The sequence below is a fragment of the Vitis vinifera genome, chromosome 19 (assembly GCF_030704535.1).
Source record: "Vitis vinifera cultivar Pinot Noir 40024 chromosome 19, ASM3070453v1".
Lineage (NCBI taxonomy): Eukaryota > Viridiplantae > Streptophyta > Magnoliopsida > Vitales > Vitaceae > Vitis > Vitis vinifera.
The window spans coordinates 11,386,869-11,458,957 of NC_081823.1; the positions used below are offsets into that span (position 1 = coordinate 11,386,869).

The 72,089-nt window shown below is 33.3% G+C and overlaps 1 pseudogene; it reads right to left on the bottom strand.

The window, feature by feature from the left end:
• Nucleotides 1-25,107: 25,107 nt before the first annotated feature.
• On the bottom strand, nucleotides 25,108-50,871 carry LOC100260510 (cytochrome P450 CYP72A219-like; annotated as a pseudogene).
• Nucleotides 50,872-72,089: the final 21,218 nt, after the last annotated feature.

A 72,089-nucleotide genomic window follows, 5' to 3' on the forward strand; every position in this document is an offset into this window, starting at 1 on the left:
AATTTCAAGTTAAAGATTAAAATGCACCAAGTATGAGTCTCACACACAAAATGATCCCTAATGCTCATTAATCTTTTTTTTTTTTTAAAAAAAAAAAAGTCAAAAGGATGATGAAGATGATGACAAACCTGATTCGTCCCTAGCAGCGGCAGTGGCAATGGCACCATTTGATTCGGGGTTCGATCCCTGGCAACGGCGCCATTTGATTCGTGCCCAATTGGTGTCTCAGCTGATTCGTGTCCAGCTGGTGCTCCTTGATTGAGGGATTAATCAACAAAATTTATAACCTATTACACCATATACTAGGGTAGCAAAGACAAAGCTACTATAGCATAGTGGCTCTAGGATCGTTCACTGGGATGGGTTTTCACTTCACAGATGATGTTAATTCAAAGTTGAATTGGTGCCTTTTCATTTCAAGGTTAGCTTTAAAAGAAAACATAAAGATGTTTGAATGAAAAAGGATTGGTTTTAAGCTAACCAAAAATAGTAACTGATTTTACTTACAAAGAAAAATGTTTCTTGGAGTTCAGATCACTAGGCTCAGATTCCTCATACAAAAAGGGAGTTCCGGTCACTTGTTTCTTTTCCTCGCATTAGAGAATTAACATATAGTTAATTCTCTAACCGGTGTTGTACAAATGCTTCCCATTAATGGGTTCAAACACTAAATCCCTCTCACTGATGCATCTTGCAATGACTCATACCTCTCACCTAGCACTTGCCATTCAAGGTGATCTTTAACCTTGGACTTCCCTTCAAAAGCTCGCAAGAGATAACTAATGGATGTCTCCTTGGAGTCCAAAAGCTTACCAAGTGTTGGCTATTCTAGAAAATCCTACTTTCAAACCACCTCCCAAAGGCTCGCAAGGGGTAAACTAATGCATTTCCATGGTTGGAAATCACTTGCCTTACCAAGTGTTGGCCCAGGTGACTCTAAGGTGTTTTAAGTTAACTAAAAACATAGAAATCACTAACGGGTTACACTTTCTCTTCATTAAAAACTAAAACAACAAAACTTCCAAATTATGCATGTGGAAACTTACCCGGCTTTCCTCACTCCAAGAGACAAAAAGCTTAGCCTCTCATCCTCTGTGGAAAAATCCTCAGAGTTTGGTTGGCTAGAAAGAAAACTAACGAGAAAACAAGAATATATATGAAAAACAGAGCAAGTGCTCTGTTCGTTGATTCTATATATTAGATTACATGTTTTTTATTACAGTGGATGCAAGGGAATATATATAGAGACGTTTTTCCAACCTTCCTAACTAAGAAATCTTATGGTTGGTGGATTACAAGGAGAAGAATGGAAATTCATACAAAAATATCTGAAGAAAAATATCCCAAAGTGTCGGTTACAAATATCGGGAAGCACTAAGGACCATTTCGCAGGTGAAAAATGAGGTCTGCGAAATTTCGCAGGTGCACAAGGAGGTCTGTGAAATTTCTTTGCAGCAAAAGGCTGATTCCACACCTCTACGAAGTTGGCTTTCATATTGTGGTGTTTGGCTTCCATCGCAGCATGAAACTTCAGGGGAAATCCAAAGCACTGTGCAACAAGGCTGCGAAATCATTCCGCAACAAAAGGGTGATTTCGCAACACTTTGCTGAATCCTTCCTTCAGCTTGGAGCAGTCATCTTCCAAAGGCTGTAACTTCCTCATTTCAGCTCCAAATCGTACACGGTTTGAAGCGTTGGATTATTGACTTCCTGAGCTTTGAAATGGTATATAGCATGTAGAAAATGGACTTCGGGAAGTGCTCCAAAAGTGTGAAAGAAGACTGCAGCTGCTGTCCTCTGTTTTCTTCACTCTGTTTTTCCTCTCTCCTTGCTTCTCTCCTTGCATACTTTGAACGACTTTGGCAAAGGGCTATGGAGCTCCAAAGCTTGGTTCTTCATGAATTTGAGCTTCCAAAAGCTTTGCCATAACTTGTCCAAGTAGCTCCTCCATCATTTGGCATGCTTGAATTGATTCATAAGCTGATAAAAACATATAAACTTGCCACAAAATGGTTAAAACCAATTACTAAGGACCTTAATGAATTAATTGGGTTAAATGAATATGATTACTACTCAAAGGTGCTTAAAACCATTATAATTAGGTCTATAAAATAGCACTTTTTGGTAGTAATCAAAACCAATAGTCAAAGCAAACTTTTGATAATGAAGAAATATGTTATGTTCAACGTCAAAATAAAATTAATGCTAAATTTTATAATAAAAGAATTTTATAATAGGTTATGACTATAACCTAGATATCAATTTCATATTGACAAAAAAATAGTGCTTAAACCAATTTGAAAAACAAGCATAAAATAGGTGGTTTTGGAATTGATAATAGAGTCAATAAGCCATCTCAACTTGATACTCCTTGACAACATAGAACCATTGTTGATCCCAATACGATAACAAGATCTAGACACCATGAAAATTTGACAAAGCAAAATTTACCATAGACTTGGTATCAAATCAAAATCAACATGTATTTCAATAAATTATATATAAAAAAATCAATACAACACTAACAATGGTAATGTTATTCTTTAGAATAAATTAATATAAAAATAATAAAGGCTCAAAGGTATCAAAATGTCATTAATGAGTACAAAATCTAATTCAACCAATTTTAGGCATTCTCATATGAATTTACAAGTATAAAATGATGAAAACTAATGCATTTTCACAAGCTAAACCTCATAAAAGCATTGAAACCATTAGTTTCATTGTAATTTCAAACTAAAGATCAAAATGCACCAAATATGAGTCTCTCACACAAAATGATTCCTAACACTCATTAATATATATATTCATATAAGATGAAAACAAATATAATTCAACAATTTTTATAGGGCTAATTAAAAAAAAATGATATAGAATAATACAAAAAAAAAATAGAAAGGAGAGGATAATATACATTGAATGAAAGCTTGGGGTGCAGTTAGGGAGGCTTTAAGACTTGTTCATAGCTTTGATCTTCCTCTTTGATTTCCAAATTGACAAAGTTTCACCTCCTTTTATTTCCATAGAATCGTCTCATTCGAAAATGTAGTTTTCTCTTTGTATTTATTGCCAACAAGGATGATGATAAATCAATAATCAAAGTTAACTTTTAATAATGAAGAAATATACTAGGTTTAGTGTCAAAATCAAATCAACACCAAATTCTCTAATAACGGAATTTGATAATAAGTTGTGACTGCAAACTAGATATAAATTTCATTTTGATACAAAAACTGAGGCTAGACTAATTCGATAAACAAACATAAAATAGGTGGTTTAGGAATCGATTTGAAATTAATACTTGAGTAAATACAACTACCCAAATTGATACTCCTCTACAACATAAAACCAATGTTGATCCCAATATGATAACAAGATCTATGCACCATGAAAAATCAACAAAACAAAAATTACTGTAGACTTGCATTGAATCCAAATCAACATTAATTTCAATGAAGTATTAAAAAATCAATACAATACAAACAATGGCAACATCATTCTTTGGGATGCATGAATACAAAAACAATTAAGACTTTGTGATATTGAAATGTTATTAATGCTTCGATAAAAAATCTAATTCAACAAGTTTTATCAATTTCCATTTGAATTTACAAGTATAAAATGATGGAAACTAATGCATTTTCAATAGCTAAATCTCATAAAAGCATTATGTAAACCTTTCTTTTTGTCCACATAGCACATGTTTTTAATCATACTTAGCACCCCTCACTTTTTAGTAATTTAAATTGTCTTTTTGTTTTTGTTTTTGTTTTTTGTTATAGATTATACGAATGTTTTAACACTTAGAGAAATTGGAATGAAGCAAAATATGCAGAAAAAAAAGAAATAATTGTCTATAGTTATCTTTATTCTTTTTTATATGTTTCTATTGACATGAGATAAATCATCAATAATTGTTGTGATTAATAGCGCTGAAAAAAGTCAATGGCCATACTAATATTCTATTGCCATTTTTTTTTCTTTTTGTAAAATAATAGATCAAATCACATCTTCTTGTAAAACTATCATTAAGATTTACATGATTTCTTACAATGTAGCTTAAAACCAAATATTTCATCAAAGAAGTTATCAATAATCAACCCAACACAATGATATCTATTATAATACAAACTTCCTTCAATATGTGTGTTTGTGAGTGTAGAGAAAGTAACAGAGATAAGAAAGTAAGGTAATAGAAATTGAGAAAGTAAAGTGAGAGATATCTTTTTTTTTTTATTTTTTTTTCTCTCTATGTTTATTCTGCTATTTACGGAGTAATATATATAGTAAACCTAACTACCAAATTCCCTAACAATTCATCTAACAATAATAGAAGAAAACCAATGACCATATGACACGTGTCCATCTTGTAACCATATGAAACTATTTCTTAACATTGTCTTTAAACTTAAGGTAGAAAGATTTTCTACTTTGAGTTTGTTTCTTAGATTTACAAATTGAGTGCTTGAGACAACTTTCGTCAAGACATCCGCTACTTGATCAATGGAAGGCACTTGTTGGACTAAAACCTTTCTTTGCAGAACATTTTCCTTCAAAATATAAATCCAATTCAATGTGTTTTGTTCTAGCATGTAATATTGGATTAGCAACCAACATAATAGTGCTAAGATTATCACACCAAATAACTGGTGGTGTAGGCAAAGTGATTTTAATTTATGAGAGAAGAGATTGTAACCAAGTGATTTCTACAACCAAACTAGTTAGGCTTCTATACTAGATCTAAAAATAGTATGCTCTTTCTTTTACTGCTAAGTGACTAAATTTGAACCAAAATATACACAAAATCCCAAAGTTGATCTTCAGTTATCAAAATCAGAGGCCCAATTGGCATCACAAAATGTTACAAGATCAAGAGTAAGAGACTTTCTTAAATGTAATCCATGATGAAGAGTTTCTTTCAAGTATCTAAGAATTCTTTTGACTACTTTCTAATGAGATTCTAATGAAGCTTGCATATATTAACAAACTTTATTAACACTATAGGCAATTCCAGGCCTAGTAACTATTAGCTACTGCAAAGCTCCTACAATTGATCTGTACAACTTCACATCCTAAACTGATTCACTTTCATAGCCTAAAAGTTTATGTCAATTAGTCATAGGAGTAGAAATAGGATTGGCACCTTGCTTTTTGGATTTGCATAATAGATCAGTTATGTATTTTCCTTGAGAGAGGTGAATGCCTTCAACAATATGCTTCACTTCAATCCCTAAAAAATAGTTGATTTCTCTAAGATCTTTTAAGGTAAACTCTCTATTTAAATTGGTAATGAGATATATCACAACTTGTTCACTACTACTAGTGATAATAATGTCATCTACATACATAAGAATATAGGTAGAATGACTTTTTGTCACACAAATGAACAGAGATTGATCCGACTTTGCAAAGATAAATCCAAAGGAATATAGGGCTATACTTAACTTATCAAACCAGGCACTTGGTGCTTGTTTTAAGCCATATAAAGTTTTATGTAATTTGCAAACAAGATGAGATTGGTTGTGCTGAATAAATCCAGGAGGTTGTTCCATAAAAATTTCCTCATGCAACAATCCATTCAAAAAGGCATTATTAATGTCTAATTGATGAATTAACCAACCCCTAGACAAAGCTATAGTAAGCATAACCCGAATAGTTGTAGGTTTAACAATAGGATGGAAAGTTTCAGTGAAATCAAAACCAACAACTTGATGAAACTCTTTTGCCACTAACCTGGCTTTGTACTTCTGAATTAAGCCATTGATTTTTTTTTCTTTTTTTTTTCACTTTAAATACTCATTTGCAACCAATAGGTGTTCTTCCAGGTGGTAATGGGACTAAGGACCATGTATTATTATTCAAAAGAGCCATCAATTCATCAGTCATTGTTTGTTTCCAATGATGTATATGTAAAACTTCCTCAACACAAATAGGTTCACATGTGGTAGCAAAAACCTTTGGTTTAAAAAATTCCAGCTTTAGACCAAGTGAACATAGAATGAGTATTTTTGCAATGTTGCATTGGAACAAAAGCTAAATCTTCTTGTATTTGGTCATGTGAAAAAGCTCTATGGCTAGCAACACTGTCATAAGTATTAGTAGTAAGAGGAGAAACAGTAGGTGCTAAAACATTAGTAACTAATTGGACAATTTCTAGATGAGTAAAGCTACCAAATGAAGAAATCATTAAGAAAACAGCAAAAGGATATATATAAAAAAAAAGGGTGAAACAGAATTAGATAAGGATGACTAAATTTTATGAGCAAAATGAAATGAAGACTCACTGAAAATGACATCTCGAGAAAAAATAATTTTGCCATTAGAATTAAGACATTTGTAACCTTTATGATTGAGATTATAACCCAGAAAAGTACATTAAGTGAATTGGAATTGAAGCTTGTGTTTGTTATATGAAAGAATGTTAGAAAAATAGGAGCAACCAAATATTTTTAAGAAAAAGTGATTTGGTAGGGTTTTGAACAAAACTTATAAAGGAGTTTTATGATGAAGAACAGAAGTTAGTAATCTATTTTTGAGATAAATAGAAGCTCTAAAGGCTTCATCCCAATATTCCATTGGCATTGAAGCAGATACTAACAAGGTGAGACCATGTTTTATAATTGTTCTATGCCTCCTTTCAGCCAAACCATTTTGTTCATGAGTACAAAGACAAGAATATCTATGAAGAATGCCATTTGAAGTTAATATATTTGTGAAAGCTTTATATTTTCCACCCCAATCTATTTGTATGCCCTTCATTTTAAAACCTAGTAGTAATTCACCTTGAGTTTTGAAATTAAGAAAGGCTTGAAATGCATTTGATTTATGTCTAAGCAAGTAGATCCAAGCAAATCTAGAGTAAGCATGAACAAAGTGAATGTAGTAGTAATAACCACTAAAGGATTGAAGTGGAGAGGGACCCCATAAATCAGAGTGTATAAGTTGTAGGGGTTGAGTGTAAATAGTGTCTATTAAAGAAAAATGAAGTTTGTGAATCTTGCCATAACAACAAGCTTAGCAAAATAACAATAAAAAATAAAAATAAAAATAAATAAACAATAAAAAATAAAAAATAAAATTATTAAGAACAAAAATATTGCAGTTAGACAGAAGAAACTTTACAATTTTAAGGAATGAATGTCCACATTTGTGATGCCATGGATCTAATCAAAGAATCCTTAGGTGCAGTACAAGATTCAAGATTATATTGAAAGGGGCTAGAAACATGATTCTAAAATGAAGAGGTGGATGATTCACAAGAAGTTGTAGAATATGGAACTGATAGTGGCTTTGATGAAGACAGAAGTGTGAAATCATCAAATACATAAAGTCCATTCTTAACTCTTCTTGCCATGAGAATTTCCTTGGAATCTTGATCTTTGACATAACAGAAGTTAGGAAAGAACTCAAAATACATAGCATTATCTTTGGCAAATTTAGAGACACTGAGCAAATTTTTTGTAATAGAAGGAACATGAAGAAGATGATTTAAAGAGAGCAATTTTGAAGTAAATTGAGATTGAAAAGATGATTGTCCAATATGTTTAATGTAAAACCCTACTCCATTACCCATCACGATCTTATCTTACCAAACAAATTCAATTTTATTTATCAGATTATTAATGTCTGGTGTGATATGATTTGTAGTTCTAGAATTTGGGTACTAGCTAGAGTCATAGGCAAATTCAGGAGTAGTAGCAACCATGACAGTCATTCATGATGAATCTTGAGTAGAAGAAAATCCTTTCTAAATGAAGATGAGCCCTAAAAAGATGGATCAAATATGTAGTAACATTGTTGCACCAAATGACAATTGGCATTGAGGTTTATTGAAATTCCAATAATTCCTACCACCATTGAAAACTCCATGACTTGTGCTACTAGAACCTCTAAATTTATTGAATCCACGACTACCAAAACCTCATTTACTAGGAAAATTATTAAGACCACAAAAATTGGCTTAAACAAAAGTAGAAAAGTCATTTTCGGAAGAATTGTAAGACTTTTTCTTGTCTATGCTATTCTCACTATGAGTTGCTAAGTTAACATTCAAATTAGAATCTAGAGCTTTTGTAGCCTTCTCAATGCACCTTTCTTGAGCCAAAAGAACAAACTCTATTTCATCAACAGTATATGAATCCATGTGTGTCGTAACAATAGTAATCAAAGTGTCATACTTGAGGACAATCCTTAAAAAATTACATTAATATGATCTAAAGTAAAGATAGAATAGCTAACCGATAATAGACTATCAACAATGCTTTTGATTTGCAAGAAATAATCATTCATGGATGATGAACCTTTCTAAAAGTTTGATTTGCGTCTTGAACTAATCAATCTTGGCATGAGTTTGAGTAGCAAAGAAAACCTCCAATTTCTCCCAAATTTGAAAAGAAGTTACACTTCCAACCATTCTTGTTAAAAGCCTTTCGAACATTAATGAAATGAGCCAAGAGACTAGTAATTGGTCCTATTATTCCCAATAAGAGAAATCTCAATTGATTTTACCACTTGTTTCATCAGATGAAGAAAGAAATTTTGGAGGAGTAGTATTGATTCCATTGATGAACTTTGAGAGCTTGTAACCCTTGATTGCAACTTCAACTTGTTGATGCCAAATCACAAAATTATTCTAATCAAGTTTTATGGAAATTGAATGATTGAAGGAAATTGAAACAAATTGGGATGAGAACAAAGAAGTGGGGGTGAGGGAATTGGCCATGGATGAAAGCTCTAATACCATGTGAAGAAAGTAGCAGAGATAAGAAAGCAAGGTAACATAAATTGAGAAAGTAAAGTGAAAGAAATCTTTTCTCCTTTTCTGTTTTATTTTTCTCTCCCTATTTATTTTGCTATTTACAAAGTAATATATATAGTAAACCTATCTAACAAATTCTCTAACAATTCATCTAACAATAATAGAAGTAAATCAATGAGAATATGACACATGTACATCTTGTAACCATATGAAACTATCTCTTAACAATTCATCTAACAATAATAGAAGAAAATATATGAGCATATGACATGTGTACATCTTGTAACCATATGAAACTATCTCTTAACAATGAGTAAAAGACAAAGTTCTTGGTTTATATTCAACAGACATGTTATAAAGGTGTTGTTAATAGCAAGTGATAACAAGAATCTCAATACTAAAGTTTTTAGCATAGTAGTATTTATTTTTTCTATTATAACAACTATATTAGTATAGAATATTCTAGATATAGTTTGTTAGAATAAGTGTTGAGCTATACAACCTCGTTTAGCAATGTAAGATAGAGCATTTTGCTATATATTTGTTGTACTTTCAAACTATTAATTCAATTCAATGAAATGAGAATGTGTTTTCTCATTTCCGTTCTTTCCTTGTAATATGGTATCAAAGCATTTTCCTTTTATTGCACTTCCATCTTCTTGCTAAAATGGCCCATGGTGGTCAAAATAATAACACCAATTGATTTAAGCCACTCATACCTTATTCTTCTACTAGTACCGTGGCTTAACATGATTTTTCTTCTTCCATGAATAACACTAGTGGTCCTTTTTTCTTGCATAGTGATGACCATTTCAAATTGGTTCTTGTTTCTCATCTTCTTACTAGTCTTAACTAAAAGCCTTAGAGTCGAGCCATGGTCATGGCTCTCACCACCAAGCATAAACTCGTTTCTTTTAATGGATCATTCCACAACTGCCTTCAGAGAATCTTGTTGCTAGGGTTTGGTCAAGATGTAATAGTATGGTCACTTATTGGATTCTTAATGTCCTTTCTAAAGAGATTGTTGATAGTCTTCTCTACCTTGATAATGCTCAAGCTAGATCTACATTCATTTTTTAGATCAAGCAACAGCTACATGGTTTGTCTCAAGGTTCCCTCAATATTAATACTTATTATATCGGTTTAAAAATTCTTTGGGATGAACTCAAGAAGTTTGAACCCATTTTCCATTGGTCAATCTGGTAACATGAAAATATGGATGGATTATCAACAACATAAGTATGTGATGTAAGTTTTTATGGGCTTGAATGAATCCTATGTTGTGATGAGTGGGCAAATTTTGATGCTTGACCCATTACCCTTAGTTGCGAAGGTTTTCAATCTTGTCGTTTAAGAAGAATGACAACGCACCATCGGATCTAGTTCTCCTACTCTATTTGAATCCCTGGTATTTAGCGTCTCCTCGTCATCTCTCTTTGTCACAAATTTCTCTTCTCAGGATAACCCAATTATGATCATCCAATTTTTTCTCATTGTGAGCTCATAGGACATATAGTGGACCATTGCTACAAGTTACATGGATTCCCAAATGGGTACAAGCCCAAACCTAAGGCTTAATTGAGCTCTCTTCAGTCCACCAACAATCCATTATCTTTCCTTGAGCCATCAAAGGACACCCACTTCTCTCTTTTAGCTACAACTGTCATGCCATCCTCTCCACTTTCTAGTTCTCTCTCAACAGATCAAGTTCAATAGCTCATAAAGTAGACTTTGTTCACTTTGGAAGGATCCTTTGTCATGCTCAAATCTTATTATGCACATGCCTTGTTTGACTAAGATCATTATAATTGTTTCCCAAAGTGAGTCAATGCCAAATATTGAATAATTGGTTAAGCATAACTCTTACACACATTTCAAGATTTATGCCCTTAAATGTATGCAACTCACTTGCAACATTTGGAAATACCCCCAAAGTGGATATAAAGGCAACCATGAATGAAAAAAAAAAATCGATATTGATCATAGTGTACAATGGCTCTATTTTCAAAAGAAAAAAAAATCAATATTAATCATAATGTACAATGGCTCTACTTTCAAAAGAAAAAGAAAAGAGAAAGAAATATGATATCAAATTAAGGGAGAGTCAAGTTGTGTTGTATATAGATCAACAAGACCATGTTAAACAAAAATCCAACAATCTTAAATCAAATTAATTGGATGTGTACTTTAATTAGAATAAAGGCATGATTGGATCTCTTCTAAGTGATCAATTTTGAAATATAGAACTAGACAATAAGTCGTATTCCCTTGAACATCAATACTTAAGTTTCTATGTTGGCCCTTTTATCCACTAATGGTTATGCATTGGGTTTCAAAACTAAAATTACAATTAACTTTGACCTTTGGACTTGAAACCTCATTCTTGATGGATTGATGTATAATATCTAAAGTAACTCATTTGCTTTGTAATTGATTAAAGTAACTCTTACAGGCTATTTAAATCCATCTAGTACACCATTTCTTATTTCTCACTTTTCTGAGTTGTTTCAAGCACTCCAAGTTTCCAATTCTTTGTCATTTGAGGTCAATTCTCCTAGTTTTTCACATTTTTGTTCATATAGTATTGTTTTACACCTCATTTTCAGTATTCCTAGTTGTTTAGGAATTTTTTTTTTTGGATTTTTATAATTTTTTATTACTTTTAGTGTCCTTTTATATTTCGTCACCTTATTATGGCAAGTCATCATCATTCTCATGAGGTGACCCCTCCAAGGTCGCTTGATACTATTTAGAGCATCGCGCTCTAAGGCCTTTTTGACCTAAGAGCTCTTCCTGTTGAGTGTTTCCCTTGGCAGGAAGCATGAGACCGATACTACGCCTCTTTCCATAATTGGCAAGTTGAGGTTGAGCATTCGGTTGATCTCAAAGTCTTTTTCGAGACTTCTCTCCTTACTATTGTTAGAGAGTGAGGATAAAAGGCGTTACTCTCAATTTAGGGGACTTTCTACCCCCATCTTATTTGCATGTTCTATTTGTTGTAATTGGAGTTACCTTTCAGGTGATTTCGTATGATCAATCATTTCTTGTCTCTTCCTATTCCATCCCACGTGTCCTTGGCATGCCGTGACTTGAGTCTTGCTTTGTGCAGAAGCTATTCTCCAAGCTAGCATGGTTGCTAGCTACTTTCTTCACCTACTCCTTCTGCCATTCTACTCATCATACCCAGATCTGTTAATCTTCTTCTCGATTCATTCATCCATACTCTTTGGCTACCAATTATATCATTACTTCTTGCTCAGGAGACATCTTCTTCTACCAACCCGACTGTCCGAGAGACATTGGATTCCATGGCCTATTTCCATCAATGGATGGACTCCCAGGATCTTTAGCTTCGTGAGATCTAGGGATAACTCCACTATATCATTTTATAGATCCACTCTAAAGGTGCCTTGAACTCTGTTTCTCCACCTCATTCGGATGCTTATATATATATATTTTATTGTTGATCTGAATTTATGCCTTTTCTACATATCTTATGTATCCAAAATCATTTTTTTTTTTGCTACATATATATATATATATATTCTTATTTCTCTTTAACTCTTTTGTGCTTTCCAATGTTTATAATTCATATGCTTTGCCATTTTTATGACAAAAAAAAAAGAAAAGATATCATTGACCATATTTAATTCACTTAAATAGGGAGAGCATAGGCATTGATATAATAGGAAAAAAAAAGATAAAAGAACTCCTTGACAAATAGTAGTTAATAAGTTTTGAATTATTTATTTAATTCATTCTTTTACTCATTTAATTCTTAAGGGAAATTAATTGAAATATTGGAGAAAATTAAACCTAAGACATTGGAGAAAATTAGATCAACCGTTGAAAGCATAGCTTAGAAGTTTAAGAGAGTTACCTAATATAGATATTTCCTATAAGATATTTGTATTTGAATTGTCTTTCATTTTAGAACTACTATGAGTCACAAAAGTTTTTTCTCATGGCTTTCATAGTCTATTTTTTGGTTGGAGAGAGACCTCTAGGCATCATAGTTGATCTATTGTGTCTTATCAAGCTTCTATTATGTTCAGTTGATTTGTATAGATTTAGATTCCTCTCGAGCTTTACTTTGTACCTTGTTATCACTATAGGGATATGTTTCTCTTACATGCTTTCACAATGAATCGAGCAAAATCTCTAATTATCATGTTCTATTGCTTTGATCATATCTTATCTCACACATTTTTCTACATTTGTTGAAGTTTTTTTATGTGTTCAGGTTACAAGGTTGGAAAATAAGTACTACAAGATGATGCAAAGCATTCCCTTAGTTTATTTTTATTTAAGCATTAATGTGTGTTATGTAAACTCTGTTATAAGAGTTAGGGTGGGTTTATGTAATGATTTTTTGTCACAAGATTGCCAAAGAGGGAAATTGTTAGGACATTAAGCCTTGATTATATGTCGGCAATTTTGTTCCTTTTAATGTTTGACCATAAAAGTCTTTTTAGATAGTGACTTGCTCTCTATTGAAGATTAAGAACTGTTGTTTGTCTAACCGAGAATTCACATGTACATCTAAAAAAGTTTGGCTTGTAGTAAGTTAGGCTTCTTTGGGGTATAAAGATTATTGGTAATTGTTTTAAACTTAAAATTAATTTTTATAAAGTTTTTGAAAAAGAAGGGATGCTTAAGTGGGGAGCAGTGCTCAAGTGTTGACCGCTCAAGTGCCCCACATTGCTTGAGCACCCAAAGCGCTCAAGCCACCTTTGTAAGCTCAAGCAATCATGAATGTCTAGTCGAGATTTTTTCACGCAAAATTGATTTGGAAGTCTTCTAAAACCAAACCTTTTGGGGATTTATTCCTATAAATACCACTTTATAACCCCTTAAGGGTTATAAATAGTTTTAGAGATTGGTGAGAGATCTTACATTCTTTATAGAAAGTCTCTTAGAGAAAAAGCCTAACAAGCCACACCATTCTTGATCTCTCATTCAAGGATTTAATCTTTGAATCTTGGTTTGAAAAGCTACATCCCTTTAGTAAGGTTGAAATATATTCACTAGAGTGATAGGACATTGCTATGTTGCAGACATGGATCAAGTTTTAAGTATTGAAGAGTAAGTCTGTAGGGTAAAGTGACTAAGTAAATCTATGTAACTTGATTTCATATAATGGATTTAGATTAGCGATCATAAACTTCATGGTTTTTTATCTCCATAGTTAGTGTGGGGGTTTTCCATGTAAAAAATCTTTTGTACCTCATTGCTTATTACTTGATATCTTGTTTGAATTGCCTACAATAGAAATGATTGATATACCCCGATATCTTGTAGGATAAAAATTGGGTATAGCATATAAATCTTTATTTAAATTTTTTAATACATCCTTAGCCCCCCTCCCCTAGGTGTCACCCTACTAGACTTAGGGGCTTTTTCAAACCATAAGTTGGTTCACCCTGAGCTATTGGTTTATGTTGTTGACCATCGTTAGTTGATTCATTTTGTTCAATTACACTTGTTAGTCGATTAATATATATATATATATATTGTTTTCTCATATCCAACTTTGGTTTCTTGTGATTCCTCCACCTAAAACCCACCAATTATTTTACATCATAAACCAGAGCTTCACCACTTGTTTTGTATTCTAACCTTAACAATTCATCTTCTTTAAAAGTAACATTTCTACTGATTATTGCATTCCTCAAATTTAGATGCTACAACTTATACCCCTTCACGTTAGTAGGATATCCAAGAAATAAGCATTTCTTTCTTTGCTCTTGGTTGCAACTTTTTATCATTTACATGTGCATTGTTGTTGACCCAAACACTATAAGGTGTTGGTAACTTCCTTGTTTACCTGTCCATATTTCTTGAGGTGTTTTGAACTTTATGGAACTCGAAGGGCATTTTTTAATCAAGTCACATGTTGTATGGATAGCTTCCACCTATAACTTTGTAGGTTATCTTACATTTATCAACATGCATCTTACTATTTCAAGAATAGTACGATTCATCCTTTTAGCCAAGCCATTTTTCTGAGATGTACTCTTCACTGTTCTTGTTGGGATTAAACCCCTAAAGAAAGGAAATAATGTAACGAAGTTAGACTTGATTGTCCTCTTGCCATCCATTTAGTGTATTGACATTGATTTGAGCATTTAGCTCATATCTCTTACATTATTACATGACTTGGGTGCCTTAGGAGTTGCACACAAGATACAAGTCATGAGTTCCTTATAAGTACATAAGTTGTCCACAATTGGTTGATGGATTTGGTCTATCCCATAAAGATTGTGGTGCACCACCTCCTAATTGAAGAGATGACTTATCTTAGCCATTAGATGAGTTTTCCATGATGAGTGCACTAGTTTATGTGATGCACATTGGACTGGACCTATGGTGAATGATGATGTAAGGCTATTAAATGTCATGATTCACCAAGCTATTATGCTGCATGGACTCTTAACCTTGAAAGGATATTGAGACCAATAGAAGGCTTTAACCTATGGGAGAGACCCTAAAGTGGTCATATATCCTTATGGATTAGGTCACTGTTAATGGAGGCTAGTAACAATAGTTATTCTTAATAGAGGCACCTTGATATCTCATGGAATTGAGACAATGTATCCCCTTAGGTGATCCAAAGGACATGTGATCATGAAATTTGTGGTCACAATAATTCCTTTAGTGGAATTTGACTTATGCTCCTTGGAGTTAGAGCTAGAGTATGTCAGTTAATCATATAATAAGTGGGATCTATAACTCAAGGATTGGAGAGGTAATCTTGATCGGTGATAGCATTACATTGTTAGATTACGAACACCAATTCATAGGGAGTTTCATGCAGTGGATAGTAGAATGTCAGGGACCTGAACTTTGTCTCGTTGTTATGTACATATGGTATTGGAGTGTTGTTGAGTCTCTTTAGTGGAATATTGAATCAACTTCAAAATTGGATTTTGATGGAGCCAGTACTCCTATGGGTCCTAGTGGTCCTCGTTTTGAGTTTATTATCATGTGACACATTTTATGAGGGTTGGATTGACTCTAGGTTGATTCTTGTGTATAAGAGTATTTTGGTAATTATGCAAGGTTGCATAAGGGATACTAGACAAGGTCTTTGGTTAGGGATAATTGATAAATTAGATGACCCTATGTAGTTAATTAATCAATTAGGAGTCATTTTGGGCTAGATTAAGTGACCCAAGCCTTGATGAGCTTAAGTCACTTAAGCACAATCGGAAACCCTATAAATACCCATTTATGGGTTAGCGTTTCCTAATGACTTTTAATGAGAGTTGCTTTTGATTACTACTCAAAAAGTGCTATTTGATAGCTTGTAATTAACTCTTATAAACGATTTTGAGTATTAGTTATTGCCTTTTAACCCAATTAACATATTAAGGACCTTTGCAAGCACTTCTAATCAAATTGTGTTAAGTTTTGGTGTTTTTGATAGCTTTTAGCTACACCAAAGCAATCCAAGAATGAGGGAGAGCTGTATATAGTTTATGGCAAAGCTTTTGGAAGCTCAAATTCATGAAGAACCAAGCTTTGGAGCTCCATAGCCCTTTTCCAAATTCGTTCAAAGTATGCAAGGAAAGAACAATGGAGAGAGGAAAAACAGAGTGAAGAAAACAGAGGACAGCAGCTGCAGTCTTCTTTCGCACTTTTGGAGCACTTCCCGAAGTCCATTTTCTACATGCTATATACCATTTCAAATCTCAGGAAGTCAAGAATCCAATGCTTCAAACGATGCACAATTCAGAGTTGAAATGAAGGAGTTACAGCCATTGCAAGCCGATCACTCCAAGCTGAAGGAAGAATTTTGCACAGCGTTGCGAAATCACCCTTTTGTTGCGAAATGATTTCGCAGCCTTTTTGCACAGTGCTGTGGATTTCCTCCTGAAGTTTCTCGATAATTACGACATGTTGGAAGCCGAACACCACAAGCTGAAAGCCAACTTCGCAGCGCTGCGAAATCAGCCTTTTGCTGCGAAGTGATTTTGCAACCCTTTTTGTGCATCTGCGAAATCTCACAGACCTCGTTTTCACCTGCGAAATGGTCCTTAGTGCTTCCCGATATTTGTGACCGACACTTTTAGATCTTTTCTTCAGATATTTTTGTATAAATTTCCATTTTCTCCTTGTATTCAGCCACTCATGTAATTCCTTAGCTAGGAAGTATCCAAGGAAGGGTAAATTACCTTCCTATATAAACTCTCTTGTAAACACTAAAAAGAGGACTCTCAGGGAGTTTTAATCATGTAATCCAATATAGATATATAGATATATAAATATATAGAATATACAGAGCCTTGCTCTATTTTTTCCTTCTCTTTCATTTTCATTTTCTTGCTAACCAAACTCTGAGGATTTTTCCTCAGAGGATGAGAGGCTAGACTTTTTGTCTCTTGGAGTGAGGAAATCCGGGTAAGTTTCCACATGCATAATTTGGAAGTTTTGTTGTTTTAGTTTTTAATGAAGAGAAAATGTGACCCATTAATGGTTTTTATCTTTTTAGTTAACTTAAAATGCCTTTAAATCACCTGGGCCAACACTTGGTAAGGCAAGTGATTTCCGTCCATGAAGATTCACTAGTTTATCTCTTGCGAGCCTTTGGGAGGTGGTTTGAAGGTAGGATTTTCTAGAATAGCCAACACTTGGTAAGCTTTTGGACTCCACGAAGACATCCATTAGTTATCTCTTGCGAGCTTTTGACGGGTAATCCAAGGTTAAAGATCACCTTGAATGGCAAGTGCTAGGTGAGAGGTATGAGCCATTGCAAGGTGCATTAGTGAGAGGGATTTAGTGTTTGAACCCATTAATGGGAAGCATCTGTACAACACTGGTTAGAGAATTAACTATATGTTAATTCTCTAATGCGAGGAAAAGAAACAAGTGATCGGAGCTCCCTTTTTGTATGAGGAACCTGAGCCTAGTGATCTGAAACTCCAAGAAACATTTTTCTTTGTAAGTAAAATCAGTTACTATTTTTGGTTAGTTTAAAACCAAACCTTTTTCATTCAAACATCTTTATGTTTTCTTTTAAAGCTAACCTTGAAATGAAAAGGCACCAATTCAACTTTGAATTAATATCATTTGTGAAGTGAAAACCCATCCCAGTGAACGATCCTAGAGCCACTATACTATAGTAGCTTTGTCTTTGCTACCCTAGTATATGGTGTAATAGGTTATAAATTTTGTTGATTACTCCCTCAATCAAGGAGCACCAGCTGGACACAAATTAGCTGAGACACCAAGTGGGCACGAATCAAATGGCGCCGCTGCCGGGGATGGTGCCACTTTACAATGATATCACCTTTTCAGAGTACTTGTGATCTTCATCACAAGTTTGGTGACTTTTCTTTTCCTTTTACTAACTCTTTTTATTTCTTTATTGTTCATATTTTAGTATACCTTTTATTTAGTTTTTAGTTTACCTATATTTTTTTTCTTTGAATTGTTTTTTCTTTTATTTTCTCTGTTTTTAATTCACAAATTGCTAGTTGTGCATGCCATATTCAATACGAGATAGCAGAGGAAGCCATGAACTTCATGAGTTATGTGGTTGAAGTTTCAAGAGGATGGGATGAACCAAATGCTAGAGATATGGGGAGAATGAAGTCTCAACCTAATGCTAAGGGTGAGATGTATATTTTGAATGACGACATAGACATGAAGGCAAAGATTGTAGCTATGGCAAGGAGATTGGAAGAGTTAGAAATGAAGAATATGCAAGAAGTGCAAGCCATCTCTCAAACACCATTGCTACCTATGCCTTGTTCCATTTGTCGATCATATGAGCACTTGGTGGATGAGTGTCCTACCATTCCAGCCGAGAGGGAAATGTTTGGTAATTGCAACACCTACAATTCCAATTGGAGGGACCATCCAAATTTCTCTTGGAAACCACAGCCACCTCAGGATCAGCAACCTGCTCAAGCACCACAGCAAGCCTCAAACCTTGAACAAGCTATGTGATTACTACTCAAAAAGGGCTATTTGATAGCTTGTAATTAACTCTTTTAAACACTTTTGAGTAGTAGTTGTTACCTTTTAACCCAATTAACATATTAAGGACCTTTGCAATCACTTCTAATCACTTTGTGTAAGTTTTGGTGTTTTTGTTAGTAATTTGATCACCAAAGCAATCCAAGTTTGAGGAGAGTTATTTGGAATCCATGGCAAAGCAATGGAAAGCTCAGAAACATAAAGAGCCAAAGATTTGAAGCTTTAAAGTCCTTTGCCATAAGCAATCTGGAATGCAAGGAGGGGAAGTAAAGAGAATATCTGCCATGAAGCATTCTTGATGACAGTCATTTCAGCCACTTTTGGAGCACTTCCTGAAGTCCAATTTATACATGCTATATGTTGTTTCGAAGATCAAGAAGTCAACAATCCAATGCTTCAAACAGTTCATGAATCGAAGTTGAAATGAAAAAGTTAGAGTCATTGGAAGCAGATCACTCCAAGTTGAAGGCCAATTTCGCAGGGCTGCGAAATCAGCCTTTGGCTGTGAAATGATTTCGCAGCCATCTTTTTCATCTGTGAAATTTCGCAGCCATTTTTGTGCGCCTGCGAAATTCTCCTGAGTGCTTCTAGATATTTGCGACCGACATATTTTGATATTTTGCTTCAGATATTTTATGTTTAAATCCCAATTCTCTCCTTGTAATCCACCAATTATGGGATTCCTTAGTTGTTAAGCAAGAACACAAGGGTAAACAACCTCTTATATATTGTTCTGTAATTTTCATTTTTTAACACACTCGAGAGCTTGTTCTTAAAGAATCAACTTTTTGTATATTTTGAAAGGAAGTAAAATACAAAGCTTTGCTCTACCTTACCTTCTCACTTTGATTGTATGTTTCATTCACTAGCCAAACAAGCTCTGAAGATGTTTCTTCAGAGGATGGGTGGCTAGTCTTTTTGTTCCTTGGAGCTAAGGTAGCCGGGGAAAGGGCCGAATGCAAGAATTGGTAGTTTTGTTGTTTCAGCTGTTAATGAAGAGAAAGTGTAACCCGTTTATGATTTCTATGTTTTTAGTTAACTTAAAACGCCTTCAATTCACCTGAGCCAACACTTGATAAGGCAAGTGATCTCCGTCCATGGAGATGCACTAGTTTACCTCTTGTGAGCTTTTGGAAGGTGACCTGAAGGTAGGATTTTCTAGAATTGCCAACACTTGGTAAGCTTTTGGACTCCAAGGAGACATCTATTAGTTATCTCTTGCGAGCTTGAGAAGGGAAGTCCAAGGTTAATGATCACCTTGAATGGAAAATGCTAGGTGAGAGGCACGAGCCATTGCAAGTTGCATCAGTGAGAGGGAATTAAAGCTGAAATCCATTTAAGGGATGCATTTGTACAGCACCGATTAGAGAATTGACTATATGTTAATTCTCTAATGCGAGGAAATGAATCAAGTGACCGAAGCTCTGTTTTTGCATGAGGAACCTCCCCTGTGAACCTGAACCTCCAAGGAATGTTTTTCTTTATAAAGTAATTCCCATTACCTTCTTTTTAGTTAGATTGAAACCAAACCTTTTTCAACCAAAGTTTATGTTTTCTTTTGAAACTAACCTTGAAATGAAAAGGCACCAATTCAACTTTGAATTGGTATCAGTTGTAAGTTGAAAACCCTTCCCAGTGAACGATCCTAGAGCCACTATGCTATACTAGCTTATGCTATCCTAGTGCATGGTGATATAGGTTATAAATTTTGTTGATCACTCCCATCAGGGGACCAAAATCAAGGTACACCAACTGGGAAAACACGAATCAAATGGCGCCGTTGCCGGGGAAGGTGCCAACTTCACAGTGATATAATTTCAGAGTACTTGTGATTTTCATCACAAGTTTGGTAATTTTTCTTTCATTTTATTAACTCTTTCACTCTTTTCTTTTACTTGTTTATACTTTAACATATCTTTTATTTAAGTTTTAGTTCATTTTAATCTTTTTGTAGTCTTGTTTTCTTTTGTTTTTCCTTTGTTTTTGTTTTGGTTACAGTTGATACTAGTTGTGTATGCCAAATTGGGTACGAGATAGTGGAGGAAGACTTGTTAAACGTGATACACCTCATAACAAGGAATTGGAATTGAGTTTGAAAATCATGGAAGCTACGCCTGAAGATCAGCATAGTCACCATGGTCACCAGGACAATCCCAATGCTTTCAGATCAATGAGGGACCGCATGTATCCACCTCGTATGAGTGCACCATCATGTATAGTGCCCCCTACAGAGCAGCTAGTGATCAGACCGCATATTGTTCCACTTCTACCAACTTTCCATGGGATGGAAAGTGAGAATCCCTATGCACATATCAAGCAATTTGAAGAAGTTTGTAATACATTCCAAGAAGGAGGAGCTTCAATCGACTTGATGAGGCTTAAGTTATTTCCTTTCACTTTAGAGGATAAGGCCAAGATTTGGCTTAATTCTTTAAGGCCAAGGAGTATTCGTACTTGGACTGATTTACAAGCTGAATTCCTCAAGAAGTTTTTTCCTACTCACAGAACAAATGGCTTGAAAAGGCAAATCTCAAACTTCTCAGCTAAAGAGAATGAGAAATTCTATGAGTGTTGGGAAAGATACATAGAAGCCATTAATGCTTGTCCTCACCATGGTTTTGATACATGGCTATTGGTGAGCTATTTCTATGATGGGATGTCTTCCTCAATGAAGCAACTCCTTGAGACAATGTGTGGAGGAGATTTCATGAGTAAGAATCCGGAGGAAGCTATGGATTTCTTGAGTTATGTGGCTGAAGTTTCAAGAGGATGGGATGAACCAAACAAAGGAGAAGTGGGAAAGATGAAGTCTCAACCGAATGCTTCTAATACTAAGGCTGGGATGTACACTTTGAATGAAGATATTGATATGAAAGCAAAATTTGCAGCTATGACAAGAAGATTGGAGGAGTTAGAACTGAAAAAGATGCATGAAGTGCAAGCTGTTGCTGAAACACCAGTGCAAATACAGCAGCCGTGTCCTATTTGTCAATCTTATGAACATTTAGTGGAGGAGTGCCCTACAATTCCAGCTCTAAAGGAGATGTTTGGGGATCAAGCAAATGTTATTGGACAATTCAGGCCCAATACCAATGCTCCGTATGGAAACACCTACAACTCAAGTTGGAGGAATCATCCAAATTTCTCATGGAAGCCAAGAGCACCTCAGTCTAGAGAGAGAACCCTAGTCTTCAACCTTGAGATTTCCACATCTCAGTGCCTAGACTTAAGAAGGAGTCATCGAGTGGATGATTATGGGTTTGCAAGATCTTTCTTAAATTTGGAGCTTTCTATACTAACAAAAATTGATTTGGGAACATCATAATAATACATATAACACTTTTCTCTAGATCCATGATATGTTTTTGTTTTTTAAATACCAAAGCTTTCAACTATGCTTAGATCTAGAAAGCATAAGATAGGATTACATGCACCCTAATAATCCAAGGCCTAGAAATAGAGTGATCTAAGGTTTCCTAACAAATATAACCCAATAAGTAAGAATGATTTATAGGAACTTAAATTTCTTAAAAAAAGAAAAGAAGTTTATTGGAGTAAGATAGGTATACAAGAGAAGGAAAAATGCAAAAGGAGTAGAAAAATACAAAGCAACATTGGTGAAAAGGATTACAAGCAAGAATAATGCACCAACAAGAGGAGGGTATTTGCTCTCATTGCTCTTTTAGTAACTATAATATTAATAATCTCTCCGGTAGCTCAAAATAGTTGAAAATTTTCAAATGGATGTGAAATCCAATTTTTTGAATTGACATCTTGAAGAAGAAGTGTATGTAGAACAAACCATAGTTGGCATATATATATATATATATATATATATATATATATATGGGCATGAGAATAAAGTTCCAAAATCGAAAATAGCCTTGTACGGAATAAAACAAACACTAAGAGCATGGAATAATAGAATTGGCCAATATTTTCATAATAATTTTGTTTGATACCTTTATGAACATGCTCTATGCATAAAAGTGAATGAAAAAAGTGATATATTACTTGTTTGTTTGGATGTGAATTGTTTGATCTTTATTGGAACTAATCCAATCATGTTTAGTGAGTTCAAAGAAGTAATAGGATAAAAGTTTGAGATGATTGGGTTAGTCTCATATCATACTCTCTTAGCATAGACTTGAAGCTAATTGAAAATTGTACTTTTTATTTCTCAAGAAGACCATGCAAAATAAATTTTTAGAAAGTTTAACTTGAATATGTGTAATATGGTAAACACAACAATATAATGCAAAGCTAAATTATTAAAGACCTGTAGAGGAAGAAAAAGCGGATTCAACGTAACATAAAATCTTAGTTAGAACCATACACTATTTGACTCGTACAAGTTCAAACATTTTCTTTGAAGTTGGATTTGTCTGTCATTATACAGAAGCACTAATGATTATTTACACTAAGACCCCCTAGTGAATTTTTCACTACATCAACGACACATTTGATTATGACTTATATTATTCACCTTTAACAATTTTAGACTTGGATGATACAAAGAGAACAAATAGCTTTATATTGCTTATGGGAGAGATACTGTGTTCACTTGGACTTCAAAGAAGCAACCTATTGTGAAACTTTCAACCTATGAAGTGGAATTTGTATTGGCATCATGTGTACATAGGTCACGGAATTTGGCTTAGAAATTTCTTGAAGGAATTTAATTTACCACACAAGAAACCAATAATGATCCATATGGATATAAAACCAACAATTACCTTATGAAAAATTCTCCATGATAGAAGCAAGTACATTGATACAAAATATCATTTATTGAAGAGTATATAAAATATGGAGTGCAATTAAAATTTACAAAATCTCATAATCAAATTATGAAAATGTTTACAAAGTCTCTCAAGTTTAACGATTTTAGAAAGCTAATGATGCTACTTTAACAAATCAAGTTGAAGACATGAGTGAAAATGTTGACCAAGTTTAAAATTTTAAAAAAATAAGGATGTTATTTTTACAAACCAATTAGGTTGAAGGGAGGATGTTAGTTAAACTGGATTTAGGAAGTTTCTAAAAATTAGAATTTGAGTTAGATTCTAAAATTCTTGATTTAGTTTGTATATTTTGCTGTTACAAGATTTTATATTTTACCATTATGAGTATCTATATTTTTTTAGGTGTTAATATCAATAAATAAGATGTTATGTAATAGTTGAACAAGAGCGGTGGAAGACAATCATCTCAATTATTTAAATATCTCCTTTTACATATGTAATTACTTGTGTGTTTTTCAACCATATTACTGCAACATATGTGAATCTGCCGATTGGTCTATGAAAATTCATATAAGTTGTTCAACCTATTAAATTCTATTAGGCTTGTGTAACAGTATTTAGATCATAACATCTTTCCCTAAGCCCGTATTTTATTAAATATATAATTAAAATTGTTGTGTTTGCAATTTTAATGAAATCTAGCATTGGATACTTAACTACATCCCCACAAAACGACAAAAAATGGTGGCGATTTCATGGAGGCTAACCATTCACCTGCCTTTAGTCAAGGATACCCTAGATTTCAACAGTAAAGTAATTATCTCAATCAAAACACAAAATTTAGTTTTCTAAACAATTATTGTTCTTGGAAAACATGCAAGGAACTTAAGCATCATAAAGTACTTAAGCAATCCTAGTTGGACGTTCAGTATCTTTTCATTAATTGGTTTTTCTCTTTTTGTGCCAACGTCTACTCTCTCTCTCTCTCAAGCCTGCTAGCGTAAGTGGTAGGCACCTCTTTTATGTTTTAAATTAATTGAATACTTGATCTTATTCCACCATTCTTTTGGGTCTAACCCAAAAATACATTTACCATGCCTCCTTTTCATGTCCTTGACTTACTCAAAAGCTCATAAGTCCCATTGGATATGATGTACTGAGTTTTAGATTTTGAAGTAAAATTATCAACATTGTCTAGCATATATACTAATAGGTTATACTCTTTTTAACAATTTAAATTGTTTTTGTTAATAGATTATATGGATGTTTTAACACTCAGAGAAATTGAAATGAAGCCAAATATGCAGAAAAAAGAAATGGTTGTGACCAATAGTTATATTTATTCTCTTTAATTTTTAGGGATAGAGTATCAACAATCCTTGTGATGAGTTAATAATGCTGAGAAAAGTCAATGACTACACAATGTAGCTTAAAACCAAATATGTCATCAAAGAAGACATCAATAATAACCCCACACAATGATATGTTGTATAATTCATTACTTGTATCAAACACAAATTTCCTTCAATGTGTGTCTATGAATAAAAGAGAGTTCTTGGTTTATATTTGACATACACGCTATATAGGCCATGCTAATAATAGCAATTGATAATAAGAATCTCAACACTGAAGTCCACGTAGAATCAGGTGTGCACCATATTGGGGTTGCATAGTTAGGATACTGAAAGAAGCATGAGTATAGGATGGCGAAAGTTCAAATGAGAAGTGTTATAAGATCATTGCCAAAGCTATTTTTGCCTCCATCATTGCAAAATTTTGTCCAATGCATACCCGAGGACCCCAACCAAATGGGAAAAATGAAACTTGGTTTTTTGTTGCCTTCAAAACTCCTTCTGCAAACCTCTCTGGATTAAACTCCTTTGCATCATCCCCCAAAATTTCATGATCATGGTGAACTAGGATGGTGGACAACAAGACCTGCACTCCAGCTGGAAAACACATGTCTCCCACTTGAGTGTCCTTATAAACAACTCTAGGAAGCATTGCTACTAGTGGGTATAACCTAAGAACCTTATGAAAAATCATGGTGGCCTGTGGTAGAGAAACTTTAGAAGTTGTTGCATGAGAATTCTTACTAAAATAGATTTCAAATCATTATGAAGGACACTGAAGAATAAAGCAATTTCTTAAAATAGTGATGCAGAAGAGAAAATGTTCTAAATCATGCATGACAAAATATCAAGTATGCAAAGGACATTGCATATCCCATGGACATAATAACTTAAGAACCTCATGAAAAATCATCATAATCTAGCAAAGAAATTTGAAATCATGGCATGAGAACCCGTTCCTGAGCTACTAAGTGAAAGCCAATGTTTAGTATAAGATATAAAAACTCAAGAGAAATGTGTTTTCAATTTTACTTCAATTATGGGTGGGGGGGGGGGGGGGGGGGGGACCAGAGTACTATACGATTTTAGTGAGAATCACTAAACTGAAGATTGGACTAAGTACTCACAATTTTTAGGTGATTTAATCCATCAACTTCCCATTTTTTATTCCCAAAAACCTGTAAAACCTCTTCTCTTGCATGAGCTTGCCAGTTTGGATGCTCGCTTAGCAGGGCCATTGTCCATACAAGCAAAACTGAGGTTGTCTTTTGGCCAGCAAGATAGATAGAATAGCTTACACTCTTCAATGACATCTTTGACACTCATTCCAATCTTCTTGTTATTTTGATGTTCTTGAATTTCTCTAAAATTGGATTCCATTAGTATACCTAATAAGTCACTATTAGCAGTTTTGCCAGCCTTCATTGCCTTCTCTCTTTTGTTAATGATACCCCTCAACAATGCATATACTTCTTTGCTTATTTGCTTCATCCTCCTGTTCATCTTTGTGGGTAAAAACCTATGCGCATGTTAGTAATTCTAGTAAATAAAACATCACATGAAACACACAGACATTAATTCTTATTTTCATCCATGCCTTCTACTTCTCCATTAATTTTTTGAAGCTTGTATAAGGCTTCAAAGGTAGAAACTATCAAGACAATAACTAATGGTTTCATCTACACATGTGTTGCAGTGGTATCTCATCATCTTGATATAATATCCTGTGAACATAAGATTAAGGATACTAAACATCAATTAGTGAAACATACTACTTTCTAAGTGTTATACAAAAGAAGTAATTGACTAAAAGGGAATGAAATGATCTCAGAGTTGTAAATCTAACATCTCTTATGCTAAACCTTGAAAAGTAATCCATTTTAAACATAAATTCCCTTCGAACATAAATTCCCTTCAACCTTGTTAACCAAACACACACTTGAGCACTGTGAAACTTTCAACCTATGAAGCGAAATTTGTGTTAGCATCATTTGTAGGTCATGAAATTTGTTCAAGAAACTTAGTTTACCACACAAGAGACTGATAAAGATCTATATGAATATAAAATCAACAATTACCTTATGAGAAAAATCTAGTTCTCCATGATGGTGTTGAGTTTTGAATTTTGCCTTAGTATATGCTGGAATTTGAATTTTGAAGTTAAATTTTACAGTTGGAGTCTTGCACAAAATCTGCAACATCCAAATATTTTCTTGTTTTTATTTGGTCAAGATTTGGTTTCTATTTTATAGGAAATAGTTGTTCATCATCTAGTAGCTTGATTTTATGCCATTATAATGTTATTTCAGTTACAAGCTCATGTATAAATTCAGCACTCTTCATCAATAAAATGTGTGTTCCAACAGTCCAAAAATATATATTCTGCATAAGTGTTTTAATCTAAGATCAACAGATGGAAGCCAACAATGCATGCCCCTACGATTCAAAGTATATTAAATTGAGCACCTTTCCTATGATTCAAAGGTTGCATGCCCTCTCAACAATTGAACCCAACAAGAGCACTCAAGTTGTGCATGTCTATAACATCTTAATTGCACTTTTCCCTACCACTATAATAGCATATCCCTTGGGTCACTCACCATGCACTGTCACGCCCCAAAACCCACTCCAAGGGCATGACGATCTTTTCACACCTCAAGCCCAAGGGGTCAAAGTGAAAATGACACAAGCATTCATGTTGTAACTGAAAATTTACCAATTACCAAATTCCTATTCAAGATAGTAGGACAAAATTCTAAAATCTCCAAGTATCAACATTAAAAAAAACTAATATATCAACCAAGGTGTTATTGTCCAAATAACTTCAAACTCAAAGTAATTCAAACTAGAATTAAGTTTTAACATTTAAACAATGTCCAAAATAAAGAGAGTTTAAACAAATGTCCTAATAAAGCCAAATTTCCTTCCTAACGGTCACTCCTTGCCCAAACTGAGGTTGACTGAAAGATTATCAACAAAGGGGGATGAGCTCAAAGCCCAATAAGGAACATTAATACAATTTCATGGATCAAACATTTTCAATTATGCTTGCAAATAAGAGATATAACATATACTTATTTTCATAAAAAAAATTTGAGTTCAAAATGGTAATACATTCAAACTTTTCAACAAAATTTTCTCATATCCATTTCAAAACAATTTCTAATCAAGCCAAATCAAATATATTCAAAATATCTTTACTCTAGTTATCGTATGACAAATGGTACCCAATTAGGAGGGACTTCACAATTGAGTAACTAGTTTCAAATTTGTTCCATTTAAGGTGAACAAACCCAAATGTCAACAATTATAACCCGTTGACTCGGGCCATAGCATCAACTATTATAACCCGTTGACTAGGATCATATAATATCAACTATTATAACCCGTTGACTAGGCCCGAAAATGTCAACAATTATAACCTGTTGACTAGGACCATATAATCTAGAGTCAAATACTTTATTTCATTAATTCAAACTTACAAAACAAAACATCGTATCTCCTCAATTTTTCATTTTTCATAAACAAAGAAAATACTCAAATATACTTTCCATACAAAACATATATTTGATCCATGCTTAAATATAAAAATAATATTTTTACACATTTCAAAATACAATATAAAAAGAAAATTATTTTCTTTTACAAAAATCTATATTAATTTCCCTTACATTGAAGAAACACTCAAAATCTTGAAGTATTTAACTTTGAAGGATTTCCTCCTCACTTAACATAATATCATACACAATATTGATTATTGATTATTTATCTAAATGTATAAATTTGACAATCCTAAAAATATTTTATTTAGCATTAGGGATCCTAATTAATTTCTTATGTTAATATTATTACCATCCACTATTATTTTCAACTTCCTAAACAATAATTTATTTCTCTTTTCTAACTTATCTAAATTAGATATTTTAAGAATATTTATTTGCATTAAACTATTATTACTATTATTTAAATCTCCTATTGAAACTTAACAAATACCCCATGCAATTCTATTTTTGTTCCCAACAACTCCATTCATTATCATTATTTCTTTTATTATTATTATTAATTTCAATACCCAACAACACCTTAATCTATTTCTCTTCCAAGCCATCAACGTCCTTTTCTTCCTCATTGTTTACCAAAATACTATTTACTTCCTTTCCTAGGTCAACGTGTTGGCCATTTCTTGGGTTTTTTTTTTCTTTCAACATGCCAAATCCTTCCTACTAACACACTTCTTTCATCAAAATTTTTTTCTCCTCTCTAAAGTCAAAACTTTTAACCTCCATACTCACAAATTTTATATAATTTTCACATCCGAAACTATGTATATTTGTCTAGATCTATTCGTTTGAGTAATCAAAATTTGTCGATCTCCATTAATAAATCAAACCATGTTCATAAATTTTTAATATTTTTTATCTAGAAATTAATTAAACGAACTCTAATCAAAATCGAGATATTTCAAATAATATCTAAAGTGTTCAAAACTAATTAACGAATATAAAATATTAATTTAAAGATTAAAAGTCTTACTTGAAAAATTGATCTTCAAACCCTGAACCTCCAAATCTTCAATTGTCTGCTCTCTAATCTTTCTGATCTCTGTGTAAAAGGGTTTTTTGAATAGCGAGGATGGAAAAAAAATCTAATTTATACCTAAGGGTTTTAAATACCAAAAGACTTTTTTAACCTTATTAAATTACTTAATTAATTATTAATTTTTAAATTACGATTTTACCCCTAAATTGGGTTTGGGGCATTACATGCACACTATTCCCATTCTTGCAAAGGTTGAGCTCCTAAGAAAACTTATTCCAATTATTTGGATAGGATTTGTTAGGTAGTTTCCTATTTCTTTCTATATATTTGACTTATTTTTGTAGGTTTCCTACAATTATATATATATAGAGGATATTTTCTCTTCTTTTCTCTATGAACGAATATATGACTGGGTAAAATTAAGCTACAGGTTTCTTAATGGTATCAAAGCCAACTTCTGATTACTAGGAATAATGATTAAAATAACAATGATAGGTGCTTCCAATTATGATAACAACTTGAAGGAGGCAGAAAGAAAACCTATCCCTCATTAGAATTTTGTGACCAATGGTCATGGTCACTCTTCTTAGCTAATTACCTCTCACAAATTAACTTAATGGAGAAAATTATCTTTAATGGTCTCAATTTGTCAAACCTTTCATTTGTGGGCATGGACAAATTGAATATTTTATTAGAGCAACATCAATACCACAAGGAACAATTCTCATCGAGACATAGGAAGTAGAGAATGCCATGATTATGTCATGGCTGATCAACTCAATGGAACTCAAGATTAGGAAGACAAACATGTTCATGCCCATAACTAGAGAGATCTAGGAGGTTACAAAGGAAACCTATTACAACTTGATAACTTGCCCAGGTCCACAAGATAGTCATACAAATAAAATACCAAGCAAGGTAATATGAATGTAATTTGGTACTATAATACACTCAAAACCCTTTGGTAAGAACTTAATTTGTTCTATGATTATGAATAACATTGTGCACAAGATAGTGAAATATTCTAAAAGATGATTAAGAAAGATCGAGTATTTGCATTCCTAGTGGGGTTTAAATAATAAATTAGATGAGGTTTAAAGTAGAATTCTTAGTTGTGAATAATTCTAGCAAAATCTGATACCTCTTTACTTAACACTACCCTAGCTATAAAAAACAGTAAGCTTCACATTTCGACCAATGATCCAAAATTCAAAAGGATCCATAGAAGGCCCTAGTGTGACCATCATCTCCTCTCAATGCTTCCAGAATTCAAAATATCCATTGACAAGTGATTAACCATCATCTTTTCCAAATGCATCCTTAGATGTCATATACCTAAAGGTGTTCAAATTCATAAGATATTGACTAAGTCTAGATATTAAGAAGAAGTTATATCATCCTCTACCATTAGAAAGAAGAAGATACATTATCCTTTACTAGTGAAAGCACATATGCCATCATCTCAACAAATCAAGCATGCGTGCAAATCTATCTTCTTGGTCTTTTAATTGTGGTCGAGAAAATATTAAGGAAGTACTTAATTTGAAGCATCTCTTCATCATCTATAATGGTTGTAGTTTCCAATCCAATAATTGTACTCCTTTGAAAGTGGTACAAATTATTCTTCCTTATTCCTTGCATCACCACAAGTTTACTCGGCATAACTTTCAAAATCCCATCTTTTATAGTGACAATATTGAACCCTATGGGTTCTAATTCTCCCATTGAGATGAGACACTTATTCATACTAGGAACATACCAAACATCACTCAAAATTTTAGTTGATTCATCATGAGTCTTCAAATGGATGGTATCTATTATTGTTATCTCACAAGCATTATCATTCCCCATGTAAACAACTCTATCTTATAGTTCTTCAAAGCAAGAAAACCACTCCTTGTAGGAATGCATGTGAAGGTGGACCCAATATCCAAAATCCATTCATCTAAGTTATAAAACAAGGATAAGCAAACCAAAGCAAAGTTTAACCCATCTTCTCCAAACTTAGCCACACAAGCATCAAATACTATCTCTTTTTTATTCTTCTTTTGTAGCTTAGGACAATCATTATTCTGACACTACCAAAATTAAGTATAGTTGATCCATTTATATTTACTTTTGCGACAGATTTAAGCTGACGCAAATTTCTAACACACCTATTCCACCGCAAATTGAATTATCCGTCGCTTATATGTAACTATTTACCAACGGTAATTGCAATAACAAATACCTGTTGGAAAAAATATTATTGCAAGGGATTTAAACTATTGCAAATGTTCAACTAATATACTTTGTCACAAAAGCAATTTACCTGTTTTTTTTTTATTTTTAAAAAAGTGAAATTTCATAAATAATTTTTTCTAAGAAAATTACTACTCACTAAAATAGTTTTATTATAGTGGATAATAATACCACACATAATTTGTTCCAAAAATAATTGTTGTCTTATGAATATAAAATCTTTTCACCATAGTTGTATGATAAATACGATCTAGCTAGTGACAAAACAATTTTATGATTATTTTTTTAGGTTCATACAATATTTACATTTTTTTAATCATAATAGTTTTAACATTTTAATATTTTTTAACTACTTTTTATTGTCCATTTTAGAAAAAAATAAATTAAAAATTATTGATATATATATGTGTGTGTGTGTGTATTTGTATGTATGTGTGTTTGTGTGTATGTATGTATGTATGTATGTATGTATATATGTATGATATAATTTATGATATCGAATAATAATATTTAAAATTTAAAAATACAATTTATAGAGATTTATCTAATTTGAATGTATTCAATAACATAAAAAAATGATAGTACATGTATAAGTATTTTTATTTTAAAATGTTGATAATTTTATTTATAAATTTATATTTATTCTATATTTAATTATTATACAAAATACACATGAATCATAATTAATTAATTTATATATATATATATACATTAATTTATGCATGTATAATTTATATATAATATGTATTTATGTATAGATAATATTTATAATATAAATGCATAAGGATAGAATATTTACATTTATGAATCTTATATGCATTCTTTATATTGCACATAACAAAGTTGACTTGGTGGCACAGTTGCTTTCTTTCAAACTTGAGGTCAAGGGTTCAATCTCGAGAAACAACATCCAAGCCAATATCCAAAACTAGCAAGGAGAGGGGTGTTCAAGATGCTCCATGTGAATGTAATGAAATCGAAATTTCATGACAACCTAAAATATTTTATTATTTACATTTCTCAGCCAACTTAATCCATTGGTAATAGTGATAGTCTAAATCCATTGGATAGTTTTTCACTAAATATTTTTTATTGGCAGCAGAAAATTCCCATCGATAGACTTTTTGCCTACACTCCTTTCCTTAACTACCATGCAACGGGATTATCGGTTGGTAAATGTTTATTTAGACCATGTATATCAGTCGAGGAAAGTCAAATTTCTTGTAGTGTGATGACCCTTGTCATGAAAAAGGACACATTCATCTTTTGCAAGTATACATTTAAATTAAGAATTGTCTCATTTTCTAGGTTTTCAACTTTGAGATTAGGCATTAACTGTTAAAGCTTCCAATGATATATCTCTATGATTGTTTTGGTCCTTCTTCCTTTATTCAGAGCTTAGCAAAGTGGAATGCACAACATCAAAAGTAATCTTATCCTTACCATAAAGTAAGGTGATGGTAAGATTTTCTTACACATCAAGAAGCAAATTCACTAACAATAAGGCCTTATTCTCATCTTCAATGATCTAATCTAAATTCAAAAAATTTGCTCTGATTCTATCAAATTCATGCATATGATCATTCATAGACATATCTAGTTGATACTAGAAGCAAATAAGTTTTTTCTTCAAATATAGTTGATTTTCTAGACCTTTTTTCTTATACTTGTCCTCCAATGTCTTCCATAAATGTTTTTGTGGATATCTCTTTCATAATGGAATAATTTTAAGCTTTAACAAGATATAAGTGGATGGAACTATAAAATTGACAATTGATCCCTTACCCATTCTTTATCATTCATGTTTTCAGGTTTTTCTTCCAAAACAATATCTAATTCCTATTGACATATCTAATTAATGCCTCTTGCTACCACATTCCAAAAGTACTAGTCCTATCAAATTTCTCTATTACAAATTTTGCATTAGTAACTAGAGTTTTAACTAACGAAATTTTTACCTTTTCTTTTAACTAGTGCAATAACAAATAACCTTGAACTATCCTTGAAACCAACCTTGGATAGAACTAAGGCTCTTATACCATTTTTTTGTGCTTTAACATAATCCCACAAGACTTCCAAAAGTACCAAATAAAATACAAACTAAACTAGTCCATAATATAAAGATAAATAGCAAGAGAAATAAAAATAAAAGAGGGTACACAATATTTATGAGGTTTAGTAAGGATGTCTTACCTATATCATTGGACAATGATGATCAACCCACTAATCTTCAAATCAAAATTACAAAATCAAGTTGGGAAAGCTTGTCTCACAAAGTGGCTGCAACTACAAAGATTGACTGAAGCTACTTTAACAACTTTGCTAAAGTCATTCTCACACTACTATGATGAAAGGACTTAGACTCATTTATAGAACCTAAATAAGTCCCCGAGCCTTGACAAAACTAATTCATAATTCCTATGGGACAAGGACTCCTAACATATAACAAATTATGAAATCATAATCCTTATAGGACAAGGATCCCTAAAATATATTAAACTCTTAATTGAGCTAAAAGCCAATACCTAATAGAGAACCCACACCATATTTGCCATAACTCTACTAAGTAGCTAGTTGTTAAGCAGAATTATCACTTTCAAAAGTTAAATAAGCATTTCTTTTTCCTTCCCTTTCCATTTTTCTTATCATCCAAACAACAACAATAAAAAATTTAGTGTTACTTTTGTTGCTTCGCTACTTGTTCTCTCAACTTGCTTGCTTGCGAATGACCTCCATAATCAAAGTAAATGGAGAAATAATGTGGAGTTCCAAGATATAGGTAGAAAAGAGTGGACAAAACCCTAGATCTACAAAATAGCTAGCAATTTTGTCTCTAGATCTCTCATTGTCGTGGTAATGGCCATTGAAGATGTCATCACTGAGAAGATCACAAAGTGAAGAAGGCATGATTGAGGGTTGGTAGAGTAGAGAGTTAAGGTAGAAAATAGCAAAGATAGGATTTTGACGTTTTTAGAATTTGTAAATAAAAAATAAATACAATCCACAAATCACTTTCAGAACATGATTTTACCTGACCATGCAAAATACATTTTTTGTTATGTGGATTGTACTTGACGTTCTTGAAAACATTGAATGCATTTTGGATTGACTACTAAACATGACCTTAGTAATTAAATTAGCATATTGATAAACTATTAAGAGGCTCTTATCAATTTGGTCAACTCTTAGAAAAGTGTTGTTGAGAACACTAAATACAATCTATATAAAAAAAAATTTGAAACATGAATTTACTTGACCATACCAAACGCATTATTTTTTATTTGGATCATGTTCAGTATTTTCAAAAACACTAAATACGTGCAATTTGATTGACTACTGAACATGAACTTAGTAATTAAATTAGAAATTTCAAATGAATTAATGTCTTCTATTTTGCAAGCAAGTCAAGATTTTATGTTTTCTACTAAAATTTTGAATGCATCACTAAAAGTAACATCACCACTTTCTAGTTATAAAGGTTTAAGAAGATATTTTTTATAAACACATATAGTTGTTTGCTTTCATGTCAAGATACCAAATACTTTTTCCAAAATTTTTTCCTTTTTATGCAAATAATAAAGTGGGGTTTTTTCTTGATTCATTTTTTTAACATAGTTTTCCATTCTACATTGTTAATATACCAACACTTTTCATTTTTTCTTGAATTTTGGACGTTCCTTCATTGTTTGATGAACTATTTCCTTAGCCACAACCATGATGACCATGATTATTTTGGCTTTCCCTCTTGTTGATATATTAAACTATGTTGACAATTTTCTTTTATTTATATATTGAGTCTGATAATCATACTTCCAAGGGTCATATTGATGTCATTCAACTTCAAGCTACTTTTGAGTTAACTATATTACAAGGTATATGTGCAACATTAGGTTGAATTAGGGCACAAGTAATGGGTACCACATGTATGCTAGGTGAAATTTTAGAGTTTTGTTTTGTTTTGTTTTTTTTTGTTTTTGTCAAGGTTAAGGATTTGAGTAACTAAAGCCTCAATAAAGTCTTTGAGGTATCCATTAAGGAGCACAAGGAGTGTTGCATGGGGGCGTGGAAGAAGAATGTAAGTTACGTGTATCTTGTTTTTAGATTTAGTAGATTGTTTATGGTTGATAGACTATTCATGGATTTTTACACCCAAAAGGTTTTAAGCAGTTTTTTCATGTTATATTTTGTGTCATATGTTTGATTAATTATTCTTATTCAAGGAATTGATGAAAACTTAATTATAATTGATATAGCTAGGTGTTTAGGAATGTTTCTATTTAAAGTGCTTTTAATTGAATTATTTTTTTAGAAGCATTTTTTAAAGAATCTCCTCTCAAGCACTTCTCCAAAAAGCATTACAAGTGATTTTTTAACTTTTTAAAGAATGCTTTCTAAGTTTTTCCAAGCGTATAGTTTTTCTCTAAAAGCGTTTTTTTTTAATACTATAAGCATTTTCTAAAAGTACTACTAAATGGACTCTTAATTTTTGAGGATATTTCACTTAGATAGCCCATTCATCCCTCTCTCTATATAGTTTTGTGTCTCAAGATAAAAAGCTTTCTCCTTTATTTTAACATAATCTTTGTTTGAAGAATTGTTCTAATTTTTACTTGACTTTTGTTTTTAATATGTCTTCCTAGGCTTTTAATGATCCCATAAATTGGTCAATGACTATAGAATCCAAATATTTAGGCTTTTCAATAACAAAAAAATAAAAGATGAAAACTTTTTTTTTAGTTACACAAATACCATTAAACGTTCAACATTTATTTTTACTTAATTTACATATGTCAATATTTTTGAAAAATAATAAAAGATTCTCTTATATTTAAACTTTAAAATTCACTTTTAAAAGTATGAAATTGAACTTTTTTTTAATAAAAAAAACCTTATCAACACTTTTATATTTATTTGTGATATTTCTGGCTGCACTTAAAATCATTTCAAAGGTGTCTACTTCTATTTCTTAATAAATGAGCTTAAAAGCTTTCTTGTCTTTCTTTCTTATATCTTCAAAAAGTCTATTTAATTTTGGGATAGATTGGTTTTAGCTCCTTGTAGTTTTTCTCTACAATCTCTTATATATCTTGCAACCAAATAAAATATTTGTCTTGATATTCAAATCATCAAAATTGTTAAAACTATCTTTATTGAGTTAAGCAACTTAATTGAATTATACGTCTTTTGAAAAATAAAATAAAATAAAAATCTTATTATGCACATAAATTTTGTGAAAGTCCTGCAACATACAGGGGTAGGCCTTGAAGTTACAATGATAATTTATTCCACTAAAAATTTTGATCTCTACATTTATATCATTTTTATTTTTGGAGTAATAGGGATAAATGCACAAATAATAGTACTATTAAAAGAGATAAGTTGAGGAGGAAATTAAAAGAAATTTGTTGTGCTTATAAAACTTTAATTCAAGTATCATATACACAACTCCAATTACAATATGTTTAAATCACTTTTAAAAAATGAATCAAATGTAATTTTTGGAAACTTCTCGAAACTCAAATTTAGATTTCAACATGTGATTGAATGATAGGGATGATAAAAAAATAAGTAAATAAAATATATGTAATATTATTGTATATTATTAATCGCTTTCATACCATTAACATATCGATGACATCTTGCTAAGAAGAATAACCACCGAAAACAGTCCATTATAATAGTTTGTAGGTATAATAGAATGGCCAGTACACGTACATATGAGGTACCATATTTTTTAAGAAAGACAAGTCGGTTTGCAATTGATGTTAATATCTTTCCAAGGCAGAGACATCATTTTGTAGGTATAATTGAATTAGTTAAACTTAAAGCCCAATTGACATTCTTTCAAGTAAAATTATTTTTAACCTATAATGCTCAACACTTTATTATGAGAATCATAAAAGTGTTGTTGATAATATGTCATATGACCATAAAAATGTTTTTACTATTAGTAAATTATCAAAAAGGACATCAATTTTAATTACAACAAGGAAATATTATAATAAACTAATACTTTTTCATGATAAAAGAATATATAAACATCTATATTATTAACAAAAACTAAAAAATAATAGTTCTTGTGATTACAAGAAAATTTCAGAAAATATTTACAACATGATTATGATTAATAAACAAACATCAATCATAATATACTAATTTTCAAAATAAAATAAATTATTTGATTATTTATTCACTTAAAAATAATAATTTTTTATTACTACAACAAAATTTTGAAAAATACTTACAAAAAATATAGATTAATAATTAAAAATTGAATAAAAACATATTAGTTTAGTTACTAAAAAAAATTAGTAAATAAAAGCAAATGAGAAGACAAATTTTCTCAATAAAAAAAGGAGAAAATTATATTTTTTTTTCATATTAGTGTTATAATAAAACATCAACAAGATATAAGATGACTATCAATTTGATCACATTCTTGCATGATAGAACCGTCTTTCTCAACTCGTGAATCCACTCTACTCTCTTTTTTATTAAGCAGATGTAACCCTTAATCATCATCATAAGGTTTAAATTTCATATCTATTCTAACATTAATCATTATTAAGTTGTAAAAACCATCAAAGTAATAACAATGTTGACTTATTTTTTAAGAGGAAAAACTATGCATTTCTCATATTGTTCCACATCTATTCTTCAAAAAGGCAAATGTTCAATTGTTTTCCTCAAATATGTCTATGGTTAAATATTTCCTTCTTACCTCTTGGTAAACTACTCCATCGAAATCTAGAAGATGATAACACTCACCCTCTAAGGGCCTAATTATATATCCGCTCATTTAAGGATAACCAATATTGAGTAAATAATCTTTACCAACAAAACAAAAACAAAAAATTATATAAGTGTGGACCCCGCATTTTCGCTCAATGCATTCCCACTCGATGGCTTGACTCGCTCTTTTATTTATTTGGTGAAAATTTGATTTTTCAAAAAAATACTTGGAGTCACCACTTATTTTTGTTTTATTTTTTACAGGGAAAAAAATAAGAAAGAAAACCCTAAGTATGACTCCTTATTTGGAAAAGACAGTCTATGGAAAACCAAAGTCGGGTCCGGGGATCAGGTTACCTATTGGGAATGTACGGTGGTGAGCCGTAGCACCCCTCTAAGTCCCTAAAAATGGGTCTCTACTAAATAAGGTGAAGCGAGTGTGGCAATTGATAAGGAAATCAATGGATACCAATGAAATGATCAAATAATAAAACGAATTACGCATAAGAACAAGCAAAGTGGAAGTGAGATTGTACCTTAGCAGCAAGTAATAGTGCGCTATCATGGAAACAAGGGTAGCTCAAATATAAAATTATCACATGCATATCAAAGAGCAAGACAAAGATCAAACAACATTCATTAAGCATAACAGTTGGCAATTAGAAGAGAAAACTCATGTAGGGCCCCCACCAAAGCCCAATTTATCTTACATGAATTAGTTCCACAAATTTCATTATTTTGTAATTATGAAAATTTAATGTTCATGCTTATTTAAAAAATCAAGGAAAATGAAAAAAAATTATTTTAAAATCAAAGAAAATTTGAGAAAAGTGCCTACCTGAAAGGAAATGTAACAAGTTTATTTAAAAATGAGATTTTTAGCAACTTAAAACCCTAATGAATGATGAAAAGTGGTAGAATTTAAAAAATATTTGAAAATTGGAGTGAAATTAAAATTATTTGAATGAAAACTAGAGTTTTGAAATTTATTTGAAAATTGAAGTCTTGAAAATTATTTGAAAATTGGAGTTTTGAAAATTAAATTTAAGAATTGGAATTTTGGAAATTAAATTTAAAAGAAATTGGAATTTTGAAAATTATTTGAGAATTGGAGTTTTGAAAGTTAAATTTAAGAATTGGAGTTTTGGAAATTAAATTTGAAAGAAATTGGAGTTTAAAAAATTATTTGAAAATTGGAGTTTTGAAAATTCAATTTAAGAATTGGAGTTTTGGAAATTAAATTTAAGAATTTGAATTTTGGAAATTAAATTTGAAATAAATTGGAATTTTAAAAATTATTTGAGAATTGGAGTTTTGAAAATTAAATTTAGGAATTGGAGTTTTGGAAATTAAATTTGAAAGAAATTAGAGTTTTGAAAATTACTTTTAAGAATTGGAGTTTTGGAAATTAAATTTAAGAATTGAAATTTTGAAAATTAAATTTGAAAGAAATTGGAATTTTTAAAATTATTTGAGAATTGGAGTTTCAAAAATTAAATTTTGACGTATGAGGATAAAAAAAAAACAAAAAACAAAAAAACAAAGAGGACGGTACATGGTTAGTGGAATTCGCATGCCAAAGGTGGCCATGCAATGTGTGCACCGGGGATGGAATATCTTATAAAATAATAATAATAATAATAAAACAATCTCAACCTTACATGCTTTAATACTATTTACACATGAAATTCCATCACCACTATGCAACAACAATTCTTAAAATAACGTATTTAGTGAACTTTGGAAAATCTTATAACATAGTAATAATAATAATAATAATATAAAAGAAAATAACATACCTCAAAGAATTGGTAATGATGTTATCAATTTAATGATGGTTGCGTCTGAGGCTGATGAGAACATGTGAGTGCTTCTCTTGTGCGTGCTAGAGATGCCTCAAAGTGGGTGCCACTGAGAGTTGACTATCTAACCTGTATTTCATTACATAGCATGAAGGGATTTAACATACCAAAAGCAAATAGAATTCTCACAATAGGGAATAATAGACACAAAAGTGACCACATTTGGCTACATATTGGCTTGGAGCATTTACTGGAACATTTTAAAGGCTTCACTAGACTTCTGTATACTTCTGGTTCTGACCATAGGCAGAGATCATAGAGTTCCAGATAACAACTTTCTTTTCTGCTGCAGAATCAAACAAGTCTGGCAATAAACAAATTCCTACCACCAACATACATTGAAATTAAAGTAGGCATCAAAAATTCATCAGAAGAAAATCCATCAATTACCCTTATACAATTCTTAAAATATGGCCAATAACGACCAATATTTCTTATTTTATCAAGGATCTCCCTAAACTATGAATCACTTGATTTTATAATATCTATAGCTATAAGACAAACACCATCTAATATAATCTCAAACCATTTAGAAATAAATTCATTGGAGTGCTAAAATCTTTCTTAGGTTATCATGTTGCCAAGTCTATGACCTATTATAGTGAGAAATATTGCTAAAGCCTCTATTAAGGGAATATCTAAACCTTCTCTTAGACCATGTCTTTTAATAAGTGTTTCTAATAATTAATGCATACATGTTTTTCCATCCTAAATTGCTCAAAACTCTAATTTCGAAAAAGTTCTACAAGGTTTTTATTTTTTTATTTTTTTATTTTTTTTGTAGTTAGTAAGTGTTACAGGTACACCAATTGATAAAAATCATTTCACCATTGCTTTCATCTTTAATATTATGATTGCAACTATTATTATAATTAGAAAACATATATACAAAAAATAAAAATAAGAAATACATTAAAAAAAAACCAATAATGTATATTTTATGTTAATATAGCCTAAACTTATGCATGTTTACTAAAATAAAAGGATTTTTTATTTAAAAATTTATTTGAACATGACAATTCAAGAGTAGTAGTAGTATGCAAAATAATAGCACTGAAAAGTAATAAGAGCATAAATACATGTAATCATATAATTCTATTTTTCCAATAATAATAATAATCTAGCTCATGTGGATCACCCTAGGATAGGACTCCTCCCATAACACCCCTATTTTCAATCCATTTCTATTCTTAATAGTTTGACTAAACAAAATTTTAAATTCAAAAGTGTTGTGTTGAGAAATCAAATACATTATAAAGCTCATCTAATTAACAACTTGATTGAAACAAAATTTTAGATTTGAAAGTGTTGTGTTGCAAAATCAAATACATTATAAAGCTCATCTAATGCTCACAACTTTTAGAGAAAGAAACAATTAAATATACCATGTGATAGGCATATTTGTCTTCCTCACTCCAAAATTTCACTCAATACCAACATACAAATCTAATTTAAAACAATATTAGGTAAGAAAATATATTTCAACATTAGAATAAGAAATAACTCAGATAGTCAAACATGTTTCTACTTATGTCTTGCAATTTGATCAATTGAGTTTTTTAATGCAAGAAACATCTCATTATTTTCCTTGACAACTTGAATAACTATGACTTTCATATACAACTTAAGGTCATTCTTCACTACAAGCATGCCACATATAACTTTTATTACTTTAACAATGTTACAACTAGACTTATCTACTCTAGATGTAACTTTAAAAATGGGCTCTAACTGTATAGTAAAAACATAAGATTTGGTTCCATCTCTTATCTTCTTTCTTCTTCTCTCATTTTGCCATGAAATTTATTGCCTTGGGGTTCTCTGACAAAAGTATTCAATTTATTATATTTCACGACCAAAATATAAATTAACCAAATAAACTTAGTAAATAAATAAAATTGTATCTTCAATTTATTATCCCACCATTCATTTTTAGCATTAGTGGTTTGCCTCATTGGTTCCACCTAAGGCCAATCTCTTTATGAATCAAGGCATTCCAAAGTTGTCAATCTTTTTTTAAGAGAACTTAATATATTCTTAGGTTGCTTATATTGGTAGGTTCTTCTAGTTAGATTGTTGAATACCTTTATCACATTTTTCCATCCAATTTACTAAAGTAACTATTTGGTCTATTTTTAGCCAAAATCTTAGCAACACAAACTGATGCATTAACAACAATATCATTCAATTATTATACTTTGCTTTATTTATCATTTTCTTTACCACTTGTTTGTTGTAGTGGTCGAACAATATTGCTAGACATGTAATAACAATGTAAAGAACAAAGAAGTATTAAAAGCAAATGTTCTAAATGTACTTTTATATTTTATAGTTTAGACATCTAATGAGACCCATAAAAAAGTGAATCTTAAAGAAATGGGTCAACTAGAGGAAAATGAATCTTGGAATACTGAATTGGAAAGACTCAGATTCATGGAATAAATTAATATACTATATCGTAATTTTATTAATTCTTTTCATTAGGTTGCTAAAAGTTGAAAAAGAATTCCTCATGAAATGGATTAAATAATTTCCTCATGAAAGCATCCAATCATGGCCTCATTATGAAGTACTGAATTAACTCAATGAACTTAAATATCATCTAATAAATTCTTTCATGGGTTTGTTTTTATAACTTTAATGTTACCAATATAGAAAGAAATGAAACATGTTTTAAATAATGTAAGAAACTATGGTAGAAAAGTGGAAAGATTTAAGGACAAGAGGCTTTATATGAACTTTAATATTGTTAGTAACAGAGAGGCAAATGAGATATCTCAATATTAAATTATGCATAATTAGTATAATTTTTTTAAACTAAATGAAAGGGAATTTAGGAGGAAAATAAGTAATTAGAGTATGAGATAACATGAATGGTTAAAATTGTCAATCATTAAATTTAAGATAATTGTTAATATTTCACTACATTTTCCAACTCCATGAATTAAAGCAAAGGGAGGAAATGAGTTGGATTTCTTAATAGTATTAAGTGTTGGATTGACACAAAATTAGGGTGCTAGTGGACACTTGAAATGAGGACCAAGTAACAATTGCAGATCGCATTTTGCTTATCCAACATAGTTCAAATTTGCAAAACCCACTTCTTATCTAGTACTTTTATTGAATATGAGTGTACTTTGAATTTCCTAAAGCTTACATATTTCTTCACATATTAAATCAAAGAGAAAATATTAGCGTTTTTTACAATTACAATTTATCAAGGTTTAATTCCTAAAAGTGGGAAAAAAAAGGCGAGAGGGAGAAAAAGGGAAAAGAAAAAGAAAGAAAAAACAAAAAGAAGTAAAAACTATTAAAAGGCATTAGAAGCCTAAGATGGGCATATCCATGATTTGAGGTGCAAATGAGGGTGACAATTCATGTTGGTGGATCGTGTTCGTGTTGTGTCAAAGCCTAGGTATTCTACCACATAGCTCAACCCAACCCCGACACTGCTAACAATCATGTAAAAAATATAAACCTAAATACTATATAATTATTAAACAAGTAAAACATTGTACAACCTGTTTAATCCATTTAATATTCAGGTCCTCTTATTTAATAATCAGGTTAAGTTAGGTCTTCTATATGTCTATATGATTAATGTCTCAAGAAAAGATGTTTTTGACTCAATTGACCTATCTATTTAAAAACAAATTTAAAATGAGTCAAATATGGGTCAAACGTTTTAAAAATATAATTAAGTTAATAGCGGGATTATTAAATAGGTTAATTCGGGTCAAATTCATGTTATGCAAGTTCACCAAAAAATTACTTATTTATTAAACGAGTTATGTATGTCGACACGAATTTTACCTAAACTCATTTATACTTGACCTAAACCCATGAAAAACATGTTAGGTTCATGTCGTGCGGGGAATCGTATCAAACTTTGTCATCCCTAGGTGTAAACAACTCCAAGACCCTATTTTTAAGCAGAATGTATATACTTGAGATTGCTACATTATTCAGACTAATCCACACCTACTTATTAAGGGGAAAAAAAAATAAAAGAGCACAAAGATAGGGCATAGGATGATAAGACAAGGCACAAAATGACAAGACGTAGAATGGTAGGACGTAGGATGATAAAAATCCACTTCAATTAATATTTCCATAAATCAAGAGTAATCAAATATTAAAATATTTTATTCTCCTAATTTAGGATATAATATTAATTCAAAATAAATAAGAGAAATCAAATATTAATAATATTTTATTCTTTTAATTTAAGAAATAATATTTATTTTCCTTAATTTTAGGATATTTATTATTTATTTCTTCTATAATTCACAATGCATTCTTGTATAAATTTATGAAAAGAAATAATAAAATTCATCGCTTCTATTGTCAAATTATCAAATTCTTCTTGGTATTAGAGTTAGGGGAGGAGGCTCAAACTTGGGTTTTCTCAAAAGATGGTTGAATACCCTAAAAGACTTGACCTATCCACACAAGCCATGTCTTCCTTGTCATTCAAATTCAAAAAAATAAAAAATAAAAAATCCTTAGTGTTCTAGCTTTCCACCAATATTCTTTCTAATTTGATTTCAATCAAGCTAAACACAACAAATTTTCTACTACAGGGAAATCAAATCATCCTTTAGCTTGAGGATTCGGTGTTTGAACCTTTCATCAATGTTCTAACCTTTCATTGGTGTTATTTCTAGTTTGATGTCAATCAAGTTAAACACCCCAAATTTTCTACTATGGCAAAATCAAATCATCCTCTTAGTTCATGGTGTGTTTTGCGACATCTCTTAGGTGGAGAAAGACATGCAAAAGAATTAAAGATGATGAGGAAAGCAAAAGTTTTATCCTACAATACTAATGATCAATCAATAATAACATATTTGTCACTTCATGAGCTATCATAACCATGACAGAAGACATTTTCATTATGATCCTTAGGGCAAACAACATATATGAGGTATAAACTTCTCTTCAGGAGTAATTGCTTCATGTTATAGTTGAGAAAAAAAAATAATCTCTTCAAGAATATTTAAGAGAATTAAAAAATATATATGATAATCTCGCGGCAATCAAAAGCAAATTTTAAACCAAGACAAAGTTTGTTGATTCACTCGTGGTTTAGGATAATGGAATGATTTTTTATTTTTTTTAATATACTATGCTTTTCTAGCCAATTCATAGTAACTCTTTAGGGACATAAGCAATCACTCACTACAAAAGAGATGGAAAGAAAATTTTCCTAGAGTATGCACAAGTTTTTATTTGGACAACATAGTTATGGTCATAATGGTTGAAAAGGCAGAAATTTTAATTTGAGGGGAAGAAGCTTTACACTTCCTAGTGTTACAATTTATATTTTTTTTTAAAATACTTTTATGATTTTATCAAGTTCTTGTCAAAGGATGTCTTCACCATGTTTGGAGATAAGTCGGGTGTGCATATTCATTCCCACTCCAACTTGAACGGGCATATTAAGGGAAAGAATAAAATAAGGCAAAAAGAACATAGGATGACAAAAAGTAGGATGATAAAAATCCGCTTCAATTAATATATATTTCCTTAAATCAAGAGTAATCAAATATTAAAATATTTGATTCTCCTAATTTAGGATATAATATTTATTTTAAATAAATAAAGAACAATCAAATTTTAATAATATTTTATTATCTTAATTTAGGAAATAATATTTATTTTCCTTAATTTTATGATACTTGTTATTTCTTTCTTTGTATAATTCACAATGCATTCTTGTATAAATTTTCTAAAGGAAACAACAAAATTTCATTTTCATTGCTAAATTATCAAATCCTTTACTAATGACCTTATGATTAAAATCTTGTTTGTTTGGTAAGCTATGAATTTTAATGATATTCCATCATTTCTAGGCCTCTCAAACCTTCAATTTAGTAGGGTTACAAAATATAATTTCTCAAACAACATTCTTTCCATAGTCATATCTCTAGCCTTGCTATAACCTAAGACCATCAAGGACCAAGACATAACATTCTTGTCTGCCATCTTCTCAAACAACTCAAATGTTGTATTTATCTCTCCTACCGTAACATACCCATCAAATATTATATTCCAACTAATAACATCTCTATTTGGCATTTCATCAAAAGCCTTGCTCACATTTTCTTGATCCACATGGGCATAAATCACTCTTTAGTTAGCTAATTGAGTTAATAAAATGTTATTATTTTCCTGTTTTAAGTTTAGTAATTTTAATTTTGATCTATTAATATTTAGTTTGAGTGTATTAGAGTTTTAGTCAATTAATTTAGTTAGTCACATGTTATTATTTTCATGTTTTAAGTATGGTAATTTTGGTTTTGATCTATTAATATTTAGTGTGAGCTTTCTGTAATTTTAGCTAATCAATCTAGTTAATTACATATTATTGTTTTCATATTTTCAAGTTTGTTAAACTTTGGTTTTTGATTCATCATATTTTGTTTGAGTGTTAATTTACTTTAATTGATCCTATGTTATTATCTCCAGATGTTAAGTTTGTTGGTTTTAATCCTTGATTGGTTTTTATCTTAATTCATGCACTTCTTGAATTCTAGATGTTAGTCTTGGTTAATATTTTTGTTAGTTTGATTGATTTGGAAGTCATTAATTTGTTACCTTAGTGATTGTTAGTCAAATCCTTTTTTTGAAGGCCATTGGAAACCCATGAAGTGTGGACCAGCATTTTTCACGTTCATCCCCACTCGAACAACGAGACTCGCTTTTATTTGTGCAAAATTAATTTTTGGAAAAGTTGGAGTTGCCAATTATTTTATTTTTATTTTAAATTGAAAATAAAACAAGAAAGAAAACCCTAAAAAGTGACTCCATAATTTTTGGAAAAAGTGTCTTTGAAAAACCCGAGTCTAGGTTTGGGGATCAGGTTACCAATTGGGAAAGTACCTCTAAAAGGTAGCACCCCTCTAAGCCCTATAAAGGTCTCTACTAACTACGTTGAGGAAAATATGACAATTAACTGGTTAATCATTGATACCTAAGTAGGCTAGGTGATTTTGAAAAATAGCATGCTTAACAGGAAAAACAATCATAATCATGAAGAAGATTTAGGGTGTGTACCTGGACTGCTTCTTAAGCGCTATCACAAGACATTAAAGTTAGTTCAAATAGTATATCATCCAACACATGCGTTTTATTAGAAATAATCGAACAATGAAACATGTATATCAAAACACTAAAGCACTATCAAACATAGGCATAATTCACAATGACAAGCATATTCACAGAATCTAGAAAGTGGGTGATAGGGGACATACCTGGATAACATAGATAACTCATTATACGCTTCCTCATGACATAAAGGGTTCAATAATAACTAATAAAATAAGAAATCCTAGCATGCTTAATATCTAATTAGCATAACCAAAATTATCATAGTATACAAAATCATCAATTATCACTTACATCTTGAATATAATTCCTAAAAAATAAATAGACATGATTACAACAAATAACAAGAGTGGTAGCAAAAATAAGTTTTGAAAAGATTTTCTTATGTAGGGGTTTCACCAATTCCCCAATCGATATACACGAATTTAGCCTAAAATTATCCCATTCATTTGGGACCACAAGCTTTGATTTGTGTTTTGTTCAAAACATAAATTTTTATTGAAAACCGAGAAGGATGCAAACTGATCAAGATATGGTTGCATATTTTTTATTTTTTATTTTTAAAAAAAAAAGAGATTTTGATTCTATAGACTCAAAATGAATTTTCTTTTTGAATAGATTTTTTAAAAGGGATTTTTTGAGAAAAAGTGTTTTGTTTTAAAATAAAAGAAATTAATTTTTAAAATAACAAAACATAAAAAACAAAATACCAAACAAAACAAAAGGAAACGAAATCACAAAATAAAGATTTAGACAATCATGCCAATTAAAATGGTGAGAGTAAGGCCAACCTTCATGGGTTTCTAGTAGCCTTCAAAAAAAGAATTTGACTAATAATCACTAAGGCAACGAACTAATGACTTCCTAATCAAACAAACCAACAAAAATATTATCCAAAACTAACATCTAGATTTCAAGAAACACATAATAAAAAAAGAACAATCAAGGATTAAAGTCAACAAACTTAGCATATGGAGATAATACTATAGGGTCAATTAAGGTAAATTAACATTCTAACAAAATATGATAAATCAAAGACCAAAGTTTAGCAATCTTGAAAATATGAAAACAATAACATGCAATTAACTAGATTGGCTATCCAAAATTGCTCAAAACTCGAACTAAATATTAATAGATCAAAACCAAAATATGCCATACTCAAAATATGAAAAATAATAACATGTGATTGACTAAATTAATTAACCGAAACTCTAAAAACACTAAAACTAAATATTGATGGATCAAAATTAAAATTGTCATATTTAAGACATGAAAATAATAACACGTGATTAACTAAATTAATTAACTAAAATTATAATCAACTACAAAATTGGATATAAATGGATTAAAATCAAAATTAACGAAATCGGAAAAAACACAAACACATTCAAACTAAAAATAATAATTAATACTAGATTAAATTAGAACTAAAAACATCAACATCATCTAATAAGATTGGTTAAACTATCAAATAGAAATTGCAAATACATTTAAACTAGAACAAATAAATAAATCAGCAAATTACAACTAAACTAAAATTAGAATTAAAAATATGGAATTCACTTAAGAGGATTAATCAAATAATTAAATTAAAATCATAAATGCATTCAAATTATAAAATATTAAAATTAAACTAAATTGAAATTAAGCTCTATCTAATAAGACTATTTAAACTAATGAATTAAAATCAACAAATACATTTAAGCTAAAAATAGATTAAAACCAAACCAACTAGGATTAAAAACACAAACTTTATTTGACACGATTATTTAAACTAATGAATTAAGATCAGTAAATGCATTTAAACTAAAAACAAATTAAGACCAAACTAACAAGAATAAAAAAACCCAAACTTTATTTGACACGATTATTTGAACTAACGAAATTAATATCAACAGATGCATTTAAACTAAAAACAAATTAAAATCAAACTAATTGGAATTAAAAACATAAACTTTATTGAACATGATTATTTAAACTAAAGAATTAAGATCAACAAATGCATTTAAACTAAAAACAAATTAAAATAAAACTAATTGGAATTAAAAACACAAACTTTATTTGACATGATTATTTAAACTAAAGGATTAAGATCAACAAATGCATTTAAACTAAAAACAAATTAAAATAAAACTAATTGGAATTAAAAATACAAACTTTGGTTTGACATGTTTATTTAAACTAAAGGATTAAGATCAACCACATGCATTTAAAGTAAAAACAATATAAAATCAAACTAATTGGAATAAAAAAGACAAACTTTATTTAACATGATTATTTAAACTAAAGAATTAAGATCAACAAATGCATTTAAACTAAAAACAAATTAAAATCAAACTAATTGGAATTAAAAACACAAACTTTATATAAATTATCATATAAATTAAGATAAACTAGGATGGAACTAATGAACTGCAATCACAAAAAGAAGACATCTAATTTAAGAAAAATAAAAAAAATTATACGAATTGATATTCAAAAGAATTTATCACAAAAAAATTGATTAAACTAATGAACTAAAATCTAAACTAAAAAATGCTCTATCGAAAACGAAAACTAACCAGTGTTGTGTCTGAAAAAATACTCTCTTGATGATTAAAGTGGCAGCTTGATCTCCTTCTGAAGTCCTTTGCTCTCCTCCAAAATTCCGCATGTTCTCTCTAAAAAAGTTCCCCCACATGTTCTCTCTATCTCAAAAATTCTCTTGTGCATGTCCTTTCTTTTTAACAAATATCCGCATGTTCTCTCTACCAAAAAATTCCTCACTCTAGAATTCCTGCGTGTGTCCTCTCTAAAAAAATTGCTCTTGTGTGTCGATCTCCAAAAAAATCTCCCCTCTCTTCCATTCCTTCTATTTTATTTATATAGCAGCCCACCCTATGGAATATTTTATTTCCTTTTTGGAGATGTACTTCTACCTTAAAGGAGACCCAACTTTCTAAACTTCTAATGGCACTTTCTATTTCAACTGACTTAATAAAAGAAACATGCCAACCCAATGAATGTTGTCTGATGGGCCCTTGGTCATATTCCCCTTCTCTCTTCCAACCAACAACACCTGTAACTTGTAAAGTTGCATAGAGGACTGGTTTATCTGAAAGCTTGGATGAGAATGGAGACCAAACTCCTTCTTAGATAATGTAGACCTTCAAAATTTCTGGAGAAAGATTTTGTGGATAACCAAAGTCCATGATTTCATCCAATAACTCATAAATCAGAACAAAGTTGTTACAAATAGCATCTTCATCGAATGCCACACCGAAACAAGATTTGAAAAATGCAATAGGCTCAGCAATAAACTTGAATGCACAAGTTACATTAGCATTGCTGCTAACCACAATCATTATGTACACATTGTTGATTCTCATATAAAAGAAGGAGTAACCTCCAATCTACCGCATAGGACATGTGCTAAGTTCTTTTGTTTGCATTATATGCATTCGAAAGGCATCCACCATGTTTCCCCTAACATCGTCGTGATATAGGTAATTGATGAGGACATCGCTCCGGAGATTCAAGAAATAGATAGCTGAAATAGCCACCGACATCTCCAATCTAGTGGATTCGATGCGAAACAGATCAAAGAATGGGGTTCAGATATGCGGTGATTGAGGCCTTGTTTCAACGACGTCGTTTTGATTGGGTTAGATCTCAAGCTTTGGAGATGATGAACTCAAATCTCCCAAATGAGAGTTGCAGTCAGTGCTATTGATCTTGTGTTCTAAATGCGGTGTGGGCAATAACCCTGACGGATCTATAATAGCATCTAGGGTTCCGACGCGGGTGAGGTGGAGAAAGGGACGACGATTGTGGTAGGGATTCACGATGGGGGGAGATGGGAGAGTGGTAAGAATGTTCTTACTGGAGATATCGAGGTGGGAGAGAAGAACTCGAGGGGAAGGATCGCGGTCGATGAAGGAGGTGAGGATATGGGTACCGTCCTCGACTACAACCCGGAAGGAGAAAAAGAGATTAGGTACGGAGGTCAAGTAGTAAAGGTGGAGGCAGAGGATTGGTCATGGTGTGAGATGGAGCTACGAGGCGAGACTTCCGTTTCTATCTTCTCTGCGAGTGTATATGGGTCCCCCACCTTGTAGGCTGCTTATCTTCAGCAGTGACTCCCCTCTCCTTGATCGCTCCAAGTGACATGCAAAATTTAAAAAAAAAAATGGAATAAGAAAATCCTGTGATTGGAAATAGAATAAAATAAAATAAAAAATCAAATCATATGCCATAAAAAATCTAAGATGTCGATTCATGGAATTAAAGAATGTATAAATAAGTGAGTAAATAAAAAAATAAATTGATAAGGGTATAAAAATAAATATTAGACGTATGCCATTAGAAAAAATCAAGAAATTAAATTAATGCAACGGATCATAACAATTTAAATGTTAAACTCAAACCCTAAAATATATATATATATATGTATTCATTTAATGCAATATATAGTCAAGCCAATACTCATCTTGTCTCGAAAAAATAAAATCAAGAACATGCCTAAATGAACTATGCCAAAAGAAGTGTCTAAGTGACCTATTCTGAAAAAGTGCTTAGGTGGCCTCGGGTGAATGTGTACAAGTTGAAAGGTGTCTAGGTGAATCTAAACGGGTCAAAGGGAACCTAAGTAGGTCTAAGGTGGTGCCTAATGGGCCAAGTGTATCTAAATAGGCTTAGGGTGAGACTAGGTGGGCTTAACTAAGTCTAACCTAAAGTGCACCTAAGTGAAACTTAATCTAAACTTGAAGGACAACCAAGGTCGTAATGTGGAACTGGATAAACCCCTCAACCAAAGTCTCAAAAGTGGCCTAGAGAAGGTAAGCTACATGAGTAGGAATGGGCCATCATGTGCTAAAGGGACAAAATGGAGGGTCTACAAATATGCCCCTCTTTGGTAGAGATCACAAGTGTAGAGAATGTGAGTTGAAATACGAATAATGAGTGGAACGAAGTGAACTGTATCGAAGAACTAAAGCAGGTCCAGAGATTTTGTCCTAGCACATGACGAGAGTAAGATTGGAACACGGGGCTGCAACAACAAGGATGGAACAACTATATGTGGGAGGAATGACAGTAAAGAGAAAGGTATGTGATGAGTAGCACAAAGATAGAAAGGGATAAAAAGAATGACTCAAGGTCATGGATGAGATAAATGACTCTAGGTTGTGAGCTTAGGGCTCTAAATGGAAAAAAAATGACTTTGGGTCATAAATGAGAAAAATGACTTTGGGTTGTGAGCTCAGGTCTCTAAATGGAAAAGAAATGACTCTAGGTTATGAGCTCAGGGCTCTAAATGGAAATAATGACTCTGGGTCATAAATAAGAAGAACGACTCTAGGTCGTGAGCTCGGGGCTCTAAATGGATAGCTGATCAGGATGCTTTTCGACTCATGGTGTCGGGTCGAGGCCACTCGCAAGTGGCTAGAATGGTGAAAACAAAACATCTCAAGGATGTGAATGATGCAAATGACTTTGGGTCATAGGCTCAGGGCTCGAGATGCTATGAATGACTCTGGATCATGATACAATGGGTAACTTAGGGTTACAATGAATAGCTTAGGGCTATGGATGGAATGAATGACTCTAGGTCATGATGCAATTTGTAACTCAAGGTTACAATGGATAGCTCAAGGTTATAAAATCAGCTCAGGGCTGTGAGCTCCAAGCTCTATGAATGATCAGCTTGAAGGAGAGTGCGATATGCAAACTCCAGGTCAAACCACTCATGGGTGAGCAAATGATGAAGGCTCAGCTCAGGCTAGAAAGACTCCGGGTCTTAAGAAAATGATAGCTCAAGGTTATCAGGTTCAGGGCCTATAAGGAATAGATAGGTCAGGGCCATCAGGTTCAGGACCTATAAGGAATAGATAGCTCAGGGCTATGAGACTCAAGGTCTAAAAGGAATAGATAGCTCAAGGCTACGAGGCTCAGGGCCTAGAAGGAGTAGATAAAGAAGACCAACTCAAAAGTGGGTAGAAAGTAAATGAGATCAAAACTGTATACTCAAAATGCCAAGGGTCGGACTACTGAACTCAAGAAGGGAAATATGCCCCAATATCTAGGGTGCTCGCACTACTGAAACAACCAATAAATCAATCATCTACCAAAATCAATTGGTTAGAAATCAATGCATCATGACAAACCTCTAAAAAATTTAGATTGAAAGAACTCTCTGTGTCTGAAAAGCTGCTCTATCGATGAATCTCAAAGTGTATATCATGGCTCATCTAAAAGCAAATCTCAAAGTGCTACTGCTCATCTAGATAACCCAATTTGCAAGATAACAATGGTGAAAGCAATCTATCTCAGGAACATCTGGCTAACAAATCTACCCATGCTCCTCAAGTGAAACCTGATGTGATCCATCTCTATCTCAACGAATCCATGTAGGGAGGTCTTGATACAGTCAATCGTTGGAAGCTTCAGACTAGTCTCAATCTAAACCAAGTTGGTTATTGTCTCAATCTCAAGGATACTCAAAGAAAATGGGGAAATATGCCCCAATATGAGATCCAACGTCAAAGTTATGCTATAAATAACCAACACCTATCATCCATCCTCGTACTATTGCCTAAACAAAATCTCACCAAGGAGATGGGAATATGTCCCAATATGATATTTGATGTCGAAGTCATGAGATAAACAACCAACAATGATCATCCATCTATGTATCGCTGCCTAAACATAATCTCACCAAGGAAAAAGGAGTATGCCCCGGTATGGATACTTGATGTATGATAAAGAATCCGTCAAAATCAATCAAACATCTCTATAACCGTAAATGGGAATAGCCATACCCTCCAACAACAACTAGGAACCTCGGAGAAAAAGGGAAATATGCCTCATTGTGGATGTCTGATGCACGACAAAATGATGAATCCGATATCATCAATGAACTGTCTCCAAACTCAAAAATCCATCAAACATCAATATGCCAAGCAAGAGAGAGACCAAAATGCTTCCAAAAGTATCCTCCATAAGAGAAAGCATAATAACAACTATACTTCAACCAATCTATAAAAACCTATCCAAGTGAAGACTACCAAAGATAACATCTGATCTTATGGCCTTAAGGTGGTCTTAAGACATGGGACGTAACGTAGGCCAGGGTGATAGGGTGAAAGAAATGAAGGGAAACTTGGCTCAAATACCCAATGATCAAACCCATACCCTCATTTACAAAATGTAATGCATAGAAAAACCTCATGATCCATGGACTTAAAGGTAACCAAAGGAAATGTCGATATTGAAACAAGAGAGAGGATAAGTGGTCAAACTATCAATGAAACATGTGGATGATGTGTAGAAGGTTTCAGACTAGAAATGTGTGTCAATATGTAGGGAATGGATAAAAGGTGGAACGAAGATCTAGAAAGAGGTGATGAGATATAAAATAAGGCAATAAGAAAGTGGAAGGAATGATGATCAACCCATATCTGTACAATAAAGAAAAGTCATATCACCAATGATTGAATGGTGGTTAAGACAATGATCCGGAGACCCTAGTAAGAAGTTCAATCATTTCTCATACCTAATACATATCAACCATGACCCAAGAAGCATAGGATCTCATAGAACTCTCACATGAACTCTCAACACTCCAAATGCATAACAAAAGTGGCTCAAAGAGTGAAAACTCATATAAAAATCTCACAAGAATCCAAAATAACAAATATACCCAATAAACATACCTTAAAAGGAGACATAAGTGTCCAATTGAGCAAAATACCATATACGAACATATCATTGGGCTTTTTTTTTTTTTTTGAATGCGCATGTTCTTATCATCAATAAATCGAACTCCAATGGGAAATATATAAGGAATGAACAAACTCTCTCAAGTCACTAATGAATACATGAACCTCATCCCATGAGACAACCTCTCAAACTGAAATCTCTGAATCAATGCCAGATGATGGGATGAATGGAGTGATACGATTGCCCTCTTTGCACCAAGAAGTGAAAAATCATCAACACAAAGAAGAGGGGAGATAAGATGAAGCAAATAACGATAAAAACAAGAAAGAGAATGAAAATGTGATAATAGTAAAATAGAACAAACAAGGTGATAAGGAGATGGTAACAAGAATGAGAAGATTGGCCTATAAGTATAAAGTTCATGAGACTTTCATAGCAAAGCATGAATATACATCAAAGGGCCCCAACTTGAGTATAGAAATGGTAATCAAGTATATAAGAAATAAATAAGGCTATAACATACCGCGTGAGGCTCAATGGGCTAGCAACAGTCTAATATATTAATAAAGGTGATAAAGTGTAAGGCTAACCAAAATGATGGCCACCCATTCTATGACCATAATCTCAAACGTAATACTTCTTCAGCTGATCCACATTGGTAGGCTATGAAAATTGGTTTCCATCTAAGTCGGTTAAACATGCTGCCTCTTTTGGAGTCAACTCTCAAATAACATAAGGCCCACTCCAACTAGGTCTGAACTTCCCTGTAGGGTCTCCAACTAAACCTCTGAGAATCCTTAAAACCAAATCCCCATTTTTGTAATGGTCTAAGCTTAACCCGTTTCTTGAAGGCACGAGCCATCTTCCTCTGATAGGCTTGAACATGATCCGCTGCTCTCAATCTCCTCTCATCTAAAAGGTTAAGCTGATCAAATCGAGCCCGAGCCCATTCTGTCTCAGAAATCTACTGCTCAAGGACTACTCTCAATGAACCCATCTCTGTCTCAACTGGCAAAATAGCCTCCATACCATACACTAGAAAGTAAGGTGTAGCTCCCGTAGAAATGCAAAAAGAGGTACAGTATGCCCACAGTGCAAAAGGGAGTTTCTTTAACCAATCTCGAGAAGTCTCAACCATGTTCTTTAAAAATCCTCTTAATGTTCTTATTTGTTGTCTCTATTGTCCCATTGGTATATGGCCTATATGCAGAAGATCTATGATGTCGAATGTCATACTTCCACAACAAAGTATCTACCTCAGCTCGAAAGTGCACCCCTCTATCTGAAATCAATTCATGAAGAATCTCATAACGGCAAATGATATGTGACCTGATGAAACTGGCAACTCTAGTAGATGTCAACCTCGCATATGATGCAGCCTCCACCCACTTGGTGAAATAATCTATGGCGACTAGGATGAACTCATGACCATTGGAATATTTTGGTGAAATCTTCCCAATAATATCAATACCCCATACTGAAAATGGTCATGGCGAGGTCAAAGCATGTAACTTTGATGGCAGTGCATGAATGAGATCACCATGAATTTGACACTCTGGGCATTTATGAACAAACTAAGAACAATCTGTCTCCATAATCAACCAAAAACACCCTGTCCTCATAATCTTACGGGCCAACATGTGTCTTCCCATATGCAGACCACAAACTCCTGCATGAACTTCTCTCATCACTTGGTCTATAGAGGCTCAATCTAAACACAACAGAAGCATACGATCGGTTGATTGCTTGTATAAGATATCTCCACAAATCATAAATCTAGTGGCTAACTGTCTCAATGCTCTTCGATCCTTAACTGTGGCTACCTTAGGATATGTGCCAGATATAAGAAACTGATAAATGTCATGATATCAAGGTAGATCATCCTGGACCTCTGTCTCTCCAATCAAACAACAGTAGGCGGGTGCAGACCTCAACTCAATTAGCAATGGATGTACAACTACATCGATCGGAATGTCCATAGAAGAAGCTAGGGTAGCTAAGGCGTTGGCAAACTGGTTTTGCAATCTAGGCAAATGAACATATCTCAAGTCATCAAATCTCACAACTAGTAACTCCAAGTAAGCGTGATACGACCTAAGCTTCACATCTCTAGTCTTCCAATCTCCTTGAATCTGTTTGAGTACCAAATTAGAGTCACCAAATACCTTAATTTGTCTAATGCCAAGCTCCAATACAGTATCTAAACCAAGGATACAAGCCTCAGACTCAACTATATTATTCGTGATAAGATGTCAATTAAGGAATTCCAAACAAATAGACCTCGAAATGTGATCATCTTGAGGGGATACCAACAAAACACCTATCCCATACCTTGACTGATTGGTTGCACCATCAAAGTACATGCACCATCCTGATAAGCTAGTCATAGCAATGAATTCCTCATCTAGAAAATCATCATCAACTAGTCTATCCTCAGATGTCGGTAGTGAGGCTAAGTGATCGGCGACAATACTTCCCTTAATAGACTTTTGAGAAACATATTGAATATTGAACTCTGTCAAAAGTACGAGCCATCTCATCAGTCTACTAGTCAATACAAGTCTATCAAATAGATATCTCAACAGATCTAGGCGGGATATCAAATACACTAAAATATTTGTCATGTAATGCCTCAATTTCCTGGTAGTCCAAGGTAGTGCTAAGCAGAGACGCTCAATCATAACATATCTCATCTTATACTCTAACATCCTCTTACTTAGATAGTAAATAGCTTTCTCCCTCCCTGAGTCATCAAGCTGAGCTAACATACATCCTAAGGCCATGTCTGAAACTAACAAATACAAAAGAAGTGAATGTCCGAACATAAGAGGCATTAGAATAGGAGGAGAAAGCAAGTACTCCTTGATCTTATCAAATGCAAGTTGGTAATCATCATTCCAAATTGTTGGCTGATTCTTTCTCAAAAGACGAAAAATGGGCTCACATATGTCTATCAATTTGGCTATTAATCGACTAATGTACTGTAATTTGCCTAGAAAACCCCTGATATCTTTCTTAGTCTTTGACACAAGCATGTCAAGTATGGCTTTGATCTTGTCTGGGTTGACCTCTATGCCCCTTTCATGAACCATATGCCCCAATAATTTCCTAGAAGTCACTCCAAAGGTGCACTTCTTGGGATTTAGCCTCAATCTAAATTTTTGGATTCTCTCAAAGAATCTCTCTAGAGCTTCTAGGTGATTTGCTTTGCCTCGGGATTTCAAAATCATATCATCCACATAAACTTCAACATCCCTATGCATCATGTCATGAAACAAAGCAGTAGCAGCCCTCTGATAAGTGGCTCCTATGTTCTTCAACCCAAATGACATAACCTTGTAACAATAGGTACCCCACTCAGTAATAAAGGTTGTCTTCTCCATATCCTCTAGAGCCATCAAAATATGATTATACCCTGAAAACCCATCCATGAAGTCAACATTGAATGGTCTGAGGTGCTATCAATCAAAAAGTCAATATGAGGGAGAGGAAAGTCATTCTTAGGGCTAGCTTTATTAAGGTCTCTAAAGTCAACACATACTCTAACTTTGTCGTCCTTTTTGGGAACAGGGATGACATTACCCAACCACTCTGGGTACTCAACCACTGATATGAATCCAACACTGAGTTGTTTCTGAATCTCCTCTTTCACCTATAGACTCTAACATGGATGCAACCGTCTTAATTTTTGCTTAATTGGTTTGGCATGTGGTATGATAGGTAAGTGGTGTTGAACTATAGAGGGATCGAGGCTAGGTATGTCCTCATAAGACCATGCACAGACATCTAAGTATGACCAGAGTAAATAAATAAGTCTATCCCTCTCATCTGTAGATAAGGGTGAACCAATCTTCAGCTCTCTAGGTTGATCCTCTATGCTAAAATCAACAGTCTTAACATCCCCTGTAACTGGTGAAACTCTCTCATCCATGGGGTATGAGTCATGATAAAAAAAACCTTTATCTAAATAGAGTTGTGCAATCTCATAATTTATATCCAATATCTGTGGAGTGGGTGAGTAGATTAAAAATATAGAGATACTATCATAAGAGATAAGCAAATACTAAAAAAATACTCAAATCCATAAATGAAGCAATAGAAACATCGTCAGAGCGGGAGACAAATCCCGATAAAACATCAAAGGAAATAGGTGGGTCCACAAGGTCGGATGCTCCCTTAACTGGGCTAACAGTGCCCTCAAACAAACTACCATCATCCTCTAGAACCTCTAGAGCAGGAATAGTCTAGGTCTCCTCAACAACCTCAATAGTAGACACCCCAAACATATCAAATGGTGAAACTGGTTGAAGCTGAACAATGTTGTTGATCTGAATCATGGTTATCATGTCCATCTCATCTTGGTACTCATCATGGAGAACAACTCCATCAATCATCTCAATGGTATCGACGACCACTCTCTCATCAATGACCTCCTTTGGGAGCATAGAGACAACAAACTAGCTCAATCTAGAGACAGAGGAGCAATTGCCATAGAAACAGAAGTGCCATGAGCCCCATCACTCAATTGTAACTGGTGAAATAGATGTTAAAGCTCGATTTCTCTATCTATATGAGCCACACTATCAATCTCCTCTAGACGGGGTTGAATCTTTGATCCTTTGACAAAGTAGTCGGTCAAACTCATCCTATACGATCGAATAGGATAATCAAATGGTGTGGAGACAAACGGGCCCTCACTCTTTCCTTGCATAGTCATGCCATGTATCGGTAATTGACCTTAGTAGGAATGAACCCAAGTTCAAATGTTGTATCATGGTCAATGGCAGCTATAAACTCACTGGGTCCCTACTGATGTCATCCTAACCCCATGTCGGGTAGAAAAGTCATACCCCTCATCATATCAAGAATCATTGTACTGTCGTGTTGATAAAATGACATGGCTACAAAATCTCTGCAAAAACCCTCAATCTCAAGAGTCTGTATCTCATCAAAAGTAAACCCAATTAGAAATAGGTCATCCTCATTGTCACTGGTCTGAAGTACTGGCTCAGAAGAGGCTAACATATCTCTGGTAGACTGTACCGTGATGACTTGCCCATCATGAATGAACTTCACCTTCTGATGAAGGGAATAAGGAATAACTCATGCTCTATGAATCCATAGTCGGCCTAGTAGCAAGTTAAAAGATGTAGGAATCCTCAAAACCTGGAACAAAGTAGAGAATGTGGCTAGACCAATCCATAAATCAATCACTAAGGTACCCATAACCTCCATCTTGGTGCTATCATACGCTTTGACCGTCTGAGTAGAGGGATCAAAATCCGAAGGCACGAAACCAAGGGTTATAGCAGTGGTTAAAGGGCAGAAGTTCAAGGTTGAGCCATTTTCTAATAGGATAGATGGAACTCTATGGCATGAACAACCAACTGTGATATATAGAAGGCGTATAGGGTCTGAACCATTAGGGGACAAATCATCATCTAAAAACATAATGCAAGTGGCCTTGCTGGTCGTCATTATATGAATCAATCCCTCTGGAGTGGTGGTAGTCTCTACTTTGATATGACTCAAGGCTCGAATCAAAGCATCTCTATGAGTACTAGATGATGCTAATAAGCTTCAAATAGAAATACGAGCCTGAGTACTCTATAACTGTCTCAAAACCTCATCATCATCCCTCTTAACCTCCTCATGAGAGGCTACACCCTCAAATGGTTTGACTGCTGGTGGTGGTGGTGGAACTATCCTCCCACTAAGAGTCACAATCTGTATCTCTCTTCCCTCTGAATCATCATCCTCTGGCCACAAAGTTAATAGGACAGTGGTATCCTAGTATCTGATAACCAAAGGTGTAGAATAAGCCAACTAGAATGGCGCCCCACCTGGGATCAAACTGAATGGTGCAAGAACCTGAAGACCTAATGAAACCCCATCAACCTCACTACTGTCATGCAGAACAATTGGCTTGGGTAATCCATCATCCTAACTCAACATATGTATATTGTCATCCTCTTTAAAGTCTATGTGATGGATATCTCTTAGAGGTGGAGACACTGCATGTGTAGAATGGGCAGTGATTCGTGCCCAATTGGTGTCTCAGCTGATTCGTGTCTAGCTGGTGCTCCTTGATTGAGGGAGTAATCAACAAAATTTATAACCTATTACACCATATACTAGGGTAGCAAAGACAAAGCTACTATAGCATAGTGGCTCTAGGATCGTTCACTGAGATGGGTTTTCACTTCACAAATGATATTAATTCAAAGTTGAATTGGTGTCTTTTCATTTCAATGTTAGCTTTAAAAGAAAACATAAAGATGTTTGAATGAAAAAGGTTTAGATTTAAACTAACCAAAAATAGTAACTGATTTTACTTACAAAGAAAAATGTTTCTTGGAGTTCAGATCACTAGGCTCAGGTTCCTCATACAAAAAGGGAGTTCCGGTCACTTGTTTCTTTTTTCTCGCATTAGAGAATTAACATATAGTTCCTTCTCCAACCGGTGTTGTACAGATGCTTCCCATTAATGGGTTCAAACACTAAATCCCTCTCACTGATGCACCTTGCAATGGTTCGTGCCTCTCACCTAGCATTTTCCATTCAAGGTGATCTTTAACCTTGGATTACCCGTCAAAAGCTCGTAAGAGATAACTAATGGATGTCTCCTTGGAGTCCAAAAGCATACCAAGTGTTGGCTATTCTAGAAAATCCTACCTTCAAGTCACCTCCCAAAGGCTCGCAAGAGATAAACTAGTGCATCTCCATGGACGGAGATCACTTGCCTTACCAAGTGTTGGCCCAGGTGATTTAAAGGCGTTTTAAGTTAACTAAAAAGATAAAAACCATTAACGGGTCACACTTTCTCTTCATTAAAAACTAAAACAACAAAACTTCCAAATTATGCATGTGGAAACTTACCCGGCTTTCCTCACTCCAAGAGACAAAGAGCCTAGCCTCTCATCCTCTGAGGAAAAATCCTCAGAGTTTGTTTGGCTAGCAAGAAAATGAAAATGAAAGAGAAGGAAAAACAGAGCAAGGCTCTGTATATTCTATATATTTATATATCTATATCCCGTTGGATTACATGATTCTCCCTCTATTACAGTGGATGCAAGGGAATATATATAGAGACATTTTTCCAACCTTCCTAACTAAGAAATCTTATGGTTGGTGGATTACAAGGAGAAGAATGGAAATTTATACAAAAATATTTGAAGAAAAATATCTCAAAGTGTCGGTCGCAACTATCGGGAAGCTTAAGGAGAACACTCGTGCACTGTGCAAAATGGCTGCGGAATTCTCGCAGCAAAAGGCTGATCTCGCAGCCGTGCAAAAAAAAATCTTCCTTCAGCTTGGAGTGATCTGCTTGAAATGGTTGTAACTCATTCGTTTCAACTCCGAATCGCACACCGTTTGAAGAATTGGATTGTTGACTTCCTGAGCCTTGAAATGGTATATAGCATGTAGAAAAAGTGTCGGTCGCAACTATCGGGAAGCTTCAGGATAACACCCATGCACTGTGCAAAATGGCTGCGGAATTCTCGCAGCAAAAGGCTGATCTCGCAGCCGTGCAAAAATCTTCCTTCAGCTTGGAGTGATATGCTTGAAATGGCTGTAACTCCTTCGTTTCAACTCCGAATCACACACCGTTTGAAGAATTGGATTGTTGACTTCCTGAGCGTTGAAATGGTATATAGCATGTAGAAAATGGACTTTGGGAAGTGCTCCAAAAGTGGCTGACATGACTGTTATCAAGAATGCTTCATGGCAGATTTCTCTTTGCTTCCCCTCCTTGCATTCCAGATTTGCTTATGGAAAAGGACTTCAAAGATTTGGTTCTTCATGTTTCTGAGCTTTCCATTGCTTTGACATGGATTCCAAATAACTCTCCTCAATCTCGGATTGCTTTGGTGATCAAAAAGCTATCAAAACACCAAAACTTAACACAATTTGATTAGAATTGATTGCAAGGGTCCTTAACATGCCAATTGAGTTAAAAGATAATAATTACTACTCAAGAGTGTTTAAAAGAGTTAATTACAAGCTACAAAATAGCACTTTTTGAGTAGTAATCACTCCCCCCAACCGACATATTGCTAGTCCCTTAGCAATAAAGGAGAGAAAAATAAAAATAAACATTACTATAATTTACAACATCATGCTGATCAAAAAACAATTCTCAAGTGGCATGATGATCTAACTCTCACATGGAACATTAAAGAAATAAAACTCAAACTTCAACAAGAGTTATCAAATAACTTGTCTAATCACAATTCATAAAGAGAAGGCATTATGCAAATTTAAGCTTTTAAACTCATTTTCACTTCCAAAGAACCAAACTTTATTCTTCCACAAAAATCTAAGTGTATGATTCCTTAGCTTCCAAATATAGTATGCTAAACTAATCTCCCTCCCCCCCCCCCCCCCCCCCCCAACCTAGTTCTTTTTCAAAGCTTAGCAAACTGATCAACTTCCAATAGGTTAAGAACGCACCTCTTTTTTCACAATTTTTTTCATTGTAGGGGTACAAGGCTTAAAGGTATTCTTTTCTAAATTGTCCATGTAACGGGGGTCCATCGATGACTCCCAACCAATTAAGGTTTTGGGCATCAAGCTTTAAGGATCTTTCAACCACTAACTCCTCGGATTTTACCCCGGACTTTTGAGAATTAATTTTAATACCCAAGCACCTACAGTATGTTAAACTCCACCTATTCACCCTTGTAATGAGCATTGATAACTCTAAATTAATTAATAGATCAAAACCAAAATATGCCATACTCAAAATATGAAAAATAATATGTGATTGACTAAATTAATTAACCGAAACTCTAAAAACACTAAAACCAAATATTGATGGATCAAAATTAAAATTGTCATATTTAAGACATGAAAATAATAACACATGATTAACTAAGTTAATTAACTAAAATTATAATCAACTACAAAATTGGATATAAATGGATTAAAATCAAAATTAATGAAATCGAAAAAAACACAAACACATTCAAACTGAAAAAAAAAATTAATACTAGATTAAATTAGAACTAAAAACATCAACATCATCTAATAAGATTGGTTAAAATATCAAATTGAAATTGAAAATACATTTAAACTAGAACAAATAAATAAATCAGCAAATTAGAACTAAACTAAAATTGGAATTAAAAATATGGAATTCATCTAAGACGAGTAATCAAATAATTAAATTAACATCATAAACACATTCAAATTATAAAATATTAAAATTAAACTAAATTGAAATTAAGATATATCTAATAAGATTATTTAAACTAATGAATTAAAATCAACAAATACATTTAAGCTAAAAACAAATTAAAACCAAACAAACTAGGATTAAAAACACAAACTTTATTTGAACAGCGCAACAACCTCAACAACAAACTTGAATGCACAAGTTACATTGGCATTGCTACTGACCACAATCACAATGTACACATTGTTGATTCTCATATAAAAGAAGGAAAAACCTCCAATTTGCCGCATAGGACATGTGCCATGTTCTTTTGTTTGCATTTTATGCATTCAAAAGGCATCCAACATGTTTTCCCCGACATTGTCGCGATATAGGCGATTGATGAGGACATCGCTTGGGAGATTCAAGAAGTAGATTGCAGAAGCATCCACCAACATCTCTGATCCAGTGGATTCGATGCCAAACAAATCAAGGAAGGGGTTTAGATCTACGGTGGTTGAGGCCTTGTTTCAACGATGTCATTTTTATTGGGTTGGATCTCAAGCTCTAGAAATGACGAACTCAACTTTCCTAAACGAGAGTTGAAAATAGCGCAATTGATCTTGTGTTCTAAATGCGGTGTGGGCGATAACTCTGGCGGATCTATAATAGCATCTAGGATTCTGATGCGGGTGAGGTGGAGAAAGGGGCGACGATGGTGGCGGGGATTCACAATGGGGGGAGAGGAGAGAGTGGCAAGAATGTTCTTACTTGCGATATCGAGGCAGGAGAGGAAAGCCCTGGGGGAAGGATTGCGGTCAATGAAGGAGGTGGGAATATGGGTTATGTCCTCGAAAAAGGTGCGGAAAGAGAAGATGAGCAGATGTGCTAATGTCAAGCAGCGAAGGTGGAGGCAGAGGAGTGGTCATGGCATGAGATGGAGTTGTGATGCGAGTCTTCTGTTTTTGTCTTCTTTGTGAGTGTATATGTGTGGACCCTCACCCAATCCACCGGACCGACGCGACTCGCTTTTAAAAGAAAAGAAAGAAATGAAAAAGTTGGTGTTTTCCAATTTTGAAAAACCCACCCCTGGTGAGGAACGGTGTTGTTTGGAGTCGCCACTTACTTTTTATTTTTGTTTTTAAAATGGGAAAAATTAAGTAAGAACAAAAACCCCTAATGACCCCAGTATGGAAAAAGCGGTCTACGAAAATTAGATTCTGGGTCCGGGGATCAGGTTACCCGTTGGGAAGGTACCTCATGCGAGGTAGCACCCCTCTAGGACTAGAACTCGGTCTCTACTAATGAATTAGGTATGTGGGAGCATATGGGTCAAAGGTCAAATGAAACCCTAGGCTAAATAGATGTCATGAATCACACAATCCTAATTAGTATTTGGCATGCATATGAATTCAACAACCAAAGCCAATGGGTGCGTACCTGTGGTCCCTAGCTAAGCGCTGCATAAAAGGTCAGCCAAACACAGATAAACACATAACAAACATTCAAGATTAAGCACCATGCATGCATATGAATTCAACAAAAGCCAACGATGCATACCTGTGGTCCCTAGCCAAGCGTTGCAGCAGAGGGTGAGTCAGTTACGCAACATGTATTCAAAATCAAGCATCAAAACTTGTGCCAAAAAGGAAGATAGCTGGTCGAAATGAGGTAAGGGACTCCCCAAATGTCATACAAATCAAACTAGACTCATCCAGACCACACCACCCATAACTTCAAAATTGCCCATACTAACTGAAAGCAAACACTGACTTAAACCTTCAAGATGGCTCACAAGTGCCCTATAGCAAATGGGTTTGAGCCCCCATGGAAAAGGGCTCGAAAAATGCCAAAATCGAGGGCTACCTAAAGTCCTCCAGCAGAATAGGTTGAACTAGTTCTCAACTGGTACAACCTATTGAGAAGAATTCCCAAATTTTTCTAGAAAACTCCTAAATGAGTGAGGATTCAAACAAAAGAAACGACACTCAATCCTGAGCCCGAATGAGTGAGAACCAGACAAAGAAAGGCAGGTGTTCCTCATGGCTGACAGAGGCAGCCAGCTATGGTGCTGAACCGGTTTAACCGGTTCCCAACCAGTTCAGCCGGTTGATAAAAAATCCCAAATTCAGTCAGAAAGTTCCTAAGTGATTAAGAAAGCAAACAAAAGCAACAACTCTCAATTATGAGCCCGGATGAGTGAGAACCAGACAAAGAAAGACAAGTGTTCCTCATGGCTAACAGAGGCTGCCAGCTATGGTGCTGAACTAGTTGAACTGGTTCCCAACCAGTTCATCCGGTTGATAAAAAATCCCAAATTCGGTCAAAAATTTCCTAAGTGATTAAGGAAGCAAACAAAAGAAACGGTTCTCAATTATGAGCCCGGATGAGTGAGAACCAGATAAAGAAAGGCAAGTGTTCCTCATGGCTGACAGAGGCTGCCAGCTATGGTGCTGAACCGGTTGAACTGATTCCCAACTGGTTCAGCCGGTTGATAAAAAATCCCAAATTCAGTCAGAAAGTTCCTAAGTGATTAAGGAAGTAAACAAAAGAAATGGTTCTCAATTCCAAGCCCGGATGAGTGAGAACCAGATAAAGAAAGGCAGGTGTTCCTCATGGCTGACAGAGGCTGCCAGCTATGGTGCTGAACCGGTTGAATCGGTTCCCAACCGGTCCAGCAGGTTGATAAAAAAATCCCAAATTTGGTCAAAAAGTTCCTAAGTGATTAAGAAAGGAAACAAAAGAAATGGTTCTCAATTCCAAGCCCAGATGAGTGATAACCAGATAAAGAAAGGCAGGTGTTCCTCATGGCTGACAAAGGCTGCCAGCTATGGTGCTGAACCGGTTGAACCGGTTCCCAACCGGTTCAGCCGGTTGATAAAAAATCCCAAATTCGGTCAGAAAGTTCCTAAATGATTAATAACCAATCAACAACAATCATGTGTGGCCTTTATTATCCACACCCAAACAATACAAACTTCATATCAAAGGGAAGAAAAGATGATGAGGAAGGAGAAAAAGCATATGAAGACGAGGAAGATAAACTGTAAGTAAAGAAAATTCAGCATGCTTACCTCAGAATCTCCACCAAATATGATCCGTGTATGCAGATGATGACTTCCAAAACTGAGATGTTGTCACTCTCCTCTTCAAAAAAACCACAGTGCTGAAGCTTTCCCCCACGCTCTCAACTCAGAAGATGCTACTGACCTTTTGTTTTTCTCACCAGCAAAATTTCCCCTCTCCAAAATGTCCTTTCCTGTCCTTTGCTCTCCTATCCTCTCACCTTTTATACTCATACCCCTCTTAGCATTTGAGCCTCCTGGATTCCTTCCCCTTCAGCACTGAAATCCCCTTCATCAGCATGGGAACCACACCCCTCATTACTTCTCTTAAACTTACGAGGCCAGCTCACTCCTTTAGTTTTCAGCTTGCTTCACCACCAAGAATCCATATGGATTCGTGATGGGCTGCAAGGAACCCAAACCAAGGCCTAAAATAGACCCACAACATTGCCCAAAACTGATCTGGAGCTTACGGGCCTGAGCCATGTAGGATTTGGGCCTCAAAATTACTAGAATTAGTGTTTTACCTCAGCTGACTCAATGAACCGGCTGAACCGGCCGAACCGGATGCCAACTGGTCGAACCAATGGAAAAAAAATCTGAAAATTTGACAAAATGTTCCTAGTAGAGTAAGGAATCCATTAAAAAAAACGGTGCATGATTCCAAGTTCGGAAGAGGGAGATATGATCAAAACAATTACCAAAAATCAGTGTTCTACACCAGCTGACTCTATGAACCGGCTGAACCGGCTGCCAACCAGCCGACCGGTTGCAAAAAAATTTTGAAAATTTTACAGAATGTTCCTGGAAGAATAAGGAATCCATAAAAAGAAACGGTTCTTGATTCCGAGTTTGGATGACGGAGATACGATCAAAACAAGCCCGAGTGCTCCGAACCTCAACATGCCCCTATAAACTCCAACTAAGCTAAAACATCAGGATGACCCCACTTCTTTCCTATAGCGTGATGTGAACGACTAGGAAAATGGCCATGGTGACCCTCCAAAATGAACCACATATGTACCACAATGGACCACAGACAAACCCACATGAGGCTCGGACACCGACTAAGCCCAAAAGGGGCCCTAGTGGTGTCATATGCGAACGATGGGTGGATGTGACACCCGAAGGATAAATGCCAGTGTCGAGGGACAAAATTGAGGATCTACAATATGGGTCCCCACCTTGCAGGCTGCTCCTCTTCAGCTGTGACCCCCCTCTCTTTGATCGATCCAAGTGATATGCAAAACTAAAAAAATAAATAAAATTGGAATAAGAAAACCCTGTGATTGGAAATAGAATAAAATAAAATTGAAAGTCAAATCATCTGCCACAAAAAATCTAAGATGTTAATTCATGGAATTAAAGAATATATAAATAAGTGGGTAAATAAACAAATAAATTGATAAGGGTATACAAATAAATATTAGACATATGCAATTAGAAAAAATAAAGAAATTAAATTAATGCGATGGATCATAACAATTTAAATGTCAAACTCAAACCATCAAAAATAAAAAAATATTCATTTCATGTAATATATAGTCAAGCCAATCTCATCTTGTCTCACAAAAATAAAATCAAGAACATGCCTAAATGAACTATGCCAAAAGAAGTCTCCAAGTGACCTATTCTAAAAAAGTGCTTTGGTGAGCTCAGGTGAATGTGTGCAAGCTGAAAGGTGTCTAGGTGAATCTAAATGGGTAAACGAGAACCTAAGTGGGCCTAAGGTGGTGCCTAATGGGCCTAGTGTGAGACTAGGTGGGCCTAACAAAGACTAACCTAAAATGCACCTAAGTGAAACTTAATCTAAACTCGAAGGACTACCAAGGTCGTAATATGGAACCAGATAAACCCCTTAACCAAAGTCCCCAAAGTGGCTTAGAAAAGGTAAGCTACACGAGTAGGAATGGGCTATCAAAGAAACACTGTGGAACACTGGAAGTGAACTTAAAGACATGCTCTAAAAGGACAAAATGGAGGGTCTACAACATGAAGGTTGGCCCTACTCTCACCACTTTAGTCAGCTTGGTTGTCAAAAATTTTATTTTATGATTTTGTTTTCCTTTGGGTTGCCTATGTTTGATCCTTGAGTATTGTCGTTTGTAAATTATTTCTTTCATTTTAAAAAGAAACCTTTTCTCAAAATGTTCCTCATTAAAATGCATTTAAAAAAAAAATTCATTTAGAGTCCTTAGAATCAAAATCTCATTTTCTTAAATAACTTGCAACCATGTCTTAATCAATTTGCATCTTTCTTAGCTTTCAATAAAAATTCTGGCTTTGAGTAGAATACGAATCCAAGCTCGTGGTCCCAAATAAATGGGATAATTCTAGGCTAGACTTGTGTATATCAATTGGGGAATTGGTGGAACCCTTACGTAACAAAAATTTTCAAAACTCTTCCTTGCTGCTAGTTTTCACTCAACCACTGACTCTTTAGCTTTCAAATTCGTTTCAAAAACTTTAGAATATATATTTTTAAATAAAAAAAAATTCCAAATCTTGTATGATTTTTCTCACTTCTTGAACTTGAATTTAAAATTTCGTTTGAGTTAGAAAGCAATTCTGGAATAGAAGATATAAATGAGTTTTTAGGAGGGCTCTGTTTTCACCCAATTCTGGACACTTGAAATATTTTTCTAAAAATAAAATAACATATGACTTTTTAAATTTGATTCAATATTTTTTCTTAATTCAAGACTTCTTGAAATTGATGTAGCGATATGAAATATTTAAAAAAAATATGCATTTTTGAGGGAGATATGATTTTTCAAAGTCGTACCTATTGTACATGATGGAATCTAGACATCTAATTAGTTGGAGTGTTTCAAAAATATTTTTGAGTACTATTCGACCCTGGATTTATTTTTCATGTGCTATAGACACTTTGACCAATGTGTGTGATTTTTTGTATGATTTTATGTGGTCTCTTGTTATTTTAAAAAAATTGATTTATGCATGCCACTTTTTTTTACCTAACCTACACTTTGTGGAACTTTTGGGGTGTCTTTGCTACAATTTGTCATTTGAATGAGTGTTTGGTTTTTGATATGTTGTTCTAGAATTGTAGGTGTTGTTTCCTGAAATTTTTTGTAATTAAATTCAACTCCAAAATATTTTTTTAGAAATTTCTTTTTGATGCTCCATTTTATAATTGCATGCTAATGATCTTATACATTACTCTAGCATTTTTGGAGGAATTTTATAAATTGTGCATGTTATCCAGGTACACTTTCTATCACTTACTTTTCAGAATTCTATGAACATGCATGTTGTTGTTAGCCTCATTTATGTTTGATTCCATCCTTGGGTGCCTAGATGTTTGTTCGATTTGCTCAAATAAAATACATTTCATGTGCTATATTTCTGTGCTAACTTTAATATCTTATGATAGCGCTTAAGAGGCAGTCCAGGTACACATCCTAACCTTCCTTTGCAATTGTGATTTGATTTCTTTTTTGGCATGCTAGTTTTGAAATAACCTTAGCCTACCTAGGTACCTCCAATCAATTGATTAATTGTCACTTTTCCCTCGACTTAGTCATTAAAGACCTCTTTAGGGCTTAGAGGGGTGGTACCTCTTAGAGGTACCTTCCTAATAGGTAACCTGATCCCCAAACCAAGACTTGGGTTTTTCGAGACTTGCTTTTCCAAAACAATGGAGTCACTTCTTTAGGGTTTTCTTTCTTATTTTATTTTCCATTTTATAATAAAATAAAACAACTGGGGACTCCAACTTTTCCAAAACTAATTTTTCACCAATAAAAATAAGTCTTACCATTGAGTAGGAACACACGTGAAAAATGCAAGTCCATAGGTGGGTCTTAAGGGAATAGATGGAGAAATTGGTAATTGAGGTTAGATTTGAGGTTAAGGTTAAGGTTAGGGCTAGGGTTTCATCTATGGATGGTAATGAAGATACATATATAAACATCCCTTGCAAAATCTACCAATATGATTAGTTTCTACTATATAATCAACTGAAATTGAATCAATTCTCCTTCTCAAACTATGATAATATGATTTTAGATGGTTTTTTATAATGATTTCTTCCTCTCAGTGAAACTATAGATCAATTCTATGTTACAACCGGAATAAAGGATCCTTAGGATCCCTTAATCTTTAGTTTCTATTTAGATTAGGGAATAAAGGATCCCTAAGATCCTTTAGTCTTTAATTTCTATTTAGTTTCCTATATAAAATAAGAAGAGTTCAATGGGGAAATAAATGGAAAAATAATCTCAATAAAAAAAATTTGTTCTCTCAATTTTGCATCTTCTCCTTGAGTCATAAGAATTGGTATTAGAACACGGTCTAGGCACCAATCATGGCGGAAAGGACTAGAGTGTAAGAACAACATAGACTTAAAGATACTATTAAATAGTTGAAAGAATCATTGGATAAACAAGCGACTACCTTATTAGAACTATCAAAGATGGTTGCAATCATAAAATTGAAATTCAAACACATAAATTCAAGAATAGAGAAGTCAAGTAATGGATATAGTGTTTCAATCAATAGAAACATGATAGACTATCACTAATATGTCATAAACTCCATTCAAACCAGATTTTCCAAACTCTATTTTCCAAATTTTAAAGGTGGGAATTGGGAATTAGGAAAAGGTTGGATTGGCTTCCTTACATTTAAAACGAAGGGCCTTAGAAAGGTTTCAAGGGTATGAGGCTAGTAACAAGGAAATCAATTAGACACAATTTTATATAGATGTTGTTTCTAGGTTTAGCCCTAGTGTTTATGATAGCCTTATGGGGCAAATAACCAAATTGAAATAGGTTTCTATAGTTAGGGCATACCAAAATTAGTTTAAAGTATTGATGACCAA